The 72,089-nt window shown below is 33.5% G+C and overlaps 2 protein-coding genes across 2 annotated transcripts; both read left to right on the forward strand.

Moving 5' to 3' along the window:
• Window positions 1–15,292: 15,292 nt before the first annotated feature.
• On the forward strand, window positions 15,293–41,703 carry LOC129234167 (neural proliferation differentiation and control protein 1-like). Its single transcript, XM_054868082.1, has 7 exons — window positions 15,293–15,399; window positions 18,256–18,525; window positions 21,488–21,673; window positions 23,612–23,678; window positions 26,093–26,263; window positions 35,607–35,706; window positions 37,475–41,703. Exons 1-7 carry the CDS (start codon window positions 15,318–15,320, stop codon window positions 37,574–37,576), a joined length of 978 nt encoding a protein of 325 aa, XP_054724057.1. The 5' UTR covers window positions 15,293–15,317; the 3' UTR covers window positions 37,577–41,703.
• Window positions 41,704–55,144: 13,441 nt separating this feature from the next.
• LOC129225007 (heterogeneous nuclear ribonucleoprotein A1, A2/B1 homolog) lies at window positions 55,145–68,974 on the forward strand. The gene is made up of 9 exons (XM_054859557.1): window positions 55,145–55,315; window positions 57,277–57,540; window positions 61,465–61,675; window positions 61,804–61,908; window positions 65,626–65,679; window positions 67,151–67,267; window positions 67,888–67,998; window positions 68,287–68,362; window positions 68,617–68,974. Exons 1-8 carry the CDS (start codon window positions 55,304–55,306, stop codon window positions 68,337–68,339), a joined length of 927 nt encoding a protein of 308 aa, XP_054715532.1. The 5' UTR covers window positions 55,145–55,303; the 3' UTR covers window positions 68,340–68,362; window positions 68,617–68,974.
• The last annotated feature ends 3,115 nt before the right edge of the window (window positions 68,975–72,089 follow it).

Here is a 72,089-nt window from a genome sequence, read left to right on the forward strand (position 1 = left end):
TTCGACTAGTTAAGTGTGGGGTACTTTTTCTTTCAGTGATGCTGAAAGGAAAGTCCATTCCCGAAACTAATATTTAGTACTTAATAAAGAAGGTGATACCTAAGCATTGCGATTCCCTTCCCAAAATTTTCGTGTTACGGGGTGAGGAATTCGCGTTAGCTACAAAATTCGTTACTCGAGAGAAGCTCGCTATTTAGCCACTTCGCGGGTCGACGCTTGCACATTGCAGTAAAGTAAGCATTCTTAGTTATTTTTCATATTTCGATATTTATTAATATTTGATAATAAATACTCTTACCGCTTGGTATATTTAAAAAATTTCTTTAGTTTTTCTTTTTTAACAGACTTCAAAAAGGAGCCGGTTATCAATTCATACCGTATGTATGTTTTTTTTTTTTTTTTTGTTTGTCCACTCATAGCGTCTCACCTAGTGAAGCGATTTTGATGATTCTTTTTTTAATGGATAGGGGATAGCTCAACTTAGGTCCCATTACTTTGTTTGACCATATTTGTTCATTAGAAAAAAAGTTATGGGCAAAAAACAGTAAATTTTATGCAATTTCCCTATTAAATGATTTTGTAGCGAAAATCGCACTTTTCATCCGTGGATAACGGTGGTTCAGTGGTAGAATTCTCGCCTCCCACACGAGCGACCCGGGTTCAAATCCCGACTAGGACAAAGTGAATTTTACTAAAATTTCGTTTCTACTGTTTCCCGTATTTTCTCGAATCTTCTATTAATTTTTGTATCTTTCTAAGTCTGGAAAGTTTCGGCACTTTCTCAAGTTGTATATAAGGAGATGTAACGTTCATTCCTGGTTCTGATTAAAGATCTCGAGTTGAGACTAAAGAGTATTCGCTTCATTTGGCTTTCACATTGTCTTCGCTATCTTCATCTCCGCGACAATAGGAAACTCACTGTTATAAAAGTTTGGTGCCATATAACAGTAACATTAATAGTAATTGTAATGATAATTTTGAATGAAGGCATTATTATTGAAGTTATTGAAGGCTCTGAAGCATTATTGAAGGCTCTGAAGCAAGCATTAAATTTCTTCAAGGGATATTTCGATAATGGGGAATCTGGCGCTGTCGTCTCATTTTTGGCGTAAATAATTTTATTTTAGTAACCCTGCTGATTTATAGTAACCCTAATGTGAATTATCAAAATCTTCCTTTCTTCAGTGCTATTGCTCCATAGTAGGGGTAAACCTAACCTGGAAGCGAGGTGATGCAGTGATTAGGATCTGCTTAGCCTTCACAATGCTACCATTAGGTTTGACTCAACTACTCTGTAGTATTTTTATCGTTATCATCTATGCCGATAACAGATGATCGGGGCTAAGTACGAAAATACAGGATTGCATCATGAGCAACTTAGATGCTGTGGAATGTAAATTAGTTAGGAAAAACGTAATACTTAAATGGTTATAATTAAATTAACTACGCATGATTTCCAGAGAGGAACAAACATAAGTTTTTAGTGCCAATCGCTTAAAGTTTAACGCGTGTCAATAGTTTTTTTTTTTAGTATGGAGCATTTTTAAGAAAAAAATGTGAAGTTTCGTGATGGTAACTTCTTATTATTTCTGAAATACCTATATTTACACTAAAAAGAATGAAATAAAAAAATTTTGAAAAAAAAAAAAAATAGAACCGACTTCAAAATTGCTCTAAAAAGTGAAAAATAATTTTATTCTTTAAACACCATCGATAATGCTTTTAAACATAATTTTTGAAGTTGGCGCAAAAACGATAGATAAAATCATTCACAGCCATAACTCAAATACAACGGTAAATTTAACCAGGACCAGTTTTTTCACTATCACATACATTATGCATTGATGACAGCATATTTGAATACCGATATAAATGTTTCGTTCGTAATTTTGGATGCTTTTCTGAAAAAAAATATGAACGAAGCATGGTTACACTGGATTTTACGTTTTGTTTTTGCGCCAACTTCAAAAATTATGTTTAAAAGCATTATCGATGGTGTTTAAAGAATAAAATTATTTTTCACTTTTTAGAGCAATTTTGAAGTCGGTTCTATTTTTTTTTTCAAAATTTTTTTATTACTGATTGAGGGTTGATATATTAACAAAATAAAAGTCAGTTATTAAATAGTTTTAGTTTTCGAGTTCATTTGGTAAAATTGAAAAATGCTCTTAGTTCTTTTTATCAGTTGCGTATAAGAAAGAAGATTGTCCAGGTCCGTCCCCCTAGCTTGAAACTCAAAATCAATTAACTATTTCCTACAAAATATAAGTCCCTATAAAATTAACTCCTATAGTGAAAATTAAGTTTTTCTCTTTTGTTTAAAAGGTTTTTCTCACCATCTAGATCTTATGTACATATACGCTATATGACCAAAAGTATTGGGACACTTTCAAAAATTTACATTTTTACGGATTTCGCGAGAAGTAAAAGAACAATTGCTCTGTAATTTTTTCACATTAAAGGTATACTCCAGCTGCCATTTTCCAAAAAAAATTAAGTCTACTATTCATTTAGGAGACGAGCAACAAATTGAGGAAACAAAAAAAGTTTTTGATCATTTTTCATTGTAAATAGCTGGTAATAAGCTATAAATTTCAGAAACAAATTCTAGATAGATTTTAAACTTATTTTTATATTTTCGTGAAGGTATCTCTTATACCCACAGAGACATAAGCATTTCCTTAAAAAATGCAACATTTTTTTGAAGGTTTTCTGCTCATATCATGCAGAGTTTCCCGTCAAACGCTACTAAACTTTCAGAATATTTGACAGCATATTAGAGAAACACAATAATACAATTTGAACTTAAATGTTGAAAATTTTCTAAAATATGAAAGGTTATAACCAATTAATTTTTCACTTCGCATGCGCGAAAGATAGCAATTTATAACTTTCATAATCGGAAGCCCAGATACATTCTACAACTCATAAAAAAAATCTCACCGTAATATCTTTAAAATGTAAAAAGTTATCAGCGATCCTAATGAGCCGAATTTTAATATTTCTTGGCTAGATGACGAATCGTGAGGGATCTTTCGCAAATAATCCATTTTGATTATCACTCTGCAACGATAACAGGAAAGTGTTGCCAGTTTGCAAACGACCCCTTACCATTCATCGCCTATCCAAGAATTATAGAAATTCGGCTCATTAGATCGCCGATAACTTTTTAAATTTTAAAGATATTGAGGTGGATTTTTTTTATGAGTTGTAGGATACATCTAAGCTTTGAATTATGAAAGTTATAAATTACTATCTTTCGCGCATGCGCAGTAAATTAAACGTTCACTGTGCATGTTCGAACGTGATTAATTGCTTTAAACGTTCATATTTCATTAAATTTTCAATATTTTAAGCTCAAATTTTATTCTTATATTTCTCTAATATACTGTCAAATATTCTGAAAATTAAGTAACGTTTAACTTAAAACTCTGCTTGATTTCAGCCAAAAACCTTCAAAAAAAAAAAAAAATTGCATTTTTTAAAACAAATGCTTGTATTTCCGTGGGAGATACTTTCAAGAAAATACAAAAATAAATGTTTGATAGTTTTTAAACTTATTTCTGAAATTTATAGCTTATTCCCAGCTATTTACAATGAAAAATGATTAAGAACCTTTTTTTGTTCCCTCAACTTGTTGCTGATCTCCTAAGTGAACATTAGACTTCGCTTTTATTGGAAAATGACAGCTGGAGTATACTTTTTATGTGAAATAAATTAGAGAGCAATTAGATTTTTATTTCTCCAGAAATCCGTTAAAATGTGAATTTTTAAAAGTGTCCCAATACTTTTGGTCATATAGTGTATGCATATCTATATGAAATTTTAATCAAATCATGACTGCATTTATTTACATTTTCAAGTAGCCGAGTTGCACTTCTTGAATGAAATATTCACTGTCAGGAAAAGATTAAAAACTTGAAGGTTGAATTCCTTTAAATTTTTAAATCCTTTCTTGCAGCGGATATTCGTAAAAATCGTAAAAAATGTTTGGAATGGCTCAGTAAAGGAATGAAACAATAAATAATTCTTAGTCCATGTTCAAGTGAGCAAACTTATTAATCTAAACCAGTTTTCTAATTTTTTCGTTCAACCTTCAAACGATGTGTATGCATATGCTTTTTATTTATTTATTTTTTTAAAAGTAGTTTGTAGTTGCTACATTTTGAAAAAAGTAGTTGTAGTTGTAGTTAACTACATTTTTAATAAAGTAGTTGTAGTTCGCTACGAAAAGAAAGTAGTTTTTCCAACCACTGACTGTGATGCTTCCTTCATGGTGTTGCAATTTTCACAAACAGAAGTGTAATTTACAATTTTATCTCACAAAATAACACAGTACGTTACAGATAGGCGTATCTATTTGCATTCAGAATTAGTGGGAGGTATTACATTTGCGGTCTTTAACCAGTTTGTTCAAGTTCCACACGGGAAGTAGCATACACAAAGAGGACGGCCTTTAGCCTTGAGCCATATGTGTTTTCAAAAAATTAATTCTTGAAAAAAGAGTTTCACAAAATTATGTGGAGATTGAAACATAGTGACAAGGTGAATTGCTTATTATTATTATTTTTTTCATTGCCCCCTTTTTATTTCCTTTTACAAAGAAAAGGAAGTATTGTATTCGCGAAAAATTTTTCACCCAAAAATCGGCCTTAATTTCCATTTTGCCCGCCCCCGAATGAATGTTGAGTTTTTTTTTTTTTCCAAGCCGACCAAACGTAGATATATGCCTAAGAACCTATAACCCAAAATATCCATTTTGACCATCCCCGAATTAATTACAACGAGTTTTCTCGTGAAGTCTGTATGTACGTACGTATACGTGTGTATGTGCGTATGTATGTCGCATTACTCAAAATCGGTATGTCCTAGAAACTGAAATTTGGTAAGTAGACTCCTAGTGGGGTCTAGTTCACCTCCCCTTTTGGTTGCATTCGGATGTTCCAAAGGGGATCTTTTACACTGTTTTGGGGGGAAATCATTGCTAATTTTAATGCAAACTCATGTGGTGTTATAATTTGGCTAACACTTGGCGACAAATTTGGCTGTTTTTTTTTCCTTTTTTTTTAAATCTGGTTTCATTTTGGCCACTATTGGCGATATTTATAGAGTTCACCATTGAATCACATCAAAATGTCCAATATTGGGAAAATTAATCTGTATAAAACGTTTTTTGCTTCAGTTCGCAACAAACTTGGGGTAAAGATATTTAAAGTGTTTCTTTGCTTACTCCAACGTACTATTATCATTGGCGTAAAGGGAAGTCATGTGATGTTCACATCAGCTCGTTTTTTTTCTTCTGGAACGTGTCAACTACAATTTCTTCGGCAGATGCAGTTTTTATACGGTTATGAGGAAATGTCTTCTCTTACTAGTCCATATATGCAGGTAGATATAGCTAGATAAATGTTTTAAATGCTATTTATCATGTTATATGGTTCATAATGCGTAATTTATTCACATTTCCGGTTGTGTATTGTTAAATGATAATTTAATATGCATGTGCTTGCTCACTCAAAAACAATACTGTTCCATAACTCGGCGAAACAATCCGCATATGGCTCTTGCAGCGACCCAGACCCCGATAGTAAAACATGTGGATATTTGAGCTGAACAGCTGAAGTCACTAAGTCATGTTTTCTCTATAACGGAATCAAACATCGTGAATAACATTTGTCGCGGTTAGAAGGAGAGCGGTGTATGTCGTTCGGAACAACAATGCAGGTTTTGTAAAAAGTGCAAAAATTTTAAGAATGCGTAAATTTTAACTTCAAGAGCATATTATGTGTTTTAATATAGGTACTTTTTTTAACTATGAATTACTTTTATCTAACGGACTTGTAACTTGTTTTAAAGTAATTTTGAATGACTCATCAGGCCATTCACTTGCCATAGATTTACTGAAAAAAAGTGAATTGCATAATACATGCGAAGACTGATGAAATAAAGTTTAGTACAAATTTCTGGCCACTTGACCAATTAGCGGCATGACAGCTGACTCATGCCACTATTATTCCCACTCGAACAGCAAGCAGTTCAGGTCAATGAAATGAAATTTCTTGCGCTCCTCGTGACCAATATATTTTAGTATTTTTATGCAATTGGTACCTTCATTGCGGAACCCAAACACATCATTGATTTAAATTGTAAAATTTTTGACTTGCACCATTGTCATTCTAACCCGTCCATTTCTCTTTACTGCTTGAGCAAAGTATTAGTAATTCTTATTCATAGCTTAGGTTTTGTACAGTAACAATAGACGGATAACGAATAAATACCTTTGTGCTTAAAAATTTAAATGTACCAACGTTTTGATGCACAAATTTGCAATTGTTGTGCATCAAACCGTTGCTACATCATTCATTTAATAGACAGATGTTTTGATTTTAAAAAACTTATTTTCAAAATCACAAACCACTAACGAATATCATGTCTACGAAACTCGTTTATAAGATTTGTTAAGATAAAAATGAATCCTGATCCCCCCCCCCCCCTCCCAAAAAAAGTTCTTAAAATTTGTTCCATAAATCCAGTGTTTCAAAATTCTTGACGGACGGACGGTACCAAAATTTTAGTTTTTGAGAAAAGTTTAAAGCAGTCATTGAAGTTTGCTGTCTAATCCGTACTGCAGTATTACATGCGTCATATTAGCTGCGTTCACAACACACTTTTCTACCTCGCAAATAACCGCTCCGGCTCCGAAAAAAAAGGTTGAAAAATTAGGTTATCCATTGTACCAGAGAAAGCGGTTTTTACCCAGCATCATTAGTGGCTTTTCCCAGCAAGTAGATGAACTTGTTTCGCGTAATGAATTCTGGGTAAAAGCTCCGCATTTACTCCAGAAGGAAGCAGGAGGGAAAAAAATCCACATTTCCCCGGCAAATAATCGCAAAGCGGTGAAAAACAGGTTATTTGCGGGGTCGAAACTGTCCGTTGAAACGCACCTAGTGAAAATGCTCCAACCATCGTATCACCGATCGCAGCGTTCGTTGTTACGGTATTTTTGACATTATGTAGAGTCCGTAACATGACCTTTTTTTGCCATAACTTTTTAATTTACCGCATGATTCGCAAATTATTTTAATTTGAGCTGGTGTGTTGGTAGGAAAAGATCAAAATAAAATAATATGCTAATCAAACAGTAAATTAAAAAGTTATGGCAAAAAAGGTCACGTTACGGACTCTATATAAATGTCAAAAATACCTTGGAATGCCCCTGTTGCGACTTATGTAATACAGCTGCAGACCACAATTTTCAACACGACCTTTCTTAATTACTAAAACTTTTTTGCATATCGTCTTTGTGAAATAAAATTTTTGACCTGTTTCGGAGCCGTCGGTTTCGGGCTTTGTGTGCATGTAGTGCATCAGCATTGCGTATACTACCCAATATCCTGTATGATTCTTACTTGTTTAAATTTTTCTGTCACTCCTTTAATTTGTGTCCAAGAGTTTGGAAACAGCGTGCATTAAAAACTCTGAATGAAAAAAAAAGAAAGAAAAAAACGCTATATGCGTTCCCAACCTTTTTACCGCACTCTAGCTGAGTTTTTATCAAATATACCACACTGTATATTCAGTAAATTACCGCCCATTAGCCAGGGCTATTCACGTATACCACACTGGTGTGAAAAATTATTGGCTCATAATTTTTTGACATTGTTTTAATCAAAACTTTGTTTTAACTTATTTTTCATTAAAATCAAGATAATTAATCGAAAAAACTGATTCTAAATTCTGTGTAACTCATCAGTTAAATTAAAAAATTAATGTAATTTCAAAATGTGCAATTTTAATGTTTTATTATTACGACGAAGGTATAAATTCAAAAGTATAAAACCCTGGACTACAATAAAGTTTGGTATGGTTCGAATTAGTTAATTTAAACTTAAACATGAACAACATTTTTGCGATTAGTGATAGATTGTTAGAAGTTAGATGCTTTATTTTCAATCGACTTCAAAAGAATGTGGTTATCAGTTCATACCGTTTGTAGAGTAAGTATGGGTATCATGCCCCTCCTGAGCAGATACTTTTTTCAAAAATTTTATGTTAACGAAAAATAAAAGATGATACCTCCTCCCTCTCTGAACATGAGTCCGGATAATGTGTAAAATCTATCATGTCCAAAAACTACGAATTAAATTTTTTATTGCCGAAAAAAAGACGGGGGGGGGGATAGTTTTGGTGCATACTACCTTGCAATTCGCCCTATTCCATCAGGTTAAATGCCCCACTTGATGTAACATCACCAAACTTGTTATAATGAGCAAAAAGTACTTAAAATTAACTAAATTAATGCAAATTTACACAACTAGTAATATGAGGCAGTGAGAAGCAAAGGGGTGTTAAGTGCCAAAATTAATGTTAATTATTGCATCATCTATTGACTGTCTGGTTGCATCACACAATCTAGTGATGAAAATTTCTTTGAAAATTCTTCTGATATTTTCATGCATTTTTGAATTTAAATTTTGACTTCTAATGATGGATTTTAATATGGACTCATCGATGACAATAAATACAGCACTTTAAAATAAATACAGTAAATATCTAATAAGTGTTTGGAGTAATGCTCTTTAATTAAAAACATTTATTATTTGCAGCCAAAACCGAAAACACCTTTATTTTATTTTATCAAATACAAATTGTACGAAATTCCAAAATAACACGAAATGCTTGTATTTGGTGTATCGAGATTCCGGTATTGCAATATTGAGTCAATGAAATGATTAAAGTCTATTATTCACATAGGATACGCACACCCGTCACGATGATTATGATTATATAATTTCAAATCATCATTTCCGTTCTGTATTTACGCAGCGCGTATGTTCGTCGGTTCCGTGATATTATTCAGAAACAAAACACTAACCTCGTGACATTCTAACATTTGAAGTAAAAGCATTTTCGAAAAATTGTGCATTTTTAACACTGCTGTTTTACTGTTTATATTGTTCCTTCTAATTGATTTGGAAAGAGGCTATCTTTCAGATCAGTTTCGCACCAAAGTTGCCGAAAAGAAATCGCGTGCAAAAAATTTTTTATTAGTTTTCGTGGGGTGTTGTTTGAGAGGTTGAGAAGTATATGAAAACTTAAAGATAAAAATGAAACTTCAAATGACTTTAAATTCGTTTTAAAAATGATGAGCAAATTTTTTTCTGTGAGTTAAGAAATGTTTTGTGGTTAAATTAGGTTTTGTTTTGAATAAATGTTTCTTTATGAGGATTCACAAATTGCTTATTTTTCTCACTTGACCGTTTTAGACGTCTGTCCGTCCGTCCTTTGATTTAATTTCTGCCACCATTGATGGATTTTTGGAGGGACTCCACCTGTGCCGTCTCCACCCGATGCTACTCCACCAGCAAGCACCTACACACACACATACAGACCCCTGAACACACACGCGCAAACGCTTTAATATACACACGCCTGCACACACAAGCACACTCGTGATTGCAAAAATCATAATTTGAATTCAAATTGTCAAAAATTCAAAATTTATTTATTTATTTATTATTTTTTTTAAATGTGTTTAAAAAAATGAGATATAGAGGAAAGCGGCACCTAATACATGGAACTCCTTTTTAAAGTCCAACTCATTCAACTTCATGTTACTTTCAATGCACTTTAACTACTAAGTGTGCGCGCGCGCGCGTGTGTGTGTTTTTAAATGTATGTTTGAAAACGATCATTCATTAATAACCCCAAAACAAACTAAAATTTTTATTGCATAAAATTATTTATTTTCAATTTTAAGTTAAATTCTTCATACAAAAACATTTCTTCCTTCTGTCGATAAATAACAGAAAAAAAATTCTTTGAAACGAAGTGGTTATTGAAACAAAACAAATCATATTTAATTAAAACATCTTTCATTCTTAAAACGACCCTTTTAAAGGCTTCATACTTAGCAGTTTAACTAAGCATTTTCCAATAAAAGAAGCAACAATCTGAAATCAGGTTATTTTAACAAAATGTTTGTTTTACCGCTATGCATTACTTTGCGTTACTTCCAATAAAAGAAGCAACATTAGTATGAAATCTAGTTATTTGTTTACTAAACGTTTGTTTTACATTACAGCTCTCAACTGTAATTTTACGATCCCCCCCCCCTTTTTTTTAGTAAACTGTATCAGATCGATTTAGTTGTGTCGTCCGAAATCTTAGATTGTGATGTATTGATTAAAAATTCATTATTTATTTAATCTGTAGAAAATCGAATGCAATGTGTTAATCAACGTAAAAGATTTCACCGTCATGTTAGTTTATTTTCAACTAGTGGCACCTGCACGGCTTCGCCCGCAATAGAAAAATTAAAGGTCTTTTGGTTCGCTTGTATATTTACAAATAATGTATGGTGAATTTTCTCACCAATTGACTTGTACCGACGTTACAGTTCCACGTTATGATAATTTCGTATCTCACCAATTGGCTTGTGCCCATGTTACGGTTCCACGTTATGATAATTTCGTAATTTATGATATTTTTTTTCTTAAAATTGGAATAAAAAAAGAACCACATCGAATTTTTGAAAAATCGCTTCGAGGTGCACACTCCCATGCTACATACTAACTTTGTGCCAAATTTCATGAAAATCGGCCGAACGGTTTAGGCGCTATGCGCGTCACAGACATCCAGACATCCTCCGGACAGAGAGACTTTCTGCTTTATTATTAGTAACTAGCAAAAATACCCGGCGTTGCCTGGGTCAGTAATAATTGTAAGAAACAATCGCTACTTTCTTTCGTTTTCTGTTGTAACTGAAAGAACTCAAAACACACCGCTTTGACGTGATTAAAAATCGAACTTCTTCCTTACCCATAAAAGTAAAATAGCAATAAGTATAAAGAACCAACGAATATTCATTTAGAAACGAAAGCGCGAATTTAAGCATATAAAAATTTGAAGAATTTCCAAAATATGAACTAACAAAAACAAAGATCACTAAAAAAAACCGTGCGCTTGCTTCATTTAATTAAATAGTAAACACACACAAAAGAAAAAAAAAAAAAAAAGCTCTCTACTATGTTTCGATCAGGGTGCAAAAAGTAGAGTTTCCAAATGTTTAAATGACTTTTAACTCATGTTTGCTCCGGAGCAGCCTTGATTCAAAATTTTCATTATGATTACTTTTAATATTGCAGTTAGGCAACGAATTTTTGTAACAATGGATTTTACATTTAATCCCATAGAGTAAAGAAATTACATAGAGAGGCCCTGCTATGCTAAGAAATTGAAGCCCGAAGTTGCACCGCTGTATCCCAAGATCCTTAGCTTCTTGCAAAGTATTTTAAGATACATCTTGATTCAAAACATTTCATGACTGAATCTCAATTGGTTGTTAATTTAAACTTAGATATTAGTGCAAGTTTATGAAGCACTTTTTTGAAATTAAAACATGAATTAAAATGCAAACCAATCCGTCAGCTACTTTATACGATCTCTTTGCGAGATTGGTGAAAACTATACTCGCGAAGCGATCACGTTATCATAACCCCGCTCATCATTGCACCGCTGTATCCCATAATTCCGGCTTCAATTTCATCTCCTTTTTACCATAGACGGAGCCTCTCTATGTATATTTTTTTACTCTATGTATAATCATAACATGAGGGAAATTACATGAAATTTACTGTTTTCCAACATAACTTTTTTAAACTAAGTTTTAAATTAATAAATTATAGCCTAAGTTGTTCCCTGATAATGTAGCTATCTATGGTGAAAAAAATGGTTAAAATTCGTCCAGTAGTTTTGAAGTTTATCCCGGACATCCGGACAGAAGTTGCCCTTTATGTATGACTAGTGGCACCCGCACGGCTTCGCCCGTAATAGAAAAATTAAAGGTCTTTTGGTTCGCTTGTATATTTACAAATGATGTATGGTGAATTTTCTCGCCAATTGGCTTGTACCGACGTTACAGTTCCACGTTATGATAATTTCGTATCTCGCCAATTGGCTTGTGCCCATGTTACGATTCCACGTTATGATAATTTCGTAATTTATGATAGTTTTTTTTTTCTTAAAATTTGAATGAAAAAAGAACCACATGGAATTTTCGAAAAATCGCTTCGAGGTGCACACCCCCATGCTACATACTAACTTTGTGCCAAATTTCATGAAAATCGGCCGAACGGTTTAAGCGCTATGCGCGTCACAGACATCCTACAGACATCCTACAGACATCCTCCGGACAGAGAGACTTACTGCTTTATTATTAGTAACTAGTGGCACCCGCACGGCTTCGCCCGTAATAGAAAAATTAAAGGTCTTTTGGTTCGCTTGTATATATTTACAAATAATGTATGGTGAATTTTCTCGCCAATTGGCTTGTACCGACGTTACAGTTCCACGTTATGATAATTTCGTATCTCGCCAATTGGCTTGTGCCCATGTTACGGTTCCACGTTACGATAATTTCATAATTTATGATAGTTTTTTTTTCTTAAAATTGGAATAAAAAAAGAACCACATCGAATTTTCGAAAAATCGCTTCGAGGTGCACACCCCCATGCTACATACTAACTTTGTGCCAAATTTCATGAAAATTGGCCGAACGGTTTAGGCGCTATGCGCGTCACAGACATCCTACAGACATCCAGAGAGACATCCAGAGAGACATCCTACAGACATCCTCCGGACAGAGAGACTTTCTGCTTTATTATTAGTAAAGAAGAAGAAGATAAAGATAAAGAAGTAGCTTAGTACTAAAAAACCAATCACAAATTCATATTTAATCGTACTAAAAATGTTATGATGTGATGATGTGAGGTGTGCGAAAAAGAGGAGGAGCGAAAGAAATTAATTTATTCTATTTTAGGGTCCTTAAAATTAAAATGCTTTGATTTACAGACCAGTGGAACCTAACGCTAATCAGGCCGTAGTCGTATGTACTCTTTTTTTTTTTTTATAATTATTATTTGCTTTTATCATACTCACTGTGTCGTTGGTGGATGGGATAATCATTTTAATCGTTGCCAAAAACAAAATCAATAGTAGTATAGTTATGAAGTTAATTTTGTTGATAAAATTAACCAATTCATTTCAGTGCTGAACCTAAGCAAACATAGATTTTTCGTTTTTACTTTCTTCTATATCTAATATATAGAAGAAAGTATTGGATTCGTGCAAATTTTCGAATTTCGAATTTTGACGGATTCGAACGTTTTGAGGTGTGCTGAGTCCATTTCGACTATTTTTGGAAAATGTCTGTCTGTCTGTGTGTGTGTATGAATGTGTGTGTGTGTATGTGTGTGTGTCACGTCTGTGTGTGACCAGTTTTTTGTGGCCGCTCTACAGCAAAAACTATCGCATGAAATTGAACGAAATTTGGTACACATATGTGACCCTATGTGAACTTGTGCCCATTGGTTTTTGGCGCGAATTCCTCCAAGGGGGGTGGAGCAATGGGACGTTTTTTGAGTTATGCGTGATTGCTATTCCTCAGGAAGTAACTGGCGGAATCAAACAAAATTTGGTCCATATGTTGCCCCTAACTGGAGCAGGTGTTGATTCAATTTTGGTGTCAATAGCTTAAACGGGGGTTGAGTTATAGAACGTTTTTTGTCGTGAATTGTGACTGCTGTATCTCAAGAAATAACGAACGGAATCAAACTAAAATTTTTTGACAAGTAGCCCTTAGTGGGTATAAGAGCTGATTTTATTTTGGTGTCAACAGCTAAAAAGGGGGTAGCGCAATCGCCCGTTCTTTTTTTCCATTGTGAGTGCCCTATCTCAAGAAGTAATGCTACGTTCTGTTTGAAATTTGGAATATATGTGAATCCATATGTAAACAGGTTTTGGTTCAATTTTGACGCCAATCGCTCCAAGAGGTGTTGATTTTTTTTTTTTTTTTTTTTTTTTTGCGAATAAAAATAGCTTTATTAATGCAACAATAAGAATGATAAATCGAAATAGATTGTCGTCTGCGTATTTCTCGTGATTTTAATTGTATGGAAATGATCGGAAATATTATCTCAATGAATTAAAATTTTTAACTGTTGCCATCTTATGTTTTTTAATAAATAAAATATTTGTAATTAATTCAAGTAAGGCTTTTAAAGTAACTTTCAATTTTCGCTCTTTGCTTTGCTTTTACAATAATTCAGACATTGGGATGGTCGTCAAGTTTTTGCATGTGTCATTTTGTTTTTGTTAGGAATATTGCTTCCTCGTCAAGCATGGGGAGGGATCAGAAAAAGGAAAAATATAGAAGAAAGTTTCGTGATGGCCACAACATACTAGTTTGGCTTTGTATTCTTCCACAAATGATGTCACTCTTTCTTGATGCTGGGGGGAGGGGGAGGATGTTCATGAAGCTGTGACAATTTGCGACAAAGGGGGGGAAAGGGGGAAAAAAGAAGTGTGGCATCGCACGTTTTTTGTTTTTGTAACATAACAATATGCATGTAAAAATCAGTGACATGATCACAAGAGGAAAGGTAAAAGGTGAGGTGAAGTTTGACGCTGGGGTAGGTGGTCTAATTTTTTGAAAAATGACATTTAGACGCAGCCTTTTTTGTAACTTTCCAAATAATAGAGGTTTTTGATGCTTCCTTGATTTACGTCATCAGTTTTAAAGCTTTTTTGTTATATATTTGTTTGTTGCTTTTTTGTTCTGAATTACTACTGCTGTGCTATATTGCTTATCTTGACCCGATATCAATTTTCTTAATCCATTTTTTATATATGGATACCTCAACTGCCAAATCGATTAACTCCACTTTTAAAAAAAAAAAATCCTGATTTCAGCTTATCAATGCTTAGCATTTGAATTTATATTAAAGTTTTGGTTTAGTACATTTCTGACCATTTGATGGCAGAAAATGTAACACGAGGGCCTATTTACTCCTGTGGATAGCACCATCTTCTTTAGAACTTTTCTCTACTTTTTGTTTTATGGAGTTACTCGATTTGGCAAGTGAGGCATCCATAATCTAAATTTTAACAGTAATGCTAACAGTGCTGATGCCTAAAACTTGTCAAAATATAAAGTATCACTTATAAATTTGCTAAATCCAACGTAAATTAGAACCTGGGGGCAGATCCAAGTAGTTGCCCGTAATAATATTTCAGTGTTTCTTGTATGATTATACCGGATCTCTTCTTTATCCTTCTTACGGAGCCGGGAGGGTGGGGAGTGGAGTAGCCCGAGTTGCTATGGAAACCATTCGCATCCTCGCCATCCGAGTAAGTTATCTCAGTGCCTGTACCGATTGACAGTATGTTGTGACAGCACGCAGCATTCATCGCGGAAGTCCATCTGTTTACCATCTATTATTCCTGTAATTTGGGGTGTAAATCCCAGAGGAGGGAGAATGTTTGGGATTGTCCATCTCGGGGTGGCCTGCGTTTTTCTCGTTGAATCCCTAAAAGGGCAGCGCCATCCAGCTCTAGCAGGTGAGAACATATGGTTGCTTGTCTTTTGATTGCCGTAATAATATTTTTACGCTCTTTTGTGGGGGGGGGGGGATTATTAGTTAGTTGATTCACCGATTGTCGAGGCTGAAAATAGGGAAGTGTAGTACATTTTCTTATTTATTTGTCGTTTTTGACGGAGAAATAGTATTGACAAACTAAAGATCAGAAGGCAATTGAAATGGATAAGTATATCTAAAGTATATGAATCATCTGTGTAAGAATGAATGGTTTGTCTGTAACTCATATAAAAAAGGGGGGGGGGGACAAAAAAAAATTCGAGTTAACTCAAAAACTATTTTTTTAGTTAACTCGGTTTAGGTACTAAAATTTGAGTATCTCTACGGGAGAAAGTATTTACAAAATATCAAAGGAATTAAGTGTTAGAGACGTGACATAACAGGTAAGTAGAGAAGAAACATGAGAATATTAAAAAGTGGAGTGTCGGAGATCTAACACCTGATGATTGCTTGGAAAAGAAATAATAATAATAATAATAACTCCACGGAAAGGGGTGATTAAAAAAACAAGTGAAGCTCTCAGTGTAATTTTCTGAATTTTTAAAATACGTTTTTACATTTTCAAATTTGTGTACTCCCCCCCCCCCCCCATGTTATATTTTTCTCCCTGATCTTTAGCTGTGTACAAAAATTGCTGCTTCTCTTCAATTTTATTATGTAGTTCAATAACCTGAGTTAGTGCCGGCTCCAGACAACGCGGATTATAGGGACTTATCTGTATTTCACTTTGCTCCACATTCCTCTACTGCGTCAATGGTTCGTTCTTCTGCACTATTTTGTTATATCATTTAGATGCACAAATACGTTCTTGAAGTATCTTCAGTGCTTCAAGAATCCATCAATCAAATTCTGTTGAAAGGAACAGATACGCCTTAGCATTTGTGGTTAAAAAGAAATCCTCATTAGTGCCGTTCCCAATCAATTTGAATTATCGGGAGTGAACTATTTCACTTTACCCCAGTGCGACCTGCGACCGAAAAACAGAAAGAAAGAACCGAATTACCAGACCCCGAATGTGGCGATTGATCTTTTGACTTTCTATTGAAGTAATTATGGAATTTTTGATAATGATTTCGAGGTTATCAAATTTGGTTAAATAAGTTTTTATGTTGACAAACAAAATTTCATGTTTTTTTTTAGTTTGATGGACTACTAGGCGTTTTTTGACTTCAGCCCTGCACGAGGTAATCCTTGCCCGACCTATGTTCCTGATAAAGCAAAATTGCCTCTCTTAGTTAAAACTGCTGACAAAATAGCATTTGAAACTTACCTTTTCAGTTAGGATTTTTTTTTTCCTCTTATTTTGTTGGGTTGGTTGATGAATGTGCAAAAGCTAGAATCAATTGAATCATAAATGAGCGAGATGTTATTAGACCGTGAACCTCAGAACGGTCTTAATTAGCGCATTTGCCATATAGTATGTATAAAATAGAGGTAGGCTACGATGCTGTGAGAAAATTTTAATTCTTCAAAGGGTGCCGCGATACGGAAAAGGTTGGGAACCACTGGGCTGTGAGATCCTTATTGTTTTTATATTTGAGACACTGAGAAGCAAAGGGATGTTAAGTGCTAAAATTAAAAATTTGGAGCTAAGCAGTACTAATGGTTGGAGAACCTTTCCTTTGTTTTGGGGTAAGAGATAGTACTAGGAAAGTAGGGGTGCCCACCGGGGGGGGGGGGGGGTCATTGCGCAGACTGCGCCATTGAAATTTTTAGGGGAGTGTGTTTTCAGGGTATTTTTCACATTGGGGGGGGGGGGTCTTAGCGATTTTTAGGGAAAGCGCACCCTTACTCAAATGGGGGGTGGGCACCCCTGACAAGGCCTGATTAACGCACGGTCCAGCGGGTCCACGGACCTGGGCACCACAAATTTAGGGGCACCAAAATAGCCGAGCCTAAATTCACTTACTTACTTCCTTTTTTTTTTAAAGCTCATTTTATTTTTTCTCAACTTTAAGGGAGAGGAGGCTCAATTTTTTTAAAAAATCAGCTCAAAACCTCATGAAGTTAAAAACAATTCGCGTAAAGAAGTCGTTGTCCCTTAGCTCTGGAATTTCAAAATAATTACTCGGATGACATAGATTAATATTTTCTGGAAGAATTAACACACTTTCAAATTTTTGCAAAAGGTAGGAACCCTTCTCCTGGAGAATGTTTTAAAAGGATAAGATCACTAAACATTACACATACCTTTCCGAATGTGGATTCACCCCTGCAGCTTCTTCTTACCTTGCCTATCAACAGCTGTTCCAGTGAACGTTCCTTTTAATTTTTGAAAAGAATAAAAAATCATTTGAGAAGCTGCGTTTCTCAGGATAATTTACAAGCGTTTTCTTAATTGACCATTGAAAATTCTGTGACATCAAACATAGATTTCGATTTTTTGATCAACACATTTGCCTCTGTTAAAGCCAGAAAGAAGCTTTTTTAAAGCTTGATGTCAGAATAAGTAAGATTTTTTTTTTTTTTTTTTTGCAGTTTTAAATTGTTTTTTAACTCTTTTTTGCCTTAAGAGGAAATTTTAACTGTGATTAGTTTGGTGACTATCAAGTGTTCGGTATTCAAATCCCAGATTTCCTTTCAAATGTAGTAATGTTCCTTTAAATTGTAGTTTCTAGTATACTATTGCTCGAATTTTTTCATGTGGGGGGAGGGACCTGGGCACCAGTTTGGCTTGATCGGGCCCTGACCCCTGAGTAAAGACTTTAATTCAAAACTCTAAAACGTCCACTTACATCTCTTTGCTTCTCACTGCCTCGATTCTTATTAAGATTTTGTGCTACATTTCCTTTACTGTGGCTTCTTGTTTTATTACTAGGTTCGGACATAGAGCAGGACTTGCAAGACTTTGTACGGCGACTGACTCAGCAGCAGATGCAAACGACACAAAACTTGATGCTGCCGCGACTTCAGTTGCCATTGATGGGCCTCGGCGAGGAAGGGATGCCTTTTCAAGTGCCCTTCTCTGGTGGGGCCCGGAGTTTTGCAAGTTCTTCCATAAAAAGGCCCCAAGGCATGGGACAAGCTGAAGCTGTGGCTTATGCGTCTGTTAAGGATGTTGAAAGAGAGGAACATCTTGGAGATAGTGGTAGGAGTTTTACTGTTTCTTGAAAAGTTAAATTTGAAAAAAAGAATAGATTTTTGGCATGTTGGAATTCAAATTATGTTTTTCGCAATCCCGAGCGTGTGAGGCGTGTGTGTTTATTTACGCATGCGTTTGTATGTGATATGCACGTGCGTCTGTGTGTAAGCATTCGTGTGTCTGTAGGCGTTTGTGTGTGTGTGTGTGTGCATATATATGTTCGCGCGAGTGTGTAAGCGTTCATGCGTACAGGCTTGTGTGTGAATGTAGGCGTGTGTGTGTATGTAGGATATGGAAGCAATTTGGAGACGGTGCTCGCCAGAAGAGCAGCATCGGGAGGGGCCGGTCGACGGTGGTGCTGTAGAGGGAGGCGGGGGAAATAAAATCAGTGTAATGTCAAGGATAGTCAAATGAGAATAATAAGCAATCGTGATTGCTCAAAAAAAATTGTGGTGTACAATAGCGTGGAGATATTTTTGCGCAGATTTAGATCGCAGCAAAGACGGAGGTGAGGGATCGGTGAAACTCCTTCGTTAATTTTCCTATAGTGATGTTCTAAAAACACAGTTTTAGTAAATATTTGACGATACTTTGACATTCAGAAAACAATTAGCCCATTTCCTTCCAGCCTTGAGATTAATTTAGCTTAGCAGTAAAGTACTGGATTGCATTACAAAGGTCCATGGATCAAACATCGGCATGGACCCGCTTCTTTCACTCTGCTATCTTCTTCCACATCCGTACGCCACATGTTGATGACCCTGCTACTCAACAAAAGATGCCATGTAATGCAGCAGCAGCAACAAGTTTCAGCTGGAGTCTTGTTGCTTACCACTCGAACGCCTAGCTTCTCGGGGCCCCATCTGATCCAAATATCGTTATCTCGCTTCCTAGCACTTTGGGCAAGTTACGGAATTTCGATCCCTAAATTTTCGAAATTGAAGTCCAAAAACGTAATTTTAGACTAAATCCGGTAATTGGGGATTCAGTGGCCTGCCCCAGAAAATTGTTCTAAGAAGGAGTCTTAAAAACGCTATTGTTGGCCTTTGGTAAAGTTAAAAGAAGCGATGCAGTTGAAGAACTTTCCCTCCACTTTTCAATATTAAAGTTTCAAAAGATACAATTTTAGACAATCCTAAATGATGGTATAAAATAGAAATTCTTCCCCGGAAAATTTCCAGAGATAAAGTTTTAAAAACGAAATTTTAGGCCTTCTTTAATGACATTAGCCGAAAGCATGGGATTCAGAACTCTTCCCCGGAAATGCATTAATATTGAAGCTCCAAAAACGCAATTTTCAACGTTTTTTTCGTTATGTTAGGGAGAGAAATTATGTGGTCTTTTTCTGGAAATATTTTGGAACTGGAGTCATAAAAACACGATTGTATAATCCGACTTTGCTAACGTTAAGGGAAGTGATGGATTCAAAGAATCCTCCCAGGCAGTTTTTTGAATTTAAAGCTTCAAGAGCGGAAAATTTTAGATGCTGTAACGATAATAAGAGGGAGAGAGGACTCTTCCCTTGAGAAATTTTTGGAATTCAAGCCCTAAAAACTCAACTGGAGATGATTTTTGTGATGTGAGGGGGGAGTTTGGTAGTCTCCCTCCCCCCCCAGAATCTTATTGAATTTCAAAACTTTTGGGGGGAGGGGGCGATCGCCCCAATCGCCCCCCCCCTCCCGTGGATCCGCCACTGAGATGGATGATAAATGAATAATTTGTATGAAGGAATCGAGCTATTTTGCTGTAGATTGAGAAATGGTAATATGATGAACTAACCTAACCTTTTGTCGCAATTAAAGCGAGGAATCTAGTTCTACCATTCAAATTGAAAACACAAAGAGCTAAAAAAATTTATATATTTTTTAAAGAAATTGTGTTTTAACTTTTTTTTTGGGGGGGGGGGGATTTAACCTTTGTAATTTTGTAATACAGTAGAGAACCAATTATCCGGGAAGTTCGGGACCATCGCTATCCCGGATATCTGAATTTCCCGGTTTTCTGGATTGCTAAAAAGCGCTATTGGCCGATTGTTTGTAAAATTTAAATTACTATATAATAAATAATTAAGCATATTAAAATAAGAAGAAAACAGTTCAGAAATGCTTATGAATATCGAAATATAAAAAACTATTATTGTGAGAATAATTTAAACACTAAAAAACTTAAGTTATTTATAATACATGAGACCCTCACATTCTGTTTGGAAAAGAAAAAAAAATCCACCACTTTTCGATGTTTTAAAACGAAAGAAAATGAAGGGAAGGGCAAAAAATAAGTTTTTGAACCTAAATCTGCAAATTTCTACTATGTGTATAAAAAAATTCGCTTTCTATGCGACAATATTCATTTCCTTAGCTATCAATTAGAATAAAACACGAAAATTTCAAACTTACGAATGTACTTTTTAGTTCAAGAAAATATTTCGGAAATTTTGACCCGCATAAAGGATAACCATTTTAAGTTAGTGTTTGCAAACATTTTCTCGAGTTATGCGTGAGTAATATGTTGTTTATTAAGAAATCGTTCATATTCTTTTTGGTATTTCAAAAAAAGAAAAAAAAAGCTTAATTTTTCAAAAATTGCCAAAATTGCTTATTTTAAAAAAATAACGGGAAAGTAGGGAAAAAGTTGCCGGTTTTCTGGTTTCCCGGTTTATTGGTTCCCGTATAAAAGGTTCTGCACTGTAATTTGTATATTTATGTTATGGTTTTTATTAATAATTATTCTTTAACAGATCTGAGTGATTTTATTTATTTTATCATGTATTTTATTTATTTAATTGAGAAAGCTTATTGTGTGTGGTGGGTGGTCTTATGAAGTAGTATAAGACAAGCTGTTCGAAATATTTTTGGATTATTTTCTTCTAGTGTAATTCTGTTGCTATGTTCTTGAAATTTAAATACTATGTTCCTACTTTTCTCTTTCCTTTCTTTGAAATATGTGTTTTTTCACACCTTTAATCAAGATGTGTCAGATAAAAGTTCAAGTACAGTTCAAGCATTTTATAAAAAGTCTCCTACTCCAGTTGAAAGTTCAGCCGATTCTTCAGGAAGTTCAAGTTCACAGTCTGGCCCATTTACACTTAAACATCAACAGGTTCAAACTGTCATCAAAGCTGATGATGATTCTTTGAGTGATGTGTATTTTGTTGGTAAGTTTTTTTTTAAAATCACAATTGCTCTCCGTTCACTTGTTTTATTCAAGATCTAAAATTGAAATATATCAAATCCATCACCATTCACTTCTGTGAATCAAGTTTCGGAAAGGAGGAATGCCCCCCGCCAACAGCGCTGGTAGAATCCCCCTGCTCTGTGGCATAGCCCTATTAAGGTATTGGGAGACCCTAGGCCAAACTCTTTTCCGGGTGGCCCTTGTAGTCAACTGTTACAATTTTAACCATTAGCAGAAACAATTTTGGTCATTTGGGGGCTCCTGAAATGCAGGAACCCCTGGCCATGGCCTAGTTCAGTGATTAGGCCTTGCCCAAGGATGTCGGGAGGCCTCGTATCATGACGTCTCGGCATTGTTTGCTTCTGCTTTATAGTTCATTTTCAATATTCTTATAACTTATTTTTTTATTATCAGTGATTTCAAAAACACTTAAATCTAAAGATACATTTAAAAAAACATTAAAAAGACAAAAAAAAAAAAAAAAAAAAAGAATAGACTACTGTGTCTGACTGTAGCTATATAACTAAAATACTATGTTATAAAGTGAATAAAAATACTTTTGATTACTTCACTTATGTATGCACATTTACAGCAGAAGTGTTTCATGAAGTAGGTAACTGGTTTTGAAACGTGTAGAAAAATGCCATAACTTCCTTTCAAATGACAAAAAAAAGTTTTAATTGTTTTATTTATTTTTATAGTTTACATAACTTAATAAGAAGTTGCATTTTTTTTTTTTTTTTTTTTTTTTGAAATGATGGATTGTTTAAGTTTAGTATTTTGGTATTTTCAAAACATGTGATGTTCTTTGCTTTGTGCGTAAAAATCTTGCAAAATAATACTTTTAAAATGCAACAAATCTCCTGATTTTTCACTTTGTGAGGTTGACAACTCTGCTTCATGAGTCATGAGGGTGTTGAAAAGCTTCGATTGTCTACTTCTGGGGGAGAGGTCTAAGAACCCATAAAAGCTCTGGATCAATCTGCTCCCCCCTCTATATCCTTACTATATACAAACATAGGAGATAGCATCTTATATTCAGTAAGTTACCGCCCTATAGCCAGGACTAAGGCAGAGATACGTGAAATACACCGCCAGCTCAGTCATTTCCAGCCGAGGACTGCAGTTTCGTGCTTATTAGCACTCATCAGCCCGGCATGGGAAAGTGACTGAGCTGGAGATGGAAAACACCCCTTAAGGAAGCCAAGAGTGCGAAACAAACTGGTAGCTAATATGGAATTAGCAGACCAGACGAGTGACCGAAGCGAACCATTGCTTCGGTCACTCGTCGAGTCAGTGCTAATTCTGTATTGCTACCAGTTTGTTTGGCTTCCTTAAGAGGTTTTCCATCTCCAGCTCAGTCACTTTCCTATGCCGGGCTGATGAGTGCTAATAAGCACGAAACTGCAGTCCTCGGCTGGAAATGACTGAGCTGGCGGTGTATTTCACGTAGTATCGTATATTCTGATTTTTTTTAAGCATCATCTTTAATTTGAAATGTAATTTCCATTTCAACAAGTAAGACTGTAAATATTAATTTAAAAGTTTTTTTTGTAGTACACAGTAAAATTTGCTATACCCCCCCCCCTCCTCTCATCCCTCTAAATTTGCTGGTGTTTCTTATACAAACGTGAAAAACATATTGCTTAACTTTTCAAAACTTTTGTGGTCCTTAAAATTCTTATTGCTTTTTAAACAGTCCTTATTTTTTGTTTCCTCAGAAAAGTATCAACCCTGAAATGGGCAGAACATAAAATGTTTTTCTTTCTTGCCAAATTTTCAGAACTTTATTGAGCTGGTTTTCAATCCAAACACCACGTTCAATTTAATGTGCTTGTATTTTGTGACAGTGTATTTTTATGCTGTGTATATGTCTTACTTTAAAACATTTTTCTCAAAAATCAGTTTTAATTTTCAGCCATTGTTGCTGGTTGCTGTGCAGTTGGAATATTTGGTGTTATTTCAGCTGGCATTTGCTTCTATAGGCAAGTTTTCTTCCTTTTTTATAAATAAAAGAGGGTTTAACCTCAATAAAGTAAAACTAAGCCTCAATTAACTGCATAAGTATAATATTTACTGTGAACATTTGACTTTGACATAATCATGAATTTTCATTTTTTTTTTTGTTATTTTAGTATGAATGGTACTATACAATTTCAATGAAAGAGGACTAAAAGTTCTAACATCGTCTTTATCATTTGAAGGTTAACATTATTTAACAATTGGCAGGTTAAAAATTATTCTTCACTTCAGATAGAAGTTTAATTTGGTTTCTGCAGCTTGAAGCACTAGGCTTATAAAAAATTGCTGAACAAGTCCCTTGTTTTTCCCTGTACATTCACTTTTTTTTTAAAGCTTTTCATTCCTAAATTAGTTTTGAACTTTCTTCTGGAGATATTTTTTAAAAATCTTACTTTCTTTTTCCCTTCCATGGTTTCCCCCCCCCCCTAGACATAAAAATATCTTTTATAAAAAGCTAGATGAAAAAGCCTAAGCTGTGTCTACGAAATAGCTCCAGTCAAAGGACTGAAAAAAGTACTGAAAGTTAAATGAAAAATAAAAATGTAGTACTATAGTGAAGTTGGATTATGTGTACTCAGTGGTGTTCCCATAGGGCGCTCCATATACGCGATATACTCTCAAACATTTTTTAGACATGTAGCATAAACTCTCAAGCTTAAAATACGTTTATAATGGCATATTATGTACATGATCGCATTCACGTGCGTAATGGATTACTAGGAGTTACCCTCAGAAAAATAAGAATGATTTTTGGAATAGAGATCGGATTGTTTCCGAGATCAAAGACTTAAGCCTGCTTGGTTTTTCAAGGTAATAGTTTGAAGGTGACTAAGAGAGCAGAAAGTTTACTTTTATATACAAATATATACATACATATATATATATATATATATATATATATATATATATATATATATATATATATAATATATATATATATATATATATATATATATATATAGCACTCTTTCACAGAAAAACTGACATAATGCTGAATATGTCTGTATGTGTGTCGGGGGGGGGGGGGGGGGAGAATAATTTTTAATTAAAACTCTTTATCTTTTCTTTTTTTATTTATTTTACTTCTGATCTTAACTGGCTAAAAGTTTTCAAATGCACACTTTATTATGATTCCAAAAATTTAAAATAAATGTTGACTGCTGATTTGAAATGGAATTTCTTTCAGCTACTGTTAAAATGAGCAAGTTCACATAAAGATGCTTCATTTAGGGGCACCCCGATTAGAATTTGTTGGGGAGGGGGAAATTCTCAATTTTCCAAATGATTTTCCTAATTTTACCAAATGATGAAATGCCAGCATGGATACATTCCATATCCGATAAAAAAGATCAGTTTCCATTTTTTAAAAAATTGCTATAACACAAAGATGTGCACTTCAACTAATGTCCAGTTTTGTGTTGTCTTTTGCAAGCAATTCTGACTTTTAATGATCATTGTTATTCCTTCCTGCAACAAATTTGTCCTAAAATTTATTTCGTAGTTTGTTTTCCTTGCCATCACAAAACTGCTTTAGTTTATGTAAGTGTTCATGCTGTGCAAGTATGTTATACAGTCAAAATGTATTTCTAAAGTTTTTTTTTTTCAGTAATGATATTGCAGCACAAAAATGTATACTGCAGTTGGACCTTGCTAATCTGAAATTCTGTTTAATATGAACTGATTTAATTTTCTGAAATTTTAGTTGAAAAAATTTCCCGGAAAGATTCAAATGTACTTTTAAAAGAACTTTTTAAGCATACATAATTTTGTACACAATAAAAAGAACTAACGCAATAATTGAAAGATAACATTAACATATACATTTATGATATGAATCGCTTCTTGAGTTTTGTTACGATATTAAATCAAGATCATATTCATTAATCTAATGAAAAGTGGAGACAAATATCATTTCTTTGCTTTTGAATCAAGTAACTCAAAAGACACTAGTGCTGAGTACTTAAAACTTCCTTTTTGTTTTGGCACACATCTTTTTCTATTCTTTTATTTAGTAGGGTTGTGGGCACTTGGAACAGCTTACTGAAAGAGGTGGTAATGAGCAAGGGGGTGGATAGCTTTAAGATGGTCGTTGATCTTCATTGGGGACTTATAAACTGACTAGGACCATCCTAGCTGGGCCCAGAGCCTGTTGTTGGATGTCACATTTGTATTTTTATTTGGTGTTTATCATAGTTTCAGTTAAACCAATTTTTTTGTGATTTAAACAAACATAGCTTTCAATTAGCTCAGATTAGCAAAATTTCGCTGTGTTATATTTAATGTGTTAAATTTTAGTCTTAAATTTTTTTCGAAGTCAAGCATTAACATTTTTCCTTTTAGTAATAATGAACATTTTATGTTTGAATCCCTTGAATAGGTTACAAAAAAGTCGGAAAGCTGCCGCAGACGTAGATTATCCGGCATATGGAGTAACTGGACCAAGTAAAGATCTCGCTTCCTCTCCTCCAAATGGGGATCGGAAACTGGCTCAAAGTGCACAGATGTATCATTATCAGCATCAGAAACAGCAGATGATTGCTGTTGAAAAGTAAGAGCAAAGAAAAAAGTACTCCAATGGTTTTAAACTATAAGTGTGGTTTAACTGTTCTTTAGGCCCATTTAAAAAACGGCACAGAACTATAAAATGTCTGAAGCACCTAAAAGCAAAAGGATGTTAGTGCCAAAAATAAGAACTTGGAGATTATTGTACTAGTTTTAATGGTAGGAGAAACTCTCATATGTTTTGTGGCAAAATGTGGTACTAGCAGCCCATGGGAAGGTGCGCCTATGCAGAACGATTTTGAATGAAAGCGTACCTCCGGTTTAAACTTTACCCATGAGGGCCGTTTCCATGGACACTTTCGACCCCGGGAAAAACCTGCTTTTCACCGCATTCCAGTTACTTGCCGGATATATGTGGATTTTTTCTCCTCCTGCTTGCTTCTGAGAGCAAAGCGGAATTTTACCCAGAATGCATTACACAAAACAAGTTCGTCTACTAGCCGCTAAGGATACTTTTCTCCGCACACACCCCACCACTTAGCTGTAAGCCTTAGGTTCCACCACCTGGGGGGTCCGCGTAGCGGGCCCCCCGCATGGCTGGGTGTGGCGGTCGATAGTCGTAACGTGCTACGGACCCGCTTGATGCTTATTGCGCCGGGTAAGGTCCCCGTGCTGGGCGTCAGCCCAGCTGGGAGTTTACCCCTTAATGTTTGAACCATAGACTAATAATAAGAGTAGACCGAGCTATGGCAACCCTTTTGCTGCTCATAAACCAAACCATGTGACTGGTGGATATCCTAGCTACAGCGGGCGTTGATCGAAGCAGACGATCAACGCGAGCGAGAAATAAAATAAATAGAATTGATGGAACACGGAAGAATGAGGTTTTTTGAAATCCTATTTGTAAATTTGTTATTCTAAGTTGTAAATATTTTGTTAATATAGTGAGTTTTTCGTTTAGATAGTACTGTGCATTTTCTTTAGTCAATTTCAATAACTCTCTAAGCAATTAAAGATGCAAGCGCCCAAAATGAATCGGCAAACGGTAAGATTTTTACCTACAATTTCAATTTAAGATACTGATTAGTACATTTTTGCGTTAACGCAAAACGTTTACGCTATTCTGTTCACGCCAACGCTGACGTAGGAGTTCCAAATGAAATAAAAGTTACTGAGAACTGTGATCAAAAACTAATTACTAATGTCAAAATAATGCATAACTAAAAGAACAACAGTTCAATCTCTGCACCTGGAAAAAAAAAAGTTATGATGAAAATACATTACGTCTTAAAATACATGTCGAGTGCCAGACTATAGATAATGTTGCCATCTAGCAACCATGCTGCCAAAGTTTTCGCCAAGCCTTTCCACCAATCACATGATGCATCCATGAACCAATTTTTTTCATCAGCAAGTCTGAGAAAGCTCGGTTTACTCTTATTATTAGTCTATAGTTTGAACCTTGCTCACCATGAGATACGGTATATCTCCCCGTACCTCGTTGGTGTGCCAGCCGCTAAGGATACTGGGTAAAAACTGCCTACTGTGGCACAATGGAAACCTTTTTACATGGAAACTGGGAATTTTTCAATTAATTTTTTGTGGAGCCAGAGCGGGGATTTACCGGGTCAAAAAGTGTGTTGTGAACCCGACTATGGAGTGCCCTGAGCACTTTTCTCAAAACTGTAAAGAGTCTATTTGCATCCCTTTGCTACTCACTGCCTCATATAAGGCAGTGAGAAGAAATTGGATGTGCTAAAATTAAAAATTTAGAGATAATTAGTAGAAATGGTAGGCGAACCTATCCTCTGTTTTGGGGGAAAAGATAGTTCTAGTAGCCCTGGTAGGTGCTGCTATACTGCATGATTTAGAAAACCTGTTCAATGAAAGCCTACCTAGAACCACAACTTTAAACTTGTTTTACTCAAAACTTGAACATTTCAACTTTTTCATCTCTTTCCTTCTCACTGCCTCATATGCAGGGGTGGAAAATCTGTGGCAATTGCGCCAATTTTCAATTTTTGATACAACTGGATACAAAACGGCCAAAATCGCGATTTTTGTGCCAAGCTGTGCCAAAAATGCTTTATTATCTAAAAACTTTCACGACAAGAAAAAAATAACAGATGCATTCATTTTTCATCATTGAAAGCAAAAAAAAAAAAAGAAAGAAAGAAGTAAAAGAAGGGGTCAAGAATTCCTTATATTCACCGAAAATTGCGTGCTCTGCTTTAAGTTTAATCCTTTTGCATCCTGCAAATTTTTCAATCATTTTGAAACATCAGAGTAATTTTAACCTGTGTTACTTAATTTGGCGTATTTTATTTCTTATTTCAATAATTATTTACCGTTTTAGTTAAAATCAACATGTACTTATTTAATAATATGTGCAGAAAAAGTGTCTTAAGAGTTCCTAAAAATTTTTTAATTTATTTTTTTTAACTGCATTTAAGCAACACACACACATAATTTCTAACACACATACATGCGTCGATTTTTTTTAAATTAAAAAAAAAAGTAATAAGTTAATCTAGTGCCTGAAAAAAAATGAGTGAGCTCTAAAAGTTTTAAAACAGTTTTAGCTTTTTTTTTTAAGGATTTTTAAAATCTTTGAAGGGCTAAGTTCTGAGAATGTCTTTTAAGTTTAAAGGATCTTTATTTATTTATTTATTTATTTTTTAAATGATTTTATTTGTCAGTTCAAGGAGGATCTATTAATTCAAGTGCTAAAAGTAAATTTTCAGATATTGATACAAGACGAGAAAATTTAAACAAGGTCTATAAGTTTAGTTGTGCATGTGTGAATAGCATAAATCTATACCTCCTGCAATTTTTTAAAACTTTTTTTTTTTATTTTTTTCAATTATTTCTCTTGAAGAAATGTTTTTCACATATAATATCTTTACTTTTCAAGTTAAACAGCTAATTAATTCCATTTTTTTTTAAACCAAAGCACAAAAGAACCTTATATTTCTTTATACTAACATCCCCCCCCCCTCTCTTTTTTCCGTAACAATTAGAAACTGCATCTAAATATGTTTTTAAAGGTTTTCTTTTCTATTTAGCTTTGTGTGAATGTAGTTAATATACTAAAGGCATTTTTAAATTTAAAGGCTATATAATTGTCTGTCTCATGTGATGTTACAAATAAAAATATGATAAATGTTTGCGAGTAATGCTATGAAACAAATTAAGATTCTAATTAAGATATGTGCTATGATTAATCTTACATTTACCAAAGATAGCCTTTGCACACTTTTTTAAATGACAATATTGCTAACAAATTGGGCTTTAAAAATTATTCATGTACTTTTTTGCTACAAATGTTTTGTATTTGTTTCAAACTGTGTAGTGATCTTGTGCAAACTTAAAAATTCTGTTACAAAACCATGGGTTCACTTGATACAAAATTGATAATTCTGATAGGAAACACTGTTTTTACTGATACAAAACTGTTCGTTCTGATACAAAATTGACATTTTTACTGATACAAAAATGAATTTTTGATTTTTCCACCCCTGCATGTGTCAACAATTCCCATGTTTCTTTTTTGGAATGCGAAAGATATAACAAACAGTTTTGGAACTCTTACTTTTTTCCTTGCCAAGTTTTAGTCCTGGATCTAACAGCACTTCTGTAGGAAAGTTTGAGTAGGGAGAATTTTTTTTCAAAAATGCTTAGTAGGTGTCCTAGAAAGTATTTTTGACTCGGGTGGACATCCGCCACCTGGTCACTTCTCTTGCTATGACGTCATCAAAGATGGCGGCATCTCGATCACATAAATGCTAATATTTATTTTAATACTTGACTTTTTTGCGTAATTCTTGCACATTTTTATGCTAATTTATATTAACTAGTTTACTTTTCAGTTACAGTGTTAAAGTTTTCCCGAAAACGTAGTTTAAAAAAATTATTTTATTGTTTTGTATTTATTTTCCTTTTTTAAAATTCATTCTTTAAAATTATTTTTTCAACTGTCAATCGTTGAATAACCGTATAAAATTATAGTAAAAAAACTATTTACATAAAAAAATGTTTTTTTGCCATTTTCACCTGGTGTGACTTATCAATCAAAATGTTTATTAGTAGCTCCACTTAAGCGCGCCACTAAAGGCGGCGCAGAGATAACATTCGAGCGCGTTGTTATTCCTCGAAGTAGTAAGTTGGCAGCCATTGAATTATATGATGTGTTATGAGTGCGATAGAAGGTGGTTTTTGAGATGAGGAAACGCTGTTAATCTAAATGATTCTTTTGTTCGAGATTTATCGAAATAAAATTGAGATATGGATATTATTAAATTGTCGAGAGTGTCAAAAAACAGCATAGGATACCTTAAACCAGTTGAAAAGACTTGCATTATATGTAATAAAAGCGACAATAGTGTGATAAGTACAGAAAATAGTCGTGAAAAAATAATGGCCACTGCAAAATTGCGAAATGACGTAGTTACTAAGCGTTTGAACGCGTTAAGTGAGGAAGAGTTGTTGTACTACCATATGAATAATGCATGCAAAAGCAATACTGTCATAAGAAACCTCTTTTACAGCTTCAAAATGAGAAGGAAAAATCAAAAGGTGAAGATGGCAAGTTACTGGTAAATTATTTACCAGTAACCTGTGACAAAGGTGTATACGCTATTGCACGCGAAGTGCAAATTAGCAATCCAGGTAAATTTTCAAATATTGTACTGGTGTTGGGTGCAGTGCATTCCATATGGCTAAAATTGTGCTATGTTGTTTAGGTAAATATCTTCGAGGAAGTGGAATATCCGATATGTATATTGAATGTTTAGTCTTTGGATTAAATGTGCTACAATCGGTTTTACATGGAAAGAATTATGTGAGAGGTGTCAAGGGAATGTTCATGTTGGAAGAAACCATGTTCAGATTGCAGGCGAAATCTTTTTTTGAAGAACGTTCCATTGAGTCCTACGCTACAGAGTTTGAAAACTTACAGAACATTCAGCAGAATATTTCTTTGGCTTGGGAAAAAAATCAGATCATATAGATGTAGATGGTAATGTGGAAAAACTCTTCTCGGACTTTGAGAGGTTTGTCAGCCGAGGAAGGAAAATATCAGAGCAATTTTTGTACTGGGACAATTTTTTGAAACTCGTCCAACTTCTCAGAAATTTGATTCGTTCAGATAGACAAGGTCTTTGAGAATTACATTTAAATACAGTGCAAAACTTCAACCAGTATTTGCCGTATTTGACTGTGTCAACTGTCAGCGATGGTTTTCTCTGTATTTAGAAGACATGAGGAGACTAACCAAGACAGCCCCAGAGATGCATGAAATGTTCATGAAATGGAACAAAAGATTATCCGTTTTATATGCATATGCTTCCTAATCCATTGCACAATCTGTTAACAAAAGCACTGGTTTCCCAAGATACAAAGGAAAAAATATTAAAATTATTTAAGACCGGCGAAGAGATGTATTGTACATTGCAGAAAACACGATACGAGGACAAAACAGTAAGAATATCAAGCACCCACCATCCATAAAGCCATGTTGCCACCATTTCATTTCACCAAAGCGCAAAGTATAGGTGCTACAAGGAAAGTTACTACAAAGATATCGAACAAGTCATCTCACCGAATGATACAAATAGCTCAGGCTCGTTCGTATGACATGCAAGAGCTCTTTTGTTATGAGCTATCTGAAAACTGTTCATTGTGCAATGACCAAGGGCAAATGGTAAAACAACAAAAAAGTGCATTGTTAAAAGAGCTGGAAACATCTTATGGTAGCACCAGTGATGACCTGGTTTAAGTCTGACGATAAAACCTGTTTTATAGTTGACGACATGAAGTCTGTACGAAAGGTTATGACAAATGAAAATAAAACTTTTGGTGGAGCTGTTTCAGCTTTTTCGTCATACATCGGGAGCATCACCAAGAATTGTGGAAGAGTACATTACATTTTTGACAGTTATGGCAAATTTTCTCCTAAAAAGTCTGAAAGGGTGCAAAGATAAGGTAGCAGCATCGTTATAGATGTGGTCAAAATCTCAGAAGATATATTCTATTGCCTGTCCGATTCAGCAGCTTTTGGAGATCTTCAAGAAACAAACTGGTGTTGCAAAAGTTCATTGCTGATACAGTGACAGCTTTTTTGACTCAAACACCACATAATACCAACCACACTTTTAGTGCCTTTCATGGTGATGAAGAGGATGATGTAATATTTAACTGTACATCTGTGCAAAGTGGAAAACAGATAAATAACCCAGAATTAAACTGTCTGACAGTAGAGGAAGCTGACTTCAGAATGTTGATTCCTTCAAAACATGCATCCCTGTGAGTGTTCACTAAAATCATTATTGCTAGCGCCGACACTGATATAATGGTGTTAGCTTTGTTTCACTATCTTACTCTTCAACGATTTGGTGTTCAGGAACTTTGGGTGCGTACTGAAGTCGGTGATTTTACACGATTCTTATCTGTTAATGATATTCACTGAAAAAAGGTGAAAGCTTATGTTCGTTGCTTCCTGCCATCCACGAACTATCTGGATCAGATTATACTAGTAAATTTCGTAGCAAAAAATCTGCTCTTCATTGTGCATCTGTAGAGTATTAGGAGAGTTTTGGCGTATCATCTGACTGGATTTATGTAGAGCAAAGCCTTAAATCTGCAGAATACTTAATGCAAGTACTGCGGAGAGGGTCATTCTGAAAATCTTTAAAGGAACTTAAGTTATGGCTGTATCATCATGCCAAAAATATTGACACTGATAACTTGCCGCCTACTAGCAGAAGTGCTAAGAGCCATTTATTAAAATCATATTTTTACACATACCCACATACCTACTACGACATCGTATTGACAATGTTGCTGTTGACTTAGATCCTTGTGAATTTGGTTTTGCAGTGGTAGATGATGATTTGATAATAGAAAAGAACTTACAGAGATTTCCAACAGATTTTATTGGAGCATGTAATTGCTTGAAATGTGCCAAATCTTCCTGTACTTGTAGAGCAAATGAAGTAACCTGTTGCTCTTTCTGTAAGTGTAATAGTACGGGTTTGCAACAAGGACGCCCATATAAGGGGGCAAGGAGGCTTGCCCCCCCCCCCTTTGAAATTAGAACTTCCTTGCTTTTGGCACTTTTTTCTTTTCAAAATGGTAAAAACATTTATTCTACAGCAATTAATGAAAAAGTTATTAAAAATGAAATATTTTAATGACTCTAATCTGTCCTAAAATCGGTTTCCATGGAGAAAATACCCTCCTAACCCATAAGGAAAATATCTGAGCCCCCCACCCTACTATTTTGCATATGGGCGCTCTTGGTTCGCAACCAACTTGTAACAACCCCTTTTAAATATAATTTTATTAAGTGCAACAAAAAAAATTAAAAAAAATGGTTATTAATAGCAACAGTAAAAATACATTGCTATTCGCCTTAAAAACACCAATTGTAACTTACTGGCCAAATTTTAATTTTTGTTGGTTAAGTATTAACATAAATTTGGGTTTATATGGGGACGAAAGCGCGGGCCCACCATCTTTGATGACGTCATAGCTAAAAAATGTACGAAATGGCAGATGTCCACATAAGCTCTAAATACTTTTTAGGACACCTACTAAACATTTTTAAAGAAAAATTCTCCGTACTCAATCTTCCCATCGAAGTACTAAGCATTTATGAGAGCGAGCGGCCGCCATCTTTGATGACGTCATAGCAGGAGAAGTGACCAGGTGGCGGATGTCCACCCGAGTCCAAAATACTTTCTAGGACATCTACTAAACATTTTTGAAAAGAAACTCTCCCTACTCGAACTTTCCTACAGAAGTGCTGTCAGATCCTGGACTATTTGTAGATTTGTCATGAATTTACTATTTTTGGTACATTTTTCATCCAAAAACTTTGAATAAACTTCTTTAAATATACTGCTTCAAGAAAATGCTGAAAAACAAGCACTGAAAACTAAGAGGTTTTTTTTTTTTTTTTTGTCTCAAGATAATATTTTCAACAATCTAAATTTTTTTTGTGTTGTTCCTCCTTTAAAAACAAAAAATGTATGAAAGGACGTGCAGCCTCCTTCCAATATTTTTCTTCCTTTTATACAATAGAATATTTGTAACAAACAGTAATTTAAAACAATTCTTTTAACGAATGAATGTTTCATACACAGGTGTTACTTTTTTTTTTTTTTGGATAGATTACTATCATAAAGGCCTTTTAAACCGAAGTTTTCCAGGTCCTGGTAAAGTTTGGTACCCCTCTCACAGGAAATTTTGCATAGTTTCTAAGTAGAAGTTTAAAAAATAAGGAAGAAAAAGAAATTCACCCTATTTGAATGCCTAAAATTGTGATGCCCTGATCCACAGTCCTGCAGGATCCTGCCTTGATCAGGCCCTGATAATACCAAAACGCACCTGCCAGATTGGAAAAATGATGGTTTAAGTGTGTGGTAGTTTAAAAAAAAATAATTTCCCTTCCTGTGCTAAAATAGTTCCATAAAAGCTCAAAATGAAGGAGACATGAGAAAAGAGGTTATACTTCTTTCCTATTTGCCCTGTCCTATGTTTATGTTTTTCACACCTTTATAGAAAATTTTTAATTTGATAACACATTGGAAAACCTCTTTCTTTATAAAAAGCAATTATGTAATTTAAGCAAAACTATTTTTTTTCTATACCAAAATTACTTATCCTATTTCTTACATATTGCAGTTTTTTGCTATCTCTATATTGTTAAATATTCGTTTAAACATTTGCACTAAAAGTTACAAAATGCTAACATTTTGTATGTAGAAATATCTTTTTGGAGCATTTGTAAACTTTTAAATATGTATACATTACTTTGGCATACATTTTGAATATGGTATCAAATATTTCATAATTTTAGCTGAAAGCTTTTTCTTATATATTGCCTGAAGGGTTGTGTAACACACATGCAAATAATACATGAAAAATATGCACTTTTTTCAAAATTTTGTCCAAATGTTTTGTTTTTTAAAATTTATTTAAAGTATTATGAGGTTCCTCTACCTTTCAATTTCAAATGCTAATTTTACACAGCCACTCCTCTAAAATGACAAACCAAATGTTTTGTGCTGAAAGGTAGAGTGGTACTTTTGTTGTTTGTCATATATTATTTTTCAAAGTATGTGAGAAACATTCTCCTGAAAAGCGCTGGAGTGGGTATTATGTTTAGGTATTCACAATTTCATGTAACTTACTAAGATTTATCTCTAAGCCTTTTAAAAGCAATAATTGTTCTGGTGGTCTGCAAGTACTTAGTAACCAAAGTGAAGGATCTGCAGTTAAAAATTTGCTTTGAAGTAAAATACCTTGTTTCCCATAATCATTCTTCCATTATTATTATTATGATTTTAGTTTTTTCAGTAACTCGTTTTTTTCCCTCTCTCTTCTAGAGCCGGATCAACTAAAAATGCATCTGCATCTGATGTAGATTCAGAGGAGGAAAATGAAGAAGGCGATTACACTGTATACGAATGTCCGGGACTTGCACCTGTGAGTATTATTCCGTAATATAGTTGAGAACGGTTGGAAAAAAGCAAAAACTTTGGAGCAAAAAAAGTTTTACCCATTTTTTTTCCAGAAAGATATATTTCCAGTCGATAAAAACTCAAAATTTTGAAATTTCTGGCTCAAAATAATGTGTTTAGAAATGTATGATATAAACTTTGCATTTCAATGCTCTTTTATTATTGTTGTTGTTATTTATTTATTTATTTTTTATGTTCATTATAGCACATGAAAACCTTGATTTCATAATGTAAACAGTTTGGTAATTTAATTTCCATGTGCATCAAAGTATTATATGCTGTTTTTCTCACTAAAACTATTAATTTATTCAAATACACAGGACAAAACTATAACAATAGCATCAATTAATGGAAATGTTTTAAGTTAAAATTTTAGAATAGTTCCATTTAATTTTTGTGGGTCTGTATGTATCTGTGTACCACACTTACATGTGTATTATGCATGTAACAAACTTTTTATGGAGAGAAACACCTTACTGTTTAAAATCTTTAATTTACAAAAAAAAGAAAAAAGAAAAAAGAAAAATTATTTAATAATTTATAAAAACCATACCTGGGTCAAAATAACTGTCAAAGGAACATTTAGAGATGGTCCAAGTGTCTAAAATTGGCATCAAGAAATTATATAAACGATGGAGCAAAGTTTTGAAAATAATAATTCTGTTTCGAGGTGAGGGATATAATTTTCTCCCAACTAAGTCCTAAATTTCTTTTAAATTAAAGCGCATGTGTTAAATATTATTATTTTCGCATCATATTTTATTTCTTTTTACCTTCTTGAAAAAATTCCTACAACCACAATGTTTTGGGAGGGACCATGACCCCCAAAGCCTCCCTCTTAATCTGCCCCTGGATGTAAGCAACCATTTACAACTGGCAAGCACTATTGTGAACTGTGTCGTTTCTTTACTTGAGCTCTTGGAAGAAATAAAAATGGGATGTGTAGGTTTCTAGGATCTAGATCTGGAGAAAAAAAAACTTCAATTTCTTCGTAACCTAATTGAAAATTATCACAAAGTGATTCAACACAAAAATATAAGAACATTAGATTTTTTAAATAATGCATGCTTTAAACTTTTCCTACATATCACTGTTCCAGAAGAATAATGATGTAACTAAACTTTTGAGCAATTGAGTTTTAATGCTTAATTGGTATCACAGAACCTTAAAGCATATGGTGTGAACAACGATAGTTTTTGACTGCTAGAGCAGGGGTGACCCCCCCTAACAGCAAGGGTGCATCCCCTAAATATTGTAGAGACCCCCAAAAGCATGAGCCCCCCCCCCCCCCAAAAAAAAAAAATAGGAAAAATACCCCTCGAAACACCTCCCCCTTCCCCTAAAAATTTCATTGGTGCGATCTGCACCATGACCCCTTCCTAGGTGGGCACCCCTGGCTAGAGGGGAGTTTGAAGGACCAGTAACGTAATTATTGATTAGAGATTGAAAATTAGGTTTAAAAATTAATAATGTTTAATTCCAAGTCTGTTAATATAAAAGTAAAGAATATGTGCTATACATACACCTTTGTCATTATTTTGAGTCATATAATTTGTTTTCACAGTTAGTACGTATTTCATTTTTTTCTTCTTTTTGTTTTCCTGAAAAATTTCAGTTTTATCAGTTGCATCATTTTTCTTTTTGAACAGCGGTATGAATATATGTATGAACCTAATATATATATGTATATATTTTTATAACTTCAAACTAAATATTTATTTTCAAATTTTCAGACAGGAGAAATGGAAGTGAAGAACCCCTTATTCCACGATGATTCCACTCCTGTATCGCCACCTGTACTCCCTTCCAAATTAGAAAACCACCAAGACAACTAAATTCTTTATCCTGCCATTAAGTACCCCTCGCAAATCCTTTCTATGTCATGTTCTCTTCTAAACTTTACATGCAAGTAGTTACAGTAGCAGAATTGAACAGCACATAGTAAACCATGAAGTTTAAAAAGAATATAAATTTTTAAAAGTTTTTTTTCTCCTGAAACAGTATATTATTGTCTTCCTTACGCACAAAAATTATATGCTTAAAATTAGAGGCTATTAGTTTTTTAAACTTGTGTATCTAGCCCATAGGTAATAACAAATGTCTGCCAGAATATCCATACATTGATTAACCTATCCAAAGCATCCTTTGTCATAATAAATGTTTATGTCTATGTATATATGTGTATATGCATGCACAACACATGCAATATCTTATTTAAGATGTTTGAAATAGTTATTTCTTTTTTAATATTTTTAATTTAGTCATTTATTTAAAATATTTAGAAACTAGTCAGACCAAAGTATATAGGGATTTACTGTACAAATGTAAGTTTCATTTTACTTTGTAAGATTCCTTTCTTAATACTGATATAAAAGTCTAGTCAATGATAAGATTAAAGTATTATTTATTTTATGTACTTTTATCAGCTGGAGAGAAATTGCATTTACTGTTTTTACAAAGTACTTCTTTAAAGCTTGTTGCATTTGTTTAATATTTTTTTACTTGTTATTTTGTTCTTCTAGTCAGCTGCCAGTAAGTATAGTTTGGTAGCGCGAATAGCGATTTATTTGAGGAATTTTATCCCTTTTAAACTAATGAAGTGATACACAAACAAAGTTTAATTTAAAAAAAAAAAACACTTGGTTTCTTCAGAACCTAGTCTGGAAAGAGTTTGAATTTAGTTTAATTTATAAAAAAATCATCAACAAAAAAGGATACAGGACCTCTATTCTTAAGAGTTTCCGTGCAAATAAGGTTATGCGCATTAATTCATTTATAATATATCAGTTATATATATGCATAAAATGTAATACAGCATTATTTATTTGAAAGTATTTCAAAGCTTATATACAAATAGTTTTAATGCATACAAAGGTTTTTTTTTTTTTTTTTAATTAAATTCATGATGCCATTTTTCCTCAGACTGGCTTTAGAAAAGGTTAATTGGCTTAGTAATTTATTTTATTTTGGATAATTGAAATCTGTATCATAGAAAAATGTTTAGTCAGCTCTATTATTCTGTCCATGTAGATGAGTACTTATGTAATGGAGTGGTGTAAGTGCTGGGTTCAATTGTGCCAATTGAAAATAGACATGCCTAATTTTTGCGCCTTTTGGGGTGTGATTGTGCTGCAATGTTTTATCATATGCTTTTGGTATTGCAGTTTTCTCATTGGTTCACAAATACTAAAGAGTACAAATAATAGTGAACCAAGAAATAATTCTAGAAAAAGAATTTTTCAGTAGGAGTTTTACGCAGACACTCGCACACAAACTTGAAATACATTTTGTTTGTAAAATGTAGATTGGTGTTTTTACAATAATAAAATTGTGAAGTTTTCAATTATTTAATCTTATGTATGAAGAAATATGTAAAACATTTCTAAGTAAAGTTTTAACAAGGGTTGTAGAATCGTTTGGGCTAATTTTAGAGTAAAGGAGTCTGAGGTTTTAAAATTCTAAAAGTTAGAATCAGATTGGTTTTGGAGTAAAGGAGTCGGGAGTTAGTCAGAATTAAGTTATTTAACTTTTGTTAAAGAGCAGTTATTCTGTAAGTTCCTTTTGTAATTTTATTCATCAATGCTGTTAACACTTTATTTAAACCTGCTTTAAAACATAGTTCTGTTGAGCCAAAATAAGTATTTTTATTTCTGCTTTAAAGGTGCTCCAAAACTCCTTTTCCACTTACACCACTGGTTATGTAATTACATGCAACGTATTTTAACAAAAAATAAATGAGGGACTATTAATGGCACGTTTCATTTAAAAATGCACTCGGTTGTCTTTCTTTTTTTTGAAACTGATCTGCTGTAATCAACAAATGTTAAAAAGATTTCACCAACTTATGTTTTATGTGAACATGCTTTAATCAATTTACTGTCAGCAAAGAGTATTGAATAACACTTTTATTTGTGTTTTGCATAGGTAACCTTCCTGAACCATAGTGGAAAAATATCAGACTTTAATAATTTCTTTTTTTTTCTTCAATTTTTTTTAAAGCTTTTAATGTTAAGTTTTCATGTTTGGTAATTTTTGTGCCCCTAATTTAAAAATTAGAATTCCTCCTACCAGAAAGAGTTCATATCAACTATTGATTCCTTATCTGTTTATAATTTTGTCATTGGTGTTTGGCTAATCCTCTATTTTTATTTTTTAAGCTGCATGCTTATCTGCTCTTGGCTTTTGTCGTATGTCTTTTCATCCATAAGCTTATTACTTTTTGCATTGAAAAAGGCGTTCCCTGTAATGCCGAAACACGTGTCTGCAGTAATCTGCAATTTTTGCTTTTTTGACATTTTTTCTTACTTTACTTTTCAGCACAAAGGTATTTATTTATCTTATTGTTTTTGAATCTTCAAAAGGCTTCAATAGGGAGTTAAATAGTGACTTTGATTGTTATTGTTTTGTTCTATGACATTTGATTTAAAATAACTTTGTGTTGTTGTAATATTGTTTTAATAAATCAACATTTTCTTAAATTTGTTCTAAAATTCCGAGTGATTTTCCTTCAATGACTATTTGATATTCTAAACTATTCAAGACTTGCTCGTGTACATCCTGCCTCCTCTACTCTGCAATTGCTTGAGACGATATGTTTTGCACATTATGGAGAAGGAATTAATTTCATTTAACTACACTAGCAAATTTGAAATTTTTACCTCTGAAATCATAGTAAAGCGGGGCAAAATTAATAAATAAAAGTAATAAGATTTAACAAGTTTATTTTTATTTTATTTTCAATTATGTTTTTCTATAAGAAAATATTATGAGTTCATAGTTAAAGTGTTCAAGATTCATTGCTGCACACTTTTATTATTATTATTTTTTAATTTAAAATTAAAAGTTGCTTGTAAGGAAGGGTACAGGGATCAAGCAGTCTGCTCTTACAAGGCAACAGAAAAATGATGCAGTCTAGTGGTTGCTGAAGTATACTTTTCGAATCATTTATCATCTTTTGACAAAACCACGTTAGTCAGCAGAAGTATTTGTTTGAAAATAGGCTTAGGAAAAGGCCTGCCAGTCAAACCTTCAAGTGCATTTTTCACGAAGTTAGCTTTTTTTGACTTGAGGGGTCCCTGTAGCCTTCATATGGCTCTGTTTTTGAAACAATGTTATTCTCTAAGTCACTGATATCATTTTATTTTTTCTAAATTGTAAAAAGTTATTATTTTCATTTTAACTATTTATATTAGTAGCGAAATTTAACTTTAAAAAATATATAGTTCTACATAATTGAAATTGCTGTGGAATTTAACAGTGAACAAATTCATTGCTTACACACAAAAAATATGTCACATTACTAACATAAAAGTTAAAGCGCTGATTACTTTATTATCAATATCTGCAGTAAAATAGTTTCCATATGTAAGGAAGTTTCCTAATTTGAGATGAATATTAGTTGGTGTTTATTATTTTGGTCTCATGAAAGATCTCAAAGTAAAACGTAATCTTTATTGTTGGCTTTGAGGCAGCCTTTTTAAAAATATGTATCTTTTTTAATGTAAAAAACATAAAGATAGGTATCATTCATAGTGAGAAAAAAAAGTTTTAAAGTAGAAAGTGAAGTAACTTTAGAAACATATTGTTTCTTTGAAGAATTGTGATCATAGGTGTAAAATATAAAGCTTGAAGTTTTGATCCATGTAATAGAGAGAAATGTAATTTGTTAATTTGCATGAGAGGTTGTTGATATTAGAACTATAAAATTGTATATAACATTGGACAGACTTGAATTTTCATTGTGTGTGCAACTAAAAAAGAATAATTATAATAATGATAATATCAAGCCATCCAAAAAAAAATATTTTCAGAACATCTTGTTAAATGTTCTGTATAAATCTTTTAAACTTTAAATCGAAACTGTTTTCTTATGTTGGAGAATGACTTTTATTTTGAAATTCTTTGCATTGCCAGTGAAATCATGTGTAAATCTGTTTTAATAAAACTGAATGCAAAAAGAAAATTTTCTATTATTGTGTGTACTTTTTAATTTTGAAATTGTGTTGATATTTTTAATAACTTGTATGCTTTTTTTTTGTATATATATTTCGCATTGATTATGAAAAATATGGTATTAGGTAACTAAGTCAATTTTCAAAACCAAGTGGATTTGCAATTTCGCGGACAGCATTGATGATTTCTCTCAAAAACTGAATTTTAAATTTAGTCAAAAAAAGAAAAGAAAGGGATATTTATGCTTAAATTGATGCATATTTTAACAATTTAAAGTGGATTTTATTTTATATGAATGTAGAATTTTAAACTGAATTTAAAATCATAATCAAAAATTGACGTTAAATGCCGTAAACAATATTAACTATCTTCACATTTTGAATTAAATATTTGCATGTGTAATCAAGTATTCTGTTCCTTGTGGCAAGTTAAAACTGCTTGTGGTCTTTCTGAGGTAAAAAAAGAAAGGAAAACAAAACTATCGAAAACTTCCAAGAGCCATGGTCAGGCTTGGATTTACATACAAGCTGAGCAAGCTGTAGCTTAGGGCCCCTGCTTTGTTAGGGGCCTCCAAATCCCAGAAATTAGCATAATTCATTCCAGAAAAAAAAAAGAAGAAAAGTACTTGAAAAAATAATTTTCATTTTCTAGTGCTTGAAAACCTTAAAAATTTGGAAAAGTGTGGCTACAAACCACAAATGGGAGGGGGTAGGGATAAGGAATGCCAGTATATGACAAATTCAGCTCCTTCCTGTAAACTAGTATGTTGTGGCCATCACAAAACTTCTATATCTTTCGTATAATTATGATCCCTCCCCATGCTTGTCGAGGTAGCAATATTCCCAACTAAAACAAAATTACACACGCCAAAACTTAACGACCATCCAAATTCCCGATTTATCTCAAAAGCAAAGCAAAGAATGAAAATTGAAAACTATTTTAAAAGCCTTGCTTTAAATAATTACAAACATTTATTTGTTAACAAACACAAGATGACAACAGTTTAAAAGTTTAAATCATCGCGATTTTCTTGTCATTTTCCAACAATTAAAATCATGCGAATTACGCAGACGACAGTTTATAATGATTTATCTTTCTTATTGTTGCAATTATTAAGCTATTTTCATTCACACAAAAAAAAAACAACAGCCCCCCCCCCCCCCATCTAGCGATTGGCGCCAAAATTGAACCAATGCTGTTTACATATGGATTGATATTTATTCCAAACTTCATCCATAACGTAGCATTACTTCTTGAGATATGGCACTCACAATGGAAAACAAAGAAAAATCGATTGCGCCACCCCCTTTTCAGCTATTGACGCCAAAATAGAATCAGCTCTTGTACCCTCTAAAGGACTACTTGTTGATAAATTTTTGTTTGATTCCGTTCATTATTTTTTAAGATACAGCAGTCACAATTGACGACAAAAAACGTTCTATAACTCAACCCCCGTTTGAGCTATTGACACCAAAATTGAACCAGCACCTGTACCTGTTAGGGGCAACATATGTACCAAATTTTGTCTGATTCCGCCAGTTACTTCCTGGGGAATAGGAGGCAAGCATAACTCAAAAAAGTCCCATTGCTCCACCCCCCCTTGGAGGAATTCGTGCCAAAAACCAATGGGCACAAGTTCACATAGAGGCACATATGTGTACCAAATCTCATTCGATTTCATGCCGTAGTTTTTGCTGTAGAGCGGCCACAAAAAACTGGTCACACACAGATGTGACACACACACACAGACAGACATTTTCCAAAAATGGTCGAAATGGACTCAGCACACCTCAAAACGTTTGAATCCTTCGAAATTCGAAAATTTGCATGAATCCAATACTTTTTTCTATGTATTAGATATAGAAGAAAGTAAAAACATGGTTCACACGTTTCTGAAACATATTACAAAGTTTTGTGACTTACATGTTTCATATCTTGCTATTTATATAATTCCCAATGCATTATTTTGGAAATTAATTTGCTACTAGAAAGTCGCCTGTCAAGGCATGACGGGTGAAAATTCCTTCTACTCTTCTACATTTGAACAAAGCAATTGCCTGTTTGGTGATATTTTGATATTTGAAAATTTAGCCCTAACTCCAGTGGATTAACCCTAAACTCCAGTGGATAGCATTAATTTTCAGCCACTTTTTTGATTCTTCATTCCCTTAAAATGACTGTCTTACCAGGGAAACAGTTAAGTTACCGGATTGAGTTCAGCCTTGTCACAATAAAGCCTTTTCCTGCATGTTAAGCATTTCCAAAACATATTATCAAATTATTGTGCAGTGGCGCAAGTTTCATAGTTGAAACGTGCAGGTTACTCTATCATCAGCTATGATTTATATGAGGATTGCTTGCTTTTATCTTACTTCTTCTGCATATTGTCAATCTGTTTAGCATGGGAAGAAAAAAAAACTACCTCTATTCCTTTTCATTTTCTTTCCCACTTGCAACTGAAAAAAATTGTTATCATGAGAAATCAGTTTATTTTTTCTTTTAAATTTAAAATAGCTGTTACTTACAAAAATAGAACAGGATTAAAAATTTACAATTAACTACTTAAATATCAGACTGGAAAGTACAAATGAAGTGTGTTAAATAATTGTTCTCTAGAGTCCTTAAAAATAATTAGATAAGTCTTTGAAAATCCTAAGCAAAGTGGGCTCCAATTTTATTTCTTATCAAGTGCATAAATTATGAATTATTCAAATGGTAACCTGTTTTCTAAATAATTACACCATTTCTTATAAAGCATTTTTTACTCCTGATCATTTTATATTCAATTCTTTGTTGTATTTGTCGGTGGGTTGGCAGGGTGATAAAACACTAATTGTACCGAAAACCAATATGAGCAAGTAAAAATGCATTGTTTTTTCTCTTCCTGCACTCTTTCTCTCTGTCAACTGCTGTCATTGGTTTGTCGAATCAAAAAAAATTTTTTTACTGTGTATTATCTTAATTTGAGAAAGAGTATACAGTAAAACCTCGTTAAGTCGTCACTCAAGGGACAAAAAATTTTTGACCACTTATGCGGAGTGACTACTTAAGTGGAGTGTGAAATTGAGGGAAAAAAAAGCCTTACAAGTATTTATGAATAGCAATAGAATTCTGTGAGAAAAACAATAGCTTATGTAATCAATGTCTATAAATTAGTGGAAATTTTAAAAAGGAGGGGAAATACAAATTACAGTTACTTTGTTTTCTTTTTTCTTACTTATACATTACCTAATAACAATAACTTATTTTAATGTAGCTACGATACATTAAAACAATCCTTCAATGTTGACTGATGAAGTTGTTGCTTACGGAAAATAACTATCGCTTCGAACATACATCAAGCTTTAAATTCTGTGTTTGTAGTTCCTTGAACAGGTGTTAAGTACTGACTTTCTCCAGGTTAGGATTTTGTCTGTCTTGCTGGAAGGAGTTATTCTCAGCACTCGTCAGGATCACAGCGAGAAGTATGCTTTGAATGACCAGAACCAAGGATCAAGATTTCAAGGAAAATGACTATCAAACAGCCTTTCAACTAAGTTCGACACTATTTTCTAAGATCCGATAAGGAAAAGGAATTTTGGAAAACAATTTTTGAGTGATTAGTTAACCGGGTAAAATTAAATTTGGTGACCAGTAAAGGAGGATCATTTTACATTTACTGTGAATGAGACCTTGTCAGGACCAAAGAAAAACGACCCCTTAAACAGAGTGACAAATTAACCGGTCAACTACTTATTGAGGTTTCACTGTATTACTTTAAGAAAGTTTTATTTGCTTACTTCTATCCTGATATTTTTGTAGTTCTAACTACATCTTATAAGGATTCAAAATGCAGAATTTTATATCTATTTTTCAAAATTTCCTCCCAGGGATAAACCCCCGAGCCCTTTACAATTGGGGATATTCTTGACTCCACTTAATGGGAGTCCTGCGTCACTCTCTTGATACCATTCCCCATCTTGAAGTCAATCCAAAAAGAACTATAGTGCCTAGAAAGAGTAGTGTGCCTACTGATGCTTTTTTCCCCACGATTCTTGAAAACAAATTGTATGAAAACCGCTAGAGGGCAGTGCAGTCGAGGTGCACGTTCAATTTCGCAGTGTTTACATCAGTAGACTCGGGATTTTGTTAGAATTTAGTTCCGCGTTTCTTTTTTTTACCTTTATTTCGTGAATATTTCATGAAACAGCGTTTACGGCTTTTAATGGAGGCATCAAAGTTGAACATTAGAGGAAATAAAACTTTATCTTGTTTCATACCAGGGTGCAAAAGTGGGTACAAAATATTCATGGAAAAAGTTATGCTTTTTAAAGCTCTAGCAGATGAAGAAAAACTAAAGTGGAACTCGTTAATTCCCAGGTTAGAAAAAGTTTTTGATAAATATTGCTCAATTTGTGCTCTGCATTTCGAAAAACATTTTATTGAAACGCATTTTAAGCATATTATAAATGGTGAGGAAGTTTTGATTCCTCGGGGAAAATTTTTTTTGAAAGATGAGGCAATTCCGACATTTTTCCCAAATCTGCCAACATACTTTACTAAAAAAATTACCAAAGAAAAGGTCCATCAGGAATTATGCAGTTAAAAAAAATGTTCCCTGTTTGAAAAAAAATAAAACTTGATCTTTCCGCAGATGAAACTGAAATAACCACATATAAATCTATTATAATTGAAATTGTTCATATTAATTTGCCTAACGAATATTGGGTTTGTATGAAATTTAAAAAATCTCCAAATATTGTAGTTTTTGTATATAATGAAAATTATGTGGAAAATAATATTGACGATAAAAAGATCATTATTGAAGTAGACACAAAGACAAGGATGTTTTCAAAACAAAATTTTACACAATTGACTCTGAAAATTTGATACTTATATTTTAAGGCAAATGTGTTATCAATCGAGATGGCTTAGGGCGCAGTTTGTTGTTTTTAAAACCACTTGGGGAGACTCAAGCCCCATTCCTGTAGCCAGCATGAGTTTAAAGCAGAAAGGAGCGACTCCTGAGTCAATGAAGCCCCTAAATGAGAAAAAACTCGACTTGAGCACGGTATATGGTAGCACCACCTCTACAGTTTATAGGTCTGGAGAATAGGTTGGAAATCTCCAGCAACCAGTGGCGGCGCTAGGCGTCGGCGACTGCCGACGACCTCGCGCAGATAGGGCCTCGCAAAAATCTCAGAAGTAAATTCTCAGAAGTTTTAAGAAATTTTCATGTTTTCAATTGAAGCTCTTATTAAATACAACAGACACAAAAGTAATCAAAATAGTGCGCGCAGGGGAGACTACACAGAGCCAGTCTTGGCAAATGCAGGACCCAATTCTGTCGAGACCTGAATTAAAAATATTCAATAGCTACAGTTTATTGATCAGCCAACTCTATTCCCCCCACCCCCGTCCTATTTCTTTTCTTTTTTCTATTGTTTCCTACGTTCGTCTAAAAATAAGAAAATATTCAAAATGCTGCTCTTCCGAACTCCCCCCCCCCCATACACACACACACCGAAAGCATTATGGAGCAACTGAAACTTCGTTCCCAAGTCTTTAATTTCGCGATATTTCCAGCTTAAAGCCCCCAAATACCCAACAACATCGAAAACCGCTTAAAATTGCGTTTTTATAGCTTGAATTTAAAATTTTCCGACCCTAATATTACAAAATATGGCCTTATAATCGGATTTTAAAGGCTTGAATTTCAGAAAATATTCGGGCAAGCGTCCCCATACCGCCTTTCTTTTATATCATAAGCAATTGGGTTTTTTTTAAACTACATTAACAAAAAGTTTTAGTGGAATGGCTCCTAAATATAAAATATTGCTAAAGTTTTTAGGACCATAATTTTCGAAAGTTTTTCGAGTGAAGAGCTAGCTCCCTTCCTTGTCTAAAATTCTTTTTTTGAAACTTCAATTTCGAGACTTTGCAGGGGATTGATTTTGACCTTTTTTTAAGAATTGATCTGGGACAGTCTCTGACCCTAAAGTCAATAAATATGGCCTATAATTGCGTTTTTAAGGCTTCAATTTCTAGAAATTTCCACCAAGACCTCTGTACCTCTTTTCCCCCAAACATCAGCAAAGAAAGCTTAAAACGGCGTTTTTAAACTACAAATTTCAAAATTTTTCCGGAGGAGAACCCCCGGGCCCCCCTTTCTGCCAGGCCATTTCTTTTCCTTTCAATGTGCCGCCCCCTCCCCCCACCACAAAAAAAACTTTCTTTTGATTTCGCTACTGATCATGAAATGTTTTTGTCCTAGCAATTAAGTGCATTAGGAACTCAAGTGCCAATAGTTAGTACAAAAATTAATTCCATGAATTCAATTATTTGTCTGAGAATGTTTTATGATTAGAAGGGCCTCGCAAAACTGTGCATTGCCGACGTCTATTTTTGCTCTCGCGCCGCCAATGCCAGCAACGCTACGCCCCTGGTAACTGTTAGCGACCGACCATAAGACTTTCGGACAAACGGAATCAACGAGCACGTAAGTTATATTTTTTAAAAAAAGTTTTTTTTTTTCTTGAATTTCATCCTTTTAAAATCCTGTACAAAATTGATAATTATTATTGTTATCATCCCTCGTTATCGAGATAAAAGGTATTTAAGTCTCCCGAAATTTTAAGAAAAGTGGCAAATTTAAACACTTGGCGAGGGATTGAAGGTACCAATTTCTCACAGACGATTTCCTCGTCTGCATGTGGCAGAGGACATCCATATCTACAGAGCTTGAGATGTCTGTCCCCATCGAAACTCGCTAAATTTGGAACAACGAGACTCGCTTTTCTTAAAATTCCCATAGGCTTTAAAATCTCATTTATCGACAGCCGGAAAATATTTTTTTGCGTCCAAAAACATGTATCACAATCACAATGTTCTTTTGATCGCTACTAATTTAGATTTTTTAATTGTAACACTATCATGTTGTTTCCTGATTAAGGGTAGGGAGATTCAGAAGCTGCGCTTCCTTTTAAAAGAACATTTTAAAGCTATCATAAGCAATGTTAGACAAATAAGAGGGACGAGGAGGTTCCCCATTTGTTTTTAGTTTTTAAGGATACATTTCTTTCGCTATTTTACATATGAGATAAAAGATAAAAATACATAAATACTTTTTTTTTGACAGTTATAACGTCAGATTCAAAAACTCCTTCTATTTCGATAATTATCGACAACAAAACCGTTTGCTGACAGGTTCTAACGTTGTAAAAATAAGCAAACTAGCAGTTTGACGTTGATAAGTATTACCGAAAATTCAACAAATAATCAAGCCAGCTGTTTGCCAATTGCAGTTATTTGCAAATTAGTATGTAGTTATATATGTGATCGGAGCAAGTGGCCCTATTATTTTTTTTAATGTAAGGTAAGTCCTTGAAAATTAAAAAAAAAAAAAAAACAGGTCAGAGTCGGTAAGTTTTCAAGCGACTCCGACTCTTCGACTCAGACTGAGAAGCCCTGATAATTTTAATTATCTTCAAGAATTTAGAAGCAGTTTTATTTTGAAACTAGCGGTACCCGCACGACTTTGCCCGGAGGAGAAAATTAAAAGGTCATTTGATTAACCTGTATATTTACAAATAATGGATGATGAATTTCTCGCCAATCGGCTATGTTCATTCGTTCTTCCCACATTACGATTCCACGTCATGATAATTTCGTAATTTACTCGTCCATCTTATGATAATTTTGCTTCGGAAACTGTTCTTAAAATTGAAATAAAAAAAGAACAAAATCGAATTTTCGAAAAATCGCTTCGAGGTGCACACCCCCATGCTACAAACTAACTTTGTACAAAATTTCTTGAAAATCGGCCAAACGGTCCAGAAATCCAGACTTTCAGCTTTATTATTAGTAGAGAAATAAGAGACACGCAGTTATTGAATACTTAGGGGCCATTCATTAATTACGTAAGGATGATTTTAGCAATTTTTGACCCCCCTCCCCCCATGTAAGGGTACGTAAGATTCCCCCCCCCCCCGCTATTCTTAGGTAAGATTCCATTTCGTTTTTCAAAATGATAAAATAGCAAATCTTGGAATCGTTACATCACTGGAATCGTTATTAAATTCACATTATTAAATTAAATCTTTTGCGTAAAGAAATAGTTACTGAAAAGTTAGAATCTAAACTGAATGTTTTTTCGACATTTTTTTTTTTTTTTTTTTGTTTTGATGCAATATTAATTACAAATAAAACATGCCATACACAATGCGACTCTTTTATTATATTTTACACTATTTTTTTTTTTTTTTTTGGAAAACAAATAAAAAAGCATCTTATCCTAACACGTTTCTTACCTTCCAGACGCAAATGGAACATAATCTCTGCCAAATCACTTGACCGCGCAATTTCTAATGTGAAATACTGACTTAGAAAATATTACGAAAGAATGAGTTTGACCCCCCCCCCCCAAGTAAGGGTACGCAGAGGCTTTTCCAACCCCCTCTCCCCCTCGGGACCTTTAAGTATTTAATTGATAGCCCTTATAGTCTACGTTTTTCATTGAAGATAAATTAGCATAAGGTAATTTTATATGCTACAAAAAATAAATGAACACCCATACAATTAGCACTTATTACAGAATTTGTCTTTTGCGCAGAAATAAGTTCAATCCGAAAAACGGGGCTATTAAACTGCGAAATCAGCATGCAATCGCTGATTTAAAACGAGTCTCATTGAGGAGCATAACGTACTCCTCGAGCGCAGCGCCATCTGGATTTTCCTCAAATCTGACCTCACTTTTTCCCCGTCGATCGGCACACTACTCTTTCTAGACACTATAAAAGAACATTCCAAAAAACACATTAAAAAACGATCAAAAAAGTAAAAGTATTGCTATATGTATAAGAGAAAAGAGACAAACATAGTAATAGAACAATTTCCTCTTACACCACCGAGGAAAACGTTGTTCAAACTACAAAAGGGGCCCTGTATAACATAGGCGGATTTAGGACCAAGTTCCTGGGGAGAGGGCAGGATTTTTTTTTTTTTTTTTTTTTGAGCAACATTCTAAATTGTCCCCCCCCCCCCATGTTTTTGGTCTGTTTTCCCGCGATGCATAAGGCCATGCTTTTACTCTTCTTTTCTTTGGTGTGTCGTTTTCATTAATCTGTGTTTTCTTGCTATCCTTTTTTGAATTGACCTTATTAATGCGAACAGTGAGAAAAGGGAAATGGGTTAACTTTAACTCGGATCAGCGGTAACCAGGATCAAATGTTGCAGTGCGAACAGGGTATTAGAGGTGACTGGTATCAAGAGAGTGACGCAGGGCTCCCTTTTAAGTGGGATAAAGAATATCTCCAAATTTAGGGGGTCCGGGGGTTTCTCCCCCGGAAATTTTGTAAAATTGATGTAAGATTGTGCATTTTGAAGCTTAATAAGGGTTTTTTTTTTTTTTTTTTTTTTTTTTTTTAAGTTTTATGATTTAAATGTGCTTTGTGATGTAAGTTAATACTTTAAAAGAAATGCTGTACAGGATTAGAAAATATGTAACATGAGAGTAACATACTACTTATTAGAACAATTCATAATTTATACACTTGATAAGAAATTTAATAATTTAAGGCACTTCATTTGCACTTTCCAATCTCTGAAATTAAGCATTAGATTATACAGTTGTACAGTATTATTCAAACTTTGTAAAAAAAATAAAAATAAAAAAAACAGCTATTTTAAGTTTAAAAGAAAAAATAAACTATAGAATTCTCTCATTACAACAACCTTTTTCTTAATTATAAGCAGTGCAGAAAACGAAAAGGAATAGAGGTAGTGTATCATTTTTTCCGGGCTAAACGGATTAACAATATGCAGTAGAAGCAAGATAAAAGCGATCAATACAAAAGAATTTCCAAAATATTGCATTCGGGATTAAATAAATAGCAAGATATGAAACACGTGAGTCACAAAAATTTATTTCAAGTAATATGTTACATACGTAAAAACCATGATTTTTACACTTTTGATGCACGATGTAGCAAGGAGCTAAATTTGACATATTTTGGCATTCCTCCCCCTACCATTTGTTAGAAACTCAAAATTTAAGGTTTGTAGCCACGCTTTTCCAAATATTCAAGGTTTTCAAGCACTTGAAGATGAAATTAGTTTTTTCAAGCACTTTCCATTTCTCAAGGAACAAGTCATGCAATTTTTTACGAGTTACGGATCCACTTCAAAGCAGTGGCCCGAAGCTATAGCTTGTTTATCTTATAGGCAAATCCGGCTCTATTACCTGCAGATTTTTGTAATTTTTACGAAAGTTCATCAGTTTTTTACGGTTAAAGGATTTTTACAATTTTTACCAATCTGAACGTGTGAATCCAGAAAGTTCTTCAAAATCTTTCGTCTGTAACAACACAAAATATCTATTTTTTGAAATCACGCAAATTGAAAATAAACATTCTGAAAAGAAAGAATAAACAAATCATAATGAGCAGATCGTTCTGTTAGCGCAAATGGGGGAGGGGGGGGGGGGGTTCCCTTCGTTTTATGTTCTAATTTAAAAATAATCGTCAATTATTATAAGTGTTGCAGCTAAATGCATAGCTCGGTTTTGACTATATTTTCATTTGTATACTTGCCCAAATGGTTTTCAGTCTAAAATAGTGAATTTCGGCATATTTTCAGCACCTCAGTGACAGCTGTACTATTTGTATTTAATGTTTTTATTTCTTTTCTCCCATCAGAAAAGGACATTCACTATCCTCTTCATTTGCATTGAACTATTCAAAAAAAAGAAAAAAATAATGATTTTTTGTTTTAAGATTTTGGAAGATGTGTTGTTACTATTTAAAGTCCTCCCAAAACTGGGGGGCATTGCCCCTATGGCCCCCACCTATAAATTCACCCATGTCCTTCTGAACTAGTCAAAAAAGAAAAAAATAATGTTAAAAACTTTTTGGAAGATATGTTGTTACTATATAAAGTCCTCCCAAAAGTGGGGGGGGGGCATTGCCCCCCTCTGCCCCCCCCCCATAAATCCGCCCATGCTGTATAAGAAATAGCTTAGGACCCTGTTAAGTCTAAATCCGGCCCTGGCCATGCTTCAGCCTAAAATGTTAAATATTCTTCTGGAGCCACAGATGTTAAAGCGAACAGAAATTAATGGAGGGGGGGGGGAATTGAAATGTTTATTATGGGGCGTAATGAGTAGCGTCATTATTACTATATGGAAATTCTTGCAACATAATCGAATAATAATGTGCAGTTGTGTTTTGCAAATTTAATTTCAAAAAAATATCGGGGGAGGCTCCCTAGAACCACATCTCCCCCCCCAATGCAAAATATATATCTAAAACTGCATAAAAGTTCATATTGAGTGTACTAAGGTCGAGTAATATGACTCCCTAATATATAGGGGAGTGCACAGAAATTTTGGGGCCCGTCATAAATGACATTTCCGGGCCCGCTCCATATTGTTTACTCCTGTAATTCATCCCTAGTTTCAAAAATATTGGACCCCCTTCAGACTCGGGTCCGGTCCAACAGGTGTCCCTTCTCCTCCCTGTGCACGCCCCTGCTGCTACACTAGAAGCTAAATCTTTTCTCTTGTGCTCAATCTGCATTTTGAAACAATTAAGGTGCCGCCAAATGCATACCCCCCTAATATTTTGACCTAGCGACGGCCCTGCGCACTCCTTCAAATGCTACGATGCAACTCCCCCAAGAACGACAGTTCTTGCAATAAAATAAAAACCCTAATGAAACCTCCTTGATTTACAGGGTGGCCGTTGCTCTTAAAGCAAAAAAGCAATTGTGGCGAAAACAAGGAGAGAGAGATTAAAAGTAAAGTATTCGTATCCGAACCACTGATCTCAACTCGAACACTGAATTCGTCTTAGGAAAAAAAATGGAGAGAGAGAAGGTTTTTTTTTTCTTTAAATGCAATTTGTGTTACGGTATTTCTCCATTTTTAACAAAAAAAAAAAAAAAAAAAAAAACAAAAGTGTTCATAATGCGTTTTTAGTACAAAACAAATTTTTAAATAACTCTATACTATATTGCACTTTACAGTATATTAAAAATGCGAAATTTCAACTTGATAGAAAAATTTAAAGATGGTAAATGTGTGTGTGTGTGGTGGAGGGGGGGGGGGTGGCAGGTTGAGGTTTTGCCCTGCCTCGGAAAATTCCTAGATTTGGCACTGAGTTTAGTTAGCTTCTTGACTTAACTTTCGAACCAGCTGGTTAAATTTTAAAATAAAGTGCATCTTTTACCAACAAGAAAAGAAATTTTCAATTAGACGAGCATTGTCCTTGTATAAATATTTTAATTGTGCTAAGAAAATCTGAATTGTATCCAGTAAATTTCAACCTGTAGTGCTGTCAAAGCATTCCACCGCTATGTTTCATAGTCAACTAATCCGGCAACTACCTGGATTATCAGTTAGTGCTTAAGAAATGCTACTTTCATAATTATGAGAAAATGTTACTATATAACAAAAAAAAAAAAAACCTGTGACCCCCTACTTCCCCTAATCAACTCTAATTTGAATTCTGAAACTTTGAATTCAAATTATGTTTTTCGCAATCACGAGTAGCGACAAGACCATACTCATTGGAGTTATTGTTTCTAGAAACGGCTCCCCCCCCCCCCAAGCTTATCCCTCATCCTGGTTAGTTACGTGTTTAAAGTTGAGTGTGTGTGTGTGTAGGCTTACGTGTGTAGGACACACACATGGACGCCACCGCCCAGCAGAAGTGGACTCCGGGGGACAGTGCTCAGGGCCAGAGGAGCTGTACCGGTCGGTGGGCGGTGGTGCTGCAGAGTCCCTGGTCCAAGGTGAAAAAGGAACCACAACATCAAGGACGATCGAAAAAAAAAATCACAACTTACTTTTTATGTTTTAAATATACTCCAAATCCTTCGGAAATATAGCTTTCTTCAGCATATGTCGAATGCTATCGAAATTCATCATAAAATAAGCTGGAATGTGCATCTTAGTAAAAATAAAGTTGCCTCGATTTGTAAAGATGAAAGCAATGAAAAGTCTGACATTATCTATACATTCGGCACGACTTTAAAAGGGGCGACAAAAACTTGTATGAAACACGGGATGACTCGCATGACAGTGCAATAGGTTAATCAGCTCATGTGTTTGAATTCCTCTTTAAAGTGAGAGATAAAATTATCGAACTTATCCAAACACTTTTACTGAGACTGCGACTTGTTAAAATCAAGCAGTATTCATCCTTTGCTGTAATGAATCAAATTCACTGATGCAATGACCAACGTTAATGAAGCAACAAGGGTATTATCAGTGCCGGATCTAGCACTTTTCTGCGCTAGCCGTGTTTCACTTGAACGCCTGTGTTGATGACGTTTCTGATGTTTGCCTCGATGGCTGAAAGGAATGTGATGTGATTCGAATTCCTAGCCCACTCCACAAACCATGCCCTTCGTAAATTAATGACTGGGCGATTTCAGTATTTGAATCTGGCAACACTTCGTGTCCCTCTATTGCCTATTGCCTCTATTCTTCTGTCGTTCGTTGTCCTCCGTCATTCTGCCGGTTGTGTTGTGGAAGGAAATTAATTTTATTTAAGTGTTCTGAATTTTATTGTGCTATATTTCTTAATATTTATTAGTAGTTAATTTTAAATCCTCCAAAGTAATAATAAACAATGGGTGCCGATGTAAGTACTTATTTTGTTTTTAGAATTCCTTTGTTGGTGCCATTTCTCAAAATGGCGCCTCAGTGTAATTTACCATTGCGGTATGCCTTTTTTGTTAGCCAAGTTTTATTAAATTATTTTAAGCTTTCTTGTGTTCTCGCACCAAGCATCTGCAATTTTTCTTTCTAGTCTTAGAAAGATTTTAATGAGTTTGACTGAAGCATATTTTAAATGTTTGAAAACATTTTTATATTTTAAGTTGTTTTAAAATTCTCATTATCTGTATGAAATCTCGCCAAGTTTAAGCGGTTGTAAGGAGCTTATTCCGTATCAAACACAGCCACAAAAGCTTTTTTTATTTACGAAAGAGCTAAACACTCCTTTTTATTCACATTTGAAATAGTTATGGTTGACTCAATAATTCCACATCTTCAACCTTCATCCATTAACCGTGAACAAAGAGCCCAAGGTCTTATTGGACAATATTATATCGGATACATATTTAGTTTTTGTTCCGGACAATTTTTTCAAAAACCCTAAACTTAAATCGAGTCTCTTGCTCTCGAGGTTTATTTCAACTCCAATAACATGCTACAGGATTAAAGTAAGCGAAGTGCTGGTGTATTTTTTTCGTCAATTTAAATATATTTGTTAGTTCTCATATAAATTTATATTAGCTAACACAGGGGTGTCACTGACGACTCATGAAACCAGTTCTGAAGGGTTAATACTTTTCAAAACAATTAGTACATTTAGTACGACATTGTAAAATCATAGGAGGTCGACATTACATTTTTTCCCTCTTTTAAATTTTTTTTACTATTTTAAGCAATTTGTATGAATAGTTAATGAATATATTAATATTCTTCCAACTTAAGTGAGAACAATTTCTGAAAAAATATGAAATGTACTGTGTGTGGGAAATTCAGTGTCTCCTTAGTTGTTTTGAAAATTATCGTATTGTTACAAAAGAAAAAAAAACTTCTTTTATAATCTAACTAGCAGTATCCACACGACGATGCCTGTGCTAAGAATTTGAAAGAAGTCTGTTGAATAAAAAATCATACCCCCCCCCCCCCTTCCTTCTGATGTGAAATAATTTTTCTTCAACGATCTCTCTAAATTTTCAACAAATGTATAAGATTAAAAAATGCATTATTATGTGTAGATATGATTTGATTTTGTTTTATGCTTTGCTTCAAGACAAGATTTTATCCTGTACGTATGTTGAACAATTACTTTTCTTAACTATTAGTCATGGTTAGGGTGACCAAAAAATTTTTTACACAAAACTGGACGCTTTAGGATTTTAGGCAACAGTGTGCTTAAAAAATGTAGGGAAATAAAAAAAATTCCGCCAAATGGTAGAACAGAAATGAACGGGGATATTTCGAAAACTGAGAATCTGGCACGGTCGTCTCATTTTTGGTGTAAATAATTTCATTTTGGTAACCCTGCTAATTTGTGGTAACCCTATGTGAATATATGTTTCCGATCTCTTTGTCTTGATTTGCAAAGAAAAGTACTTTTCGCGCATGCGCTGGAGCCAAAAATTGACGCCAATGAAGAAAGATTGCCAGATTCCCAATTATCGAAATATCACCAAATGAACGAATTAAAAAGAAAAATGGCACCACAGATTTAAGAAGACAATCACATAATAGTACTTAATCACTATAAATTTCTAAACCTAATCTGAGAACTTTGACATTTAGTGTTTATTATTTCCATCTCTCAGACCTAGTCATGCTGCAAACAAAAACTGCAATTATTTTTTTCGACTGAAAATCTGTTACAGATAGAGAAGGAGGGATCTATGTAGTTTTGCCACGTGAAGTAAAGATTGTACAATGCAGTCGTTACATGTTCTAAAAAGGAAAAATTTATTTATGATAGTATAATCATCTGATTTTAATCATGATTTAAATCGGTGAAACTTGCAAAGTGTCATGTTGTAATGACTTACTTTTATCTTTTTATAGCGTAATAGTGAGCCAGAGCAATTTCGTAAACTCTTTATTGGAGGTCTGAATTATAAAACTACTGAAGAAAACCTGAAATCCCACTTTGAAAAATGGGGTGAAATCGTCGATTGTGTAGTTATGAGAGACCCTAATACTAGAAGATCAAGAGGGTTTGGTTTTATCACTTACAAAAATGCCCACATGGTTGATGATGCGCAAGGTGCTAGACCTCATAAAATTGATGGACGTGAAGTGGAACCAAAACGTGCTGTTCCCAGAGAGGTATGTAAATCTTTTATGTAATGAAAGGTAAATTTTAACATATTGAAACATGATTTCTCTCATTTGTTTTTGTTAATGCTTATACCTTTTGATTTTACGAATTAAACTGAACTAAATCAAATGCAAGTTCTTGTACAGCGTTTAGTGCGATTCTACATACGGGCAGTTCTCAAAAGGTGGGAGCAAACACAGACCTCAACTTTGAAGCTTCAACGCCAAATAACTTTCATTTTAATTAACTCAAAAATTTTTGAGTTAAATTATAATACTGTATAGAGACAAGAATTGACATAAATTATGGAAAAAATGCTCTTTAAATGCCCTTTAAAAAATATTTTCTTTGCTAAAAGGCGCAATTTTGGACATACCAAAACGTTAACTGAGCAAATGTACCATTAAAGAAAAATTTTTTAAAATTATTTCCATACGTTTCAAAAAAAATTTAAATTTTATTATTAAATCTTACACTGAATAATTTTTTGTTAATATTTTACACAAATAACAAAAGTAAAGACAGATTATTCATTTTGTAAACGATTTTAGAAAATAGTAAGTTTGAAATTTGATGCATGTCCAAAATTTAAGATCTTTACAATGCTATTTTTTGAAAACTAAGTATATGATGTTTTCATTTTAAAGGTGTTTATCGAGCCTCGGAATCAATTTTTAATTGTTTAAAAGTGTTTTCATAAGCTTTTATGCAGTATCTTAGAAGAAAAATATTTTTTTTTAAACGTACATGTGAGATGTCCAAATGGCGTTACGATCATTGACGCCGATAATTCTGTCCATTTATTCATAATTTTTGATGATCTACTGTCTTCTAACCTCAATAAAAAACGTTATTATAATGTTATCTTCTTTAATCCATTGGTATTCTGCATAATTAATATGTTACACATTGAACAATACATAAATTACAGTAGAAAACATGGCTGCTTATGATCGAGCCGAAAGCCATTTTGCGCTAAAATCGCCAAGCAAACCTCCGTTGGCGACAACACAGTATACGATAAGCTAAAGGTTACCAGAGGGGAATTCCAATTTGACAAATGTAGTTTATCGTCAGCTGTACCAGTTTTGGCGACTTTATCACCTGCGCTAGCATTTTTTTTTTCCGCTTTTATTATTTTAGAATTCTTTTTCCTCTTTCTTTTGGAAACATAATTTAACGATCTCCAAATAGAAATACGAATTTCTTTCTTCAATAATTTTTTTAGACATCATTTTAATTCTTATGACATTAGAAAAAATATTCATTATTAAAACTGATGTCACTTTTTACAATTGTATTATTTTTAATTAGAAGCTTTTTTTTTAACCTTGCATCAATTTCTTCAAAATAATTCCAAAACTTTATTAAATGTAAGGAGCAGCATGTATAGCCATTCAAGTATTTCATTAATATCCTCTTTATTATTAAATTGCAAAATTTAAAAAGTAGTAAATAAAATTTTCATTGGAAAAGTTAAAAATCAGATTAACAATTGTCAAAAATGGTGAAACTTACGTTATGATGATGTCCAAAATCCGTTACCTACAGGAAAACAATGTCCAAAATCTGTTACCTACAGATTGCTGATTTAATTTGCTAATTAACAATTTTTACAATTACCTGCTGTCTTTTCATGTTCATATATTGTGTTCTAGGTATGCATACTATAGAATAAAATCGAAATTGATGTCAAATTCGAAAATTTTTGAAATTGCTCAAAGTTCCCACCTTTTGAGAACTGCCCATACATAAAATGAAATTTTTGTATTCTGCAAATATAAATGTTGAGACAAATATTGTTTTTACTAAATTAAAGTGTATGTATTAAGGGCTGTCCTATTTTGACGACCCCCCCCCCCCCGATTCAGATTCTAATGCTTGGATTTTTTTCTGGTCTCTTTGGAATTTTTGATAAAATCTGTATGCACCCTTAACAAATGGAAAATTGGTTGATCCATATTGTCTAATTTCTTCTAACGTCATATACTTTTTACAAAAAGGTGGACATAATAGCTACTTGGATTAGAAGTCCCATCCAAAATTTTTTTTGTTGGACAGGCAGTCAAGTTGTATAGGAACTTTAATTTAATGTGTAGTATAGAGCCCTTAACTTGGTTTTTTCATTTAAAAATAATGATTGATAGTTATATCGCAGGGGTCTGGCCAGAGCAAATTTGGGTCCGTTAACGGACCCTTCACAAAAATCCGATCAACCAAAACGGACCTTTCACAAAATCCCGATCAACCAAAACGGACCCTTCACAAAATTCTGATAAACAAAAACGGATCTTTCACAAATTGTTTATTGAAAGAGCAAATCTCAGATTAAAATAATACAGCATATTTCCTGTATAAAAACGATAATGGTTGGAACCTTTTTTAAAGTTAAATTAGAGGAATCAACTTATACAAAATCAGCTAATTTCGCAAAAGAAAAAAAAAAAAATCGGCACTCTTGTGATGCTCCTGCAAGCCATAAATAATTACTACGGCCAAATAAATATAATGCCTGTTGTTGGTTTCTTTGAAAGAAATTAACAGCTGAAAAGTCAGTTTGGTTTATAATTTTGCTTGTTTGTTTTATGCAGCGGTGTTGTTGTAAACTTCTTTGAAAAAGCGTCAACATTCTCTGAATAGGCGTAGTAAGCATTTTTCTCCCCACTCATGATTTAGATGTTTAACTGTTTAACTGTTTATCGCTGTTTAAACTGTTTATCGTTTAACTGTTTATCGCCACTTAGCGTCTTGTCTTGGGGTTGGGATGTTAAACTGTTATTTTGGGAGAAAGTTATATGGGTTTGATTTTTCGATGCTAAAAAGGATAATTAACTTAAAATAAACTTTTATTTACCGTTTTTTTTTCTATGGATGCCTACATTTTGAAAAACGAAATCTTTTTACATCCGATATGAGAATCACATTTCATTCTTTTTTGAAGCTAACTTCGCTTTATTAGGATGCAAATAAATGAAAAGGGTTCTTTATTTTTGTAACAAAGCTTATTTCAGGTTTTTAAAGCGGAATTCCATTTTCTTTTATGAGTCAATAATTAAAATGCTGAATCGATCGTTTATTTTTTATTTTATTTATTTATTATTATTATTTTTGCTTCAACTGTGTCCAGATATTAATGATATGTTTATCATAGGGCTCTAAAATGCAATTCTAAAATAATTTTATCCAAAATATTTATTTTAAAAGCCGTTTTTATACTTTTGATGCCTTCACTTTGAGGATTGCAATCTCTTTGCATCCGCTATGGGAATCTGATTTTACGCATTTTCGATGTTTAGTACGCTTAGTTAAGAAGTAAACAAATAAAATATATTTTTTTTTTTTGTAAAAATCACGGAATTTACGAGTTTTAAACGAAACTCTGCTCTTAAACAGTGTCTTGGGTTAAAAATTTAAATGCTGAACCCCTGACTGATTTTTTTTTCTTACAGTTGTTTTAAATACTATACAAATAACATTTCTAGTATAATTTAGCATGATGTAGAATGGTAGATAAATATTGATACTTGAGGGGTGCCCATCTCCCAGTGAGCGATGCCTCCCCCCCCCCAATACTAGAAAAGCACTAAAGAATGATATTCTCAACAGAAAAGAGAAATCACTCAACTTTAAGTGTCAATGATGCAGTTTCCGCCATTTCAAGAGTCTAAACTTTCGTTTTTGCAAGTAAAAAAAAATTTTTTTTTTGTTTTGCAAAATTATTTGATTTTTCACAAAAGTATTTGATTTTTCACAAAATTATTTGATTTTTCACAAAAAAAACGGACCCTGGGAAAAATCCTGGACAGACCCCTGTATCGATTGTCCTCAAAAAGTTACTTCAAAACTGGTTTGATGTATTACTGGCATGATGGGTGGCATGAATAAGTTTTTGTCTTCATAACTGTTTATGTATATATTTTTTCTTTTATAAGGATTCTGGAAAACCTGAGGCTCAAATCACTGTTAAAAAGCTTTATGTTGGAGGTCTAGGTGAGGACATTGAAGAGGAAGATTTACAAAATTACTTTGGAGAGTATGGCAACATACTTAAAGTAAATGTGGTGGTTGATAAAGCTACTGGTAAAAAGCGAGGATTTGCTTTTGTTGAATTTGACGACTATGATCCAGTTGACAAAATAGTTTGTAAGCATATTTTCTTTCTGTATTTTAATTAGCAAGTTAAATTTATTTCAGTTTTTTCCTTAAAGCATGTGTTGCTTAAACATAAATTTTCTTTGTTATTTTGCTAATCGCAACATTTTCATTTTTAGTGAAAAAGCATATGATCAAGGGACGTAGAGCTCAAGTGAAAAAAGCTCTTTCACGAAATGAAATGGACAGCATTAAGCAGAAAAAAGAAATGAAAGCATTTGGAGGTAAAAATTGTATTTTCATTGTTTTTTGGCTGTGGTATGTTTATTTCTTAAACTAAATTTTGGGTTGAATAAAATTCGTATTGTAGCTGCTCACCAACTAAATTCATTTTGGGCACTCCAAAATTTCGATTTCTTCTCCCAAACTCCCTGATGAAACTGATATCTCTTCTAATTTCATGAAATCAATTCCCCCTAACAAAAATTTCATTGATTAAACTTTCAGGAAAAATCCCCATAATGAAACAATTACAGCAAAAAGAAATATACAGAAACAGGGGTGGAAATTCTTAATATTTTGATGGATTTTAGCAGGTAGGTAGAAGAGAGGAGATAAATCTTTTGTTTAGAAGTAGCAGCCTTTGCTCACTTTTTCCAGAGGACGCTTTCGTGAAATGACTTCCAACAATCACAGCAAATCAATGTAAATAATGCTAAGTTTCTCATTTTTTAGAGGTAGCTATTAACCCCTTGAGGACCAGCGCACGGAAAACGAAGCGCAGCTACAGGACCGAACGTTTGGAAATGGAAACTCCGCTATTGGCCCGAGCATTTACAGCAGTTAAGCCTAACTTTACAAAAACATTCATATAAAATCAGCGTCTCAGAATAATGACTCCAAATTTTTAATTTGCTTGAACAATGTACTACTGATTACTAATTATTAATATAAAGACTATGACATTATTAGAAGAGTGAAATAAGTAGAATACTAAAACTTTAACTATGTGCACAAAGTTAAATGATATGTGCACAAAAACAATGTTAGGGGTAGATATCGTGATTGGAATGAAAGAAAAAGAAATGTAGCAAAAAATCTTCCTTATGTAATTTTAATTAAAATAACTAAGGTCAACAAATTCAAACTAGTTAAATTCCCATGCGACAAGTCTCAACTGCTTCATAATGCACTCGAAAACATTCTCTTTCACTCACTTCGCTAACCATTTTTATTGCAGTTTTCCAATCTCCAAATGAAAAAGAATAAATACAATATCAGAAAGGATTCAAAAATAATCATAAACTTCAGTGCCTCTTGAAATCATTCCTGTACTCTCATTGAACGGGGGAATCCTAACAGTCTGGAACACATACGCAAAAATATTTTAACCTTCTTCCCCTCACCTATAATTTATTCAGCTAGATGTAGATCTCTTTCAATTACTCGTCACAAAAAAAAGCAAACATATAAACAAGAGCAATTGAGACCTCATAAATCATATGCGCAGAGCAGTGATTCACTGTCCGTTTACATAAAAAAATCTATCCTATTTGAGAGGCCCAAACAAGAAACTGACGCCTGTACATGAAGGTCACGTACCATGTGACTCAAATATGATGAAAGTTATAGCCATTTAACGCCATCTACTATCGTTTAAATATTCAATTTAATTGTTTCATTTCGAGAAAGCGTACGCTGAAACAGCGTACTGAAACGTCAGCATCGATCAGAGCCCGTAGCAGGGAAGTGCCGCTGGGCTGATGAGAGAGGAATCATTGCGTGTCTTCTGCGTGACGCTGGGTGCGAACGGGTTAAATGGATGAGATTTTTCTGGCTTTCTCTGTTGGGGTTTAAAGCCTCCCCTCCCCCCTTTTTTGCCTCTTTCATGCCTCATAACTATCTTATTTTTCTTAACAACCTGAAGTTTCCAATTTTTCTTTTTCTTCCTCGAATCTTCATCTTCTACGTCATCTGCCAAAAACGTTTGTTCGGGAAACATGCCAACGACCTACATGCATGCTTTGCCAAAAATTTCAGTAATATTTTTTCTTAAATTTATTTAAGAAAAAAATTGCAAAATTTGATCAAAAACTCGTGGTTCGACTAGCACACTCTGATTTTAATGAACTTTATTTGTGCATTTACAAAATCATACAGAATATTAATAGTAAATCTTAAATAATTTAAGTTTTACTAACTAAACTTAAAATTATTGAAATATCATGAGACAGCTGCAAGTTGTTTTTTGATCCTGAATAATTAATGCTTTACTTTTTCAAATAATATGTGCCATGCATGTATTCATTACTACCCAATTATTTCAACATAATTAATAGAGAAAATAATTCATACTATCTTTAAAACTGGTAAATTGGATATTTTTTGTTGAATTTTTGAATATCATGACTTCAGGCGCACGTTATTTCGGTGCAGTTTTTAAGTCATCCCTTTTCTTGCATGATTTTAGGAATTTTTTTGGATTTCTTCCTTTTTGCCCTCTGACCACTCTTTCCCTAGCAACAGAAGAAAAAAGCTACTGAAAATTGGTTGTAATAAGGGGCTAATATAGTGGAAGATGTACGGCTTTCATTTACAAGAAGTTAGCGCAGTATTTTGATGGAAAAATTCATTGTATTTTTAATTACCAACTTGTCAAATTCATCTGCTATTGGTATTGCGCTGTGTGATGTTTTATTTATCAGTAGTTGGAAATTTTCTATTCTTGTAAATAATCGACGAATGGAGAATGTTGTAGAATTAATAACGCAAACTTTTTCAATTAGTTGTAAATTTCGTGACATATTTCGAGAACTAATTAAAGTAAAATAATTTTTTTCTTTCACTATTTTTAGCGGATAAAAACAAATGTGTCCTTTTTTACTTAACTTCAAGCTGAAATTAATTATAATAATTTTATTCATGTATTATCTCACTAGATAGACATAATTACTGTAATTATTTTTATCCTTGCATTGTAGAACAGAACAAAAGGATTAAAAAAGGAAGTATTGTGCTTCCACTTATGACTAGAAATCCTAAATACAGAGAGATTGGACAACTTCGAAACGGCGGCCATCTTATGTCCAAAGATACTCACTCCCCGTTAGACCGTAATGCATCTTCTGCCCCAAATATCACTGTACATTGTATCGAAAAAATTGGAAGCTAGTTATGATATTATTGAAATTCAATGTGCAGATCAGAAAAATCTGCAGATTACAAACATATGTTTGTTTTCTATCTTTATGAACAAGTTTTTGAGAAATTTTTTCTTCGTAAGTGCTATGACGATACGGAACGATTGGCGCCTGATTGCCAGACTTGGCACTCACTCCGTTTAATGAAAATACGAGGAGAAAAAAAATCGGTTTATTCTTTAAAGATTTCATGTGCTATATTCCGTGGAAAAGTTAAAAATTCACACAGCTCAGCCGACAACACTTGGACTAAACATGGCGCAGATTGGTGCGCCGTTGTTCAATCTCTCCGTATATAGACGATATATGACTAAAGCAAGTAAAATAAATTTTGTATTGCTCAAATTAAGTCCATCAGTAAAAGATATTTTTGATTGAGAAAATATTTATAAGTAAAAAATAAAGAATATTGATTTCATTTGCCTGTCATCCAGTGTAATGGCATACCGTACAAAACAAGTAAAAGGCTAGAGTTAACTCAATTTTGATGATACAGAAAAAAATACTATTTTTGTGATTAGTAAAGCATTTCTAATGGGATAGGGATGTTATATTTGAAATTTAAAAAACTTTGACACCCTTCCCTTTTTCTTGGAATAATTAAACTGTACAGGAATACAAAAGGTGTCCGTTCTGACCTAAAAATGGACAGTTATTTATTATTTTGTCCTTTTGACTGCATTATGAAAAGTGCTTAGTATTTTTATTTCAAAAAAAAATCTTTTTTTTTTTGCTTATAAAGGTGGTGGTCTGCTGATTTTAGATATTTCTTTAGCCTTATCTAAACAAGCTTTTTTTTAGGTGGTGGCCGAGGAGATTGGAAAACTGGTTCTGATGGCTTTAGAGGTTCTGGAGGTATGTATAGTTTTTTTTAAGCAATCAGGAATTGCTTATCGTTCTCATTTGACAGTTTTAAGCATCTGTCAGTCCTTTGATTTTATTTTTTGCCCCTACTTGCTTCTGCAGCAGTGATCAACCAGTCTCCTCCACCCAGCTGCTGGGCATATCCTACACACACCTGCATACCGGAAAAGCATAATTTGAATTTAAGCCGCAAATTCTTTCAGTTTTAGTCCTAGATAAGAGCACTTTGGAAAATAGACTAATTCTGTCTAAAAAGACAATTTTTCTCACGTTTCGTAGTTTTTTATTTTATTAAGCTTTTGAATTTTGGCAAGGCATGCTTTTTTCATAAATTTGCTGCCTTTCCTTCAAGACTTGCTCTTTTTAAAAGCTTTTCCAGCAATTGATCCTTTTTTGCAGCAAATTTTATAACCTCTATTACATAATTTTGTCTCTTATGCATTGCTTTTTGAGCACTTGGCCTTCATTTGTTTGAGTGCATAATTCAATGCAAGATACTAACCTAATGATAATGTCTAATAGGTGCCTTATTTTCATGTTTTGTGTAATATATTGAGTGATGGTGGCTGAAAAGTGTTATTTAATGTCTGTAAGGCTCTAATTACTTTAAAAAATGAATTTTGAAGGTTATAAGCAGGGCTCGAGGTTTTTGAAAAAAACTAGTAGCCAGCAGAAAATTCTGGTAGCCAGCAACCCCCCTCCCCCTCGCTTTCTAAGTCTTCGATTTTTAAGCTACATTTCTGTTACTTTAAAAAATTCTGTTTTGCTCCATCAATGTCTAAGTAAAATCCGTCGGCTGAGATGATAAAATGATCTTCACGAACAACGTGGGGAATCAACTGTACGCAAAGAAGCTCACGCACTCTCGATCTGGTAACAGCAACACGTGGTGGCATTAAAAGTTTGCAGTTAGATTTCCTTGAATACTATATCCAACAACGATCTTATGCATAACTCCCTAGATGGCGCATTGGCTTCTTACAAAAGAATAAAGCAGCCATGATGGAAACAAAAGCACTATCGAGGGTGGCTGCCATGGCTACGATACTATGAAGCCGAAGAACGTTTGCGTGGAGTGCTTTCCCCCCCCCCTCCTCCTCCTCCTACTCCCTGCGCTAGTAACGTGAGATGCCTGTTCTCTCGGGGAGAAGGAAAAAAGAGCTCTCCATATTTAGCTCTTGCGCTGATGGAGCATAGGAAAATGCGACCGTAATGTTCTGCGGATGCGATGTTGCGGCGATTGCTTTCACAAACCAGACTGAAAAAAAAAGAAAAACAGCATGGAAAAAAAAAAGCTGAAAACATAGTCGCCAGTTAAAAATGTTTTGTCGCTAGTGGCGACTGGGCGACCCTATATCTCGAGCCCTGGTTATAAGTAATATTTCCATGCTCTAACTACTAACTAGGTATACTATCACTTTATGGTTTTTGTTTTAAGATAATGAAACATTTTCTTATTTAGGATATGGTGGAGGATATGAAGGTGCAGGTGGTTTTGGTGGTGGTTATGGTGGTGAACAACGTGGTTGGGGTGATGCAATGGGCTATGGAACTGATTATTCATCAGATTATATGACAGGTATAATTCTGTTTTTAATCTTTTTTTTGATTAAAAAACGTGAATTTGCATGCATGTTGATAATACAAATTCTCATTTTGTCAAATGTTCATAAATTTTGTACTTTTGCACCCAGAGTGAGTCACGGGGTTTTTAAAAAGTTTTTAGAGGTATTAATTTTACTTTTCCAAAGGTAGAAATTATTTTGTCATCTAAAACTCTCCTAGATAAGAATCATTTTATCTTTGTCTTAAGTTCAAAGCTGTTCATTTAGAACAGCAGTTATGGGTTTTTAATTTAGCAAAATCTAGTTTTTTTCAAGTTATCTTCTCCACATGTTAATGCAACAAAAGAAAACATGCATTGTGAAAGATAAATTTGGCTGAAATATTTTGCAGTTAAATAAAAGCATCTTGATATAAGTTAAATAGTACATTCAGCATTTGTAGTTTTTTTTTTGAAATTCCCGAGAAGTTCCTTAAAATCTTTATTTAGTATTTTTATTTTGATATTTTTCTACACTTCTCAGTGTAGACAAACTTTTTGTTACAGCAACAGAATCCTGTTTTAAAGTTTTGAAACTTTTTTTAAACATATGCTTAATATTTTCATATTTTTAAGTTACCTTTACGGTTTTGCAGGTGGTGGTTCAAGTGGAGGCTGGGGTTCTAACTTTAGTTCTGGATATTCCTCATCTGGCCCCATGCGAAGTAGTGGTGGCTTTTCAAATCGAGATTCTGGACCATATGGAGGTAAGTTTTCATTTTAAAAATGTGTGTCTTGTTTCAAAAGATTAATTTTTCTACACTTTATAGGTTTTATATGCTCTTAGTAAACTGTTTTCAACGACTGAAAGTACCTTGAATATTGGTTTTACTCCTTATTAGATATGATTTTCAGTTTTTAATATGAGTTTATTGTGTAACATTTCACAGATAACTCAGTCCACATAGTGAGCTAAATCGCGAGGTTTTTTTTATTGACAAGCCACTAATTAAGAGTTGATTATTAATTTCAATTTAATTTATTTAAAAATGTAGGTGGATATGGTGCTGCCGGTAGAAGTGGTTATGGAGGAGGTTATAGGAGATAAGACTTTCTTTCCTGCTGTCTTGGGTATGTTTTATATTTTTCACGTTATCTACTTTGTTTTTTATTTGCAGAAAATAAATGAAAAAAAAAAACAAAGATATAAATAGATATTAAAATTTCTATAGTGTTGAGGAATTTAAGCAAATGAAAGTTTGGGATTTCCTTTAAAATTTCATGCATGTAGAAGTTTTGATTAATGTATGTATTTTTTATATTGTAGGTATTTTTTATCATTGATCAGTTTCAAATCTAAAATTGTTTCTTGCATTTCAATTTAGGGAACTTTTATGTAAGAACGTAATACCCAGTGGTAGCCAGTGTGCAGTAGGTGTATAGCCCGTTAGAAGAATTCCATTCATTTCGAGAAACCAGATTTTTGAAGGGGTTTGACATCATGAACTGCTAGGTGCAACACTTCAGGAAGAAATTTTACAACATATTTGAATGTGCTCACTGGCTGTTTAGGTTACATTTTTCTTAAGGCACAGTGACTTGAAATCCCCAAGACTATTTATATTTAAATGTTTGTTTCATGGAAAAGTATCCCATTTGTATTTTTTATTGTATTGACAACCCTTCAGATTTAGTCTGTATTTGTACAATTGTCAAAATAAATGTTAGTTGTCAGTGTCAGAATGTAGTTGCTTTTTAAGTTTTTAATTAGAATGTCAAAATAGCTTCATTAGTAACGGATGTGTTAGTTTAAATTATATCAGGTGATTAAACTTGATATTGAGTTGATTTTGGTGCATGTATGCATATTTTTTTAAGTGGGTAATTTACAAATAACAATAAATAGTCTGTAACTAAGATGCGGACTGCTATAAAAATATGAGGAGAGAAATTAGAGACAAAGTAATTTTATTTTGAGTGATAATGGAAATAAAGTAACTTCTTATTGTTTGCCATTTTTATAGTTTTGATGCTTTCATTTTGATTAAAGCAATCTCTTTGCATCCAATATGAGAATAGATTTTTAGAGGGTAAATAAGTGAAATTTCTTTTTATTCCTATAAAATTCATATAGTTGAAAATTTTAAGCCAAATTCTGTGTCCTTTATGAGAGTCAAAATATTGAAATTTAAATCACTGATTCAATTCGATTTTTGCATCAATTACGTCTTATTATTAATAATATGTTTATTGTAGAGCTTTAAAATTAAATTCTAAAATAATTTACTTGGATAAATTTATGTGCCATTCTTTATACTTTTAACTCGCTCACTTAGAAAATCGCAATCTCTGCATTCGCGGTGGGTATAGGATTTTTTGCATTTATGATGCTTTCTATGCCTTGTGAAGATGCAAAGAAATTAGTTGAATTTCTTTTTATTAAAATCATTAAATTGAGAAGTTTCAAACGAAATTCATGCTCTTTAAGTGTGTCAAATGTCAGAAAGTTCAATACGAAATTGCTGGTTTTGAAATTTATTTTTGTTTTAATACATGCGTGACATCTGAAGTAAGGTTTGTAATTTTTTTATTAAAAAAAAAAACTTATTTAAATCAACTAACATGAGGCTACATAAATTACTTAATATGAGTAAATATACAGTCCGACCTCCATATATTGAAGTAGCAAATTGCCGAAAAAATATTCGATATATAGAAACAATCTTATTTTATCATAAAAGTATCCTAAAATTTTAAAATAAAAGCTAATTTTCGTGTATGAAACCCAATTCATAATTTATAAGAGTATCCGATTAAATGAAATTTGATGATTAAAAAATTAACAGAAATTACATTTTTACGCCAACCAATACATCTTCATATTCTTCAGAAACTCAACATGATCGCAACATTAGGGGGTTTTTGTTTTAACAATGATAGAGAGAAAAGTAAAAAATCAATCTACTTAACTTGAATGATTTTTACTGAAGCTAAGAAGACTAGAAATGATAATCAACAAACAAAAGGGATAGTTTGAAACTGATTTTAGTTACTGGTTACCGCAAAGATTTGAAATAAACTTGAGGAAATTTAAAAACTTTAGAACGGAACAACGACTTAACTACACACCCTTCAACCTTAGATTTCTTATGAGTTCTGTAGCAACCTTTAGTGAACGTAATTTTCTCCTCTAACCTTCATTTTTCATGAGACAAACAGTCTAAAGTGGAAAAAAAAATGTACGAATGTCTCGAAACTTTTTTCGATATATAGAAGTTTTTTCGATATATGGAAACAATTTTTCTATTATAATGAACATAGAAATTTGCTGGGATTTCGATATATAGAAAATTTTGATATGTGGAAGTTCAATATATGGAGGCTCGACTGTACTATATTTTACACAATAGATGAAAGAACAACTTTAGTAGTACCACTATTTCCTAGAATTATACTTTTCATACTTTTAAAAGAAAAATACTTAAAATTTTTCAGTTTTCTAAAATTGAATTTTGACGTTTTACATATGCTTTTGTTTTCTTTGTTCAGAAAAACTTACTTTTAAATGTAAATATCATAACAATTGAGTATTAGAGCTGCAACGTTCTTAAAAATTTTCCAGAAGTTAGTGATGCAGGTATTGTCTCATCACATAGCGAATTATTTCAATATAACATTTTCTACCGGCTTTCGATAAAACAGATGAAAGCGTTGCTGGAAATCAAGAAATAACTTAACAAAATTCAAATGTGATAAGCATAGGGCTGCTGAGTCTGGGAAAATGCAGTCTCAGGCTCCTGGACTTCTTAAGGGGAAAACAGCAGACTTTTGCCTTGGGCAGTTCCTGCTGAACATTCATTGGGATTATGGCTTTGCATGTGGTTCAATGTAATGCTACTTTTTTTATGGGAATGGATTATATATATCATGGCACCAATTTTCTCCACAAACCTCCCTCTTGAAAGATTTTACTCTTGTTTACGGTGTGATTTTGTATTTAACAATTTTTCTATGCTTATATTTTATAATTCATAGTTGCTTACTTGCAGCTCATGTTATTTCCATGCCCAATTGAAAACCGATTTAAAGTCCGATCTTGAACTTTAAATAATTGTTTTCAGTGTTAATCCTGATTTTAAAGAATTAAATTTAAGGATGTGTTGAAACTCATAATTGAATACAAAAATCAACTTGGGATTATCTTGTTCCAGTATCTTCTAGATAAAGATTTTTCCTTCGAACTTTTAGTTAGGTTGGCATGTTTTATTTTTTAACAGAATTTGAATTAAAAAATTAGAATGTTGTTCAAGAGTCTGTGGCATGATAAAGAACTTCCTTACTATTCAAATTACTCAAAAACCACATGAAAATGTTAAACTATTACCTGAAAACTGTTTTCTCATTTTATAAAGAGGGGAGGGCACATCGCACATGCTGGTAGTAAGCTTAGGAACATAATATTGACATACACTGCACAGAAATATTTACTGCTGTGTTGATACATTTGTTGCAGGCATGTGCAATATCGTTAAACCTTTAATTTTAATAAGAAATGCTATGAACTAACACAGGGTCACCACGCCACAGGGAAAGCTGAAGAAACATGGAAAACACAGGGAAAATTAAAAAAACAAAAGCAGGAAAAATCCAGTCCCCTTCGTGTCCCTTATAGAGAGGTTCTACTGTAAACATCAGAGAACTCACTTAATGCTAGATGCTGGCATTGTTTAAAATACTCTTCATTTGGTACAGTTTGCAGAACACTTTAATGTTAGGTTATATAACTTGCAGATTTTTCATACTGTATATTTAATACATTTCTTGAAAATCATACCTCTAAGAGAGTTAAAATAAAAGT

This window comes from Uloborus diversus, chromosome 1 (genome assembly GCF_026930045.1).
Source record: "Uloborus diversus isolate 005 chromosome 1, Udiv.v.3.1, whole genome shotgun sequence".
Taxonomy (NCBI): domain Eukaryota; kingdom Metazoa; phylum Arthropoda; class Arachnida; order Araneae; family Uloboridae; genus Uloborus; species Uloborus diversus.

Coding starts and splice junctions, on each gene's coding strand:
- LOC129234167 (XM_054868082.1), top strand. CDS start 15,318: ATGTTTGGGATTGTCCATCTCGGGGTGGCCTGCGTTTTTCTCGTTGAA. Junction 23,679..26,092: donor GCTGGCATTTGCTTCTATAG/GCAAGTTTTCTT, acceptor TCCCTTGAATAG/GTTACAAAAAAGTCGGAAAG. Junction 26,264..35,606: donor CAGATGATTGCTGTTGAAAA/GTAAGAGCAAAG, acceptor TCTCTCTTCTAG/AGCCGGATCAACTAAAAATG.
- LOC129225007 (XM_054859557.1), top strand. Junction 61,676..61,803: donor TCCAGTTGACAAAATAGTTT/GTAAGCATATTT, acceptor TTTCATTTTTAG/TGAAAAAGCATATGATCAAG. Junction 65,680..67,150: donor TGGCTTTAGAGGTTCTGGAG/GTATGTATAGTT, acceptor TTTCTTATTTAG/GATATGGTGGAGGATATGAA.